Source organism: Eumetopias jubatus, unplaced genomic scaffold (genome assembly GCF_037043125.1).
Source record: "Eumetopias jubatus isolate StellerSeaLion01/CBP00866 unplaced genomic scaffold, mEumJub1_p1.0 scaffold_14, whole genome shotgun sequence".
NCBI classification, from domain to species: domain Eukaryota; kingdom Metazoa; phylum Chordata; class Mammalia; order Carnivora; family Otariidae; genus Eumetopias; species Eumetopias jubatus.
Window position 1 is genome coordinate 35,384,996 of NW_028274820.1, and position 72,089 is coordinate 35,457,084.

The window sequence follows — 72,089 nt, forward strand, 5'->3', positions numbered from 1 at the left end:
ATGAATGTTATTCATTTCTATTTTTTAATTTTGCTATTTTATACTTAAATTCCACAATATCCATTTCTGAAAAATGTCTTCTAAATTTCATAATGTTTTCTACCAAAGAGTCTCTAAATTAGCCACAGTCAATAAACAATTTACTCTCCTACATTTTTTTTTTTTTTGCTGGGTATATTAATCTAAAAAGAACTTATTTAAGCCAGATAATTGAAATTTCATGTGTTTATAACTCTGTCATTCATATGCAAAATAATGTCATTATTATTGGATCTCAAAAGATATAATCTACTTATTTACAATATTTAAATACTATGTTTTCCATTACTTTGTCTTGTTTTTGTGTTTTCTGTTTGCTTGTTTGCTCTCTGTAGGTTAATTTCTGCCTCTCCCAAACAAGCGATTTTAAAATGCTGGATGGATGTCTTTCCATCCAGCATCCAATGCTTTATGTATAAATATAAGGAATGATAGCTTTCTATCCAATTAAAAAAAAAATGGGCAGAGGACCTGAATAGACATTTCTCCAAAGAAGACCTACAGATGGCCAACAGACACACAAAAAGACACTCGAGATCACTCACCATCAGGGAAATGCAAATCAAAACCACAATGAGATATTACCTCACACCTGTCAGAATGGCTACTTTCAAAAAGATAAGAAATAAGTGTTGGCCTGGATGTGGAGAAAAGAGAAACTTCATATATTGTTGGTGGGAATGCAAAATGGTGCAGCCACTCTGGAAACCACTATGGAAGTTCCTCAAAAAATTAAAAATAGAACTGCCATGTGATCCATCAATTCTACTTCTGCATATTTTTATAAAGGAAACAAAAACATTAATTCAGAAAGTTATATGCACCCCCCATGTTTATTGCAGCATCATTTACAATAGCCAAGATATGGAAGCAACCCGAGTGTCCATCAATAAATGAACTGATAAAGAAGATGGGGTATATACAAATAAGGGAATACTACTCAGCCATAAAGGAGAATGAGATCTTGCCATTTGCAATAACATGGATGGACCTAGAGGATTTTATGCTAAATGAAATGTCAGATAGGGAAAGACAAATACTATATGATTTCATTTATATGTGGAATCTAAAAAATAAAACAAATGAACAAACAAAACAGAAACAGACTTCTAGATACAGAGAACAATTTGGTGGGGAGGCAGGGAGAGGAATGAAGAAATAGGGGGAGGGGATTAAAAAGTATAAACTTCCAGTTATAAAATAACTAAGACATAGATGCAATGTATAGCATAAAGAATATAATTAATAATAAGTTATAACAATTTTGTATGGTGACAGTAGCTAGATTTATTGTGGTGATCACTTCATAATGTATATAAATGTTGATTCACTATGTTATACACCTGAAACTAATATAATATTGTATGTCAACTACATTGCAATTAAAAAAAATTGTTTTTAATTTAAAAAAGAATGGTAGCCTTCCTTTGGTGATTTTACTGAGAACTTCTAATTTACCTAGCAACAGGCAATAAAATGTAATTGTTTTGAAATCAGAGATTCCTGGGTTCTAATTCTAGTTCTCCCTCTTACACAAGTTGAATGACAATGAGAACAATGCTAAATTTCCAGTGCATGGCATATAACAAGCCTAACAGCCACTAAAAAAATAGTTTTAGGGTGTTTGGCTGAGACATATCACCCTTTGACCTGCAGAGTAGATACAGTTGATTCGGTTGTTTACATGGGTCCCCATTCTATTCATCAAAATCCCAGTCATTCTCAAATACTTTATCTAATCCTTCTGGATAAAATTAATTTCATTCTCTAGAATCTCTCAATACTGTGGAGTTTTAACTCAATTACAAACCTTATTTGACTCCTGAAATTCTCTTTTCAGAATTAGATCAGACATATATGCATTAAATAAAATAACATAGCTCTTATATCATACTGCCTTGTATCATAATTGCATATAATATTACCAAAACTAGGTTTAAAATCCTCTCAAATCTTTAAACCTTCCATTAAATTCTCCAGACTGCTTAACATAGAGTAGACATTCAAATATATGTCCCATTTGATGACCCAGAATTGCAACAGATTATTTGAAGCTGGTTGAGGAAAGAGAAAATTGAATTTGTTTCCAACATTCCATTCGTCCTCCATCTAGACCCACATTTACTACACTCCTTAAGACAGGAAGATAAAACAACATATTTTACCTTCTGACATTAAAATATCATAGAGAAAGATCCATCTTCAGTTTAATGATTTCTGAGAACTAGGTCATATGCATCTTATTACCACATAATTTGGGCATTTCCATACAGCCAGAGTGAAGATTATAGTACAGCTAACAAATGCATTCAAATAAATGTAAAAAGTCAGTGTGCATTATTCAAATCCAAAATACATTAAAAGCAGGTTTTATTGGCCTGTATCATCAGGAGAATTTCCTCTCCACTTAGTTTACTTGCACTGGCACAGCTTTAGGGAAATGAATGTACAGATAATGCTTTACTTTAAATGGAGCCGGGGAGGGAATCCTATAATTCTCATTTATTTCCTGTATTGTCTTAACTTCCATTTCATAAGGAAAATATTCCCCAATAAAGTAGAGCTAAAACTTTGGTGAGTTGGGATCTAACCGAAGAGCTTCTTAAACTCTCTAGCCTTCCAAAGGACCTAAGTTCTAGGAAACGGAGAGCTCTCCTAACTTCTTGAAGATGTCTTTTTTTAATTTCCTTTCATTGTTGGTCACACTCCTAGTCCTCAACAAGTTCTCCAGTCCAGCCATAATTTCCCTCTTGCAGCTCCTAACGTTGTGGCTCCTCCTTGCTTTCGTCTAAGTACTTACCAAATACACTAAAATTTAGCTGTGTATTACTCTCTTTTAGGTACCAATTGTTCATCTTATACTTAAGGAATAAAATAAACCCTAAGATTCCTTACATGAGATTTTATCCCTACTTCCTTAAGCCTATATACTATATATTGTGTTCATTAGCAAAGAATCTATTAATGAAGGGAAGTATCTATCCATATTACTGTTCCTGGTACCTTTTTTTTCCACAGGCTCAGGGAAAATAATTTGAACAACACATTTATTGCTAATGGTAGTTCACATTTATTAGTCACTATTCTAAATGCTTTGCATGGATTAGTTCATTCAATCCTCACAACAATCTCATCAGGCAGGTACTATTATTATCCCCATTTTATAGATGAGAAAATTGAGGCACACGAGGTTTGCTAACCTGCCCCAGATTAAACAGTTACTGACAGACATGGTATTTGAACCCAAGTAATCTGGCTCCAGAATAAATGTTTTCAATTACTACATTACACTACCTCTTTTGAAATCATGAGCAAGAAAGTCAATCATCTGAAATCCCCCTATTGAGAGATAATACAATTAATATTTTAAGTATTCTTTCAAGCATGTCTTTTTTCCCCCCATTACAATAGTTCCTAAATAAAATCTGGTTTTACCGCTTTAACTACTGTCCAGGTCTGGTTTTTCTTTAACATAAATACATGGGAAATCACTCCAAGTTGCATGGAAAGGAGTTAACATTCTTTTTATTGGATATATATCTATGCTATTAATATTAATATGTCAAAATGCATTCAACCATTCCCTTGAAAGATAGAAATTGATATTCAAGAAAATTATAAAAAGAAAGTGCTGAGGGGGATAAAAAGGTGGATTACACAAATGGGTCTACTCCTGACCCTTCCTGAAAGCTTACTAACACGCATTCACAGGGAATTTACTGCAAATCTCAAACCTACAGTGACAGGGTTAATGGAAGAGCCCATAACAGCAACAAAATCTTGGAAACCAGAAAGCAGATGATGTTTTGTCAGTCATGTTTCAGACCTAAGAACATGAATTCCTGTCAGTATTGAGGAAAGCCAAAACAAACCTAGTCATACTGTTAAATCCCCAAAGGATCAGAATTGGTGACAACACATATCTCTGGAAGAAGGGTTGAATAGGAGACTGAAGTGGATTGATTGCAAGTCTATTTAAGAAACAAGAAAGGTGGGGCGCCTGGGTGGCTCAGTTAGTTAAGCATCTGCCTTTGTCTCAGGTCATGATCCCATGATCCCAGGGTCCTGGGATCGAGCCCCGCATTGGGCTCCTTACTCAGTAGGGAGCCTGCTTCTCCCTCTGCTTGCTGCTCCCCCTGCTTGTGCTCTCTCTCTCTCTCTCTCTCTCTCTCTCACTCTGTCAAATAAATAAATAAAATAGTAAAAAAAAAAAAAAAGGAACAAGAAAGGTGACATCATCAAGATGGCAACATAGGTCATTTCTGGCTTCAGTCCCCTTCACAAAAAGACCAACTACCAACTATCCACAGACAAGACATCACTGTGAAAATCCCAGAACCTGGGGGTGAGGCTGAGGCACCCCCCTGGGTGACAGGATCAAGAAGGACCATATTAGAAGGGTAAAAGGAGCAGTTTCACTTTGATCTCATTGCCCCTCCCCCAGGCCAGCACAGCACCATGAGGAGAGAGCCCCCTTGGGCCTATGGTTTCTCCAATGGGAAAACAGAGTCCAGAGTGGACATCCAGCTGCCCCAGCATTGCAGGACCCTTCTCAGGAGGCCCACTCAGGTTTTTCATCAGGAGGATCACTGAGAGAATCTGCAGGGCTAGACCACTAGGGATCAGATAGAGAAGTGGGGTGGAGGTATAGCAACTAGGGCTCAGATCTTGGAGGACCACATTCTTTCTCATAGCTCTGCCTGAGCAGAGATCTCAGCCAGCAGTTCCGTCCATCTGTGGAACCAAGCCAGTGGCCTGGTCTGGCCAGGGAGCTTGGTTGGCAATTTTCCCCAATTTGGATCCCTAGCCAATGGGCTATACCTGCCATGAAGTCTGTTCTATGGCCCCATGCAGTCAGTGAAGCAAATTCTCAGCTCTATCCAATTGCAGAGCATAACCTCCAATCGGACTACTATTCGGCCATAAAATAATAAAAACAAAACTCCAGAAATCCTGCCACTTACAACATGGATGGACCTTGAGGATATTATGCAAAGTGAAATAAGACAGAGAAAAACAAATGCTGTATGATCCCACTTATATGTGGAATGTAAGAAAACTGAATTCACAGAAAGAGTAAACTGGTGGTTCTCATGGACAGGGAGAGGTGGGAAAAATGGATGAAGGTGTTCAAAGGGTACAAACTTTCAGTTATAAGATGAATATGTTTTGGATCACAAGATCTTCAGGAGCTTCCCAGGTGTAATCTGAAACTAGCCCCCCTATATAGATGGTAAGGGGACACCAATGAAAGACACAGGCCACTCCAGGTTGGTAGACAGCAGTTTCAGAAAGCAAAGGGAACTTACAAACAAGCCTTGTCTTGGGCAGAAGCAAGATCTCCGCACCTGTCACCAAATCTTAAACGTTTATATAGAGGTCTTAACTGGGTTCAGTCACATATAATGGCCAGCACTGGCCAGGTGGTTTCAACACCATATCACTATCTCAAGGCTATGTCCTTGGAGCAGCCTTCAGGAGCAGGGAAAGCAAGTGGAATCCACATTTCAAGGATAGGGGAGGGGTGAAGAGCCTCCAGTTGCTGGGGTCCAGCTCATGCGTCAACTGGTAGTCAAGTCTTCTCAATGATCTTCCCCAACAATATGTTCTGGGATATAACATACAGCATGGAGACTACCCTTAACAATATCGTATTCTTTATTTGAAAGTTGCTAAGAAAGTAGGTCTTAAAAGTTCTCATCACACACACACACACAAAAGCTATATGTGAGGTGTTGAATATGATAACTAACCTTATTGTGCTTACCATTTAACAACATATATGTATATCAATCATCACCTTACATACCTTAAACTTACACAGTGTTATATGTCTATTATATCTCCATAGAGCTAGGGGGGTGGGGAAGAAACAGATCGCAACTCCAATCAGAACAGGCAGAAGATTGCCTCCGCACCACCCCGCCCCAGCAGAAGACTGGAGGTTTAGTCTCTAAAGAAGGAAAACAAAAGATGTGGCAGTTACTGCTATGTGTTCACCAAAATCATTTTTCCTTTTTCTTCCAGGAACACAGCTGGCTAAACAACTGCCTAAACAACATTTGCCAGTCTCACTTGCAGGGAGATGCAAACATGTGACTGAATTACAGCCATTAGAATGTGAGCGGGAGTGATGCCTCTCATCAAAACTTCCCATACATTTTTCTCCTTTTGGCCAACCAGATGCAATGGATCCAGCATGAATTCCAAGGCCATAAAATTGAAATAACCTGGCTCCCTAAAGTGAAATAAGTAAGATCAGCAAAAGACAAATATGGCATGGTATCACTTACATGTGGACTCTAAAGAAGCCAAACTCACAGATACAGAGACTAGAGGTGGTTGCCATGCTGGAGAGTTGGGAAATGGGGAGACATTGGTCAAAGAGTATAAGCTTTCAGTTAAAAGATTAATAAGTTCTGGGGATCTAATGGTGATTGGTGAATGGTGAAATGTAATCTGGTGATTACAATTAATAATACCATCCTATACTCTTGAAAGTTTGCTGAAAGAGTAGATCTGAAATGTTCTCACCACAAAAACAGAAATGGTAATTATGTAACATGATGGAAGGTATTAGCTAGCACCATAGTGGTAATCATTGTGCAATACGTAAGTGAATCAAATCAACATCTTGTACACCTTAAATTTATGCAATGTTATGTGTCAATTATATCTCAGTCAACCTGGGGGGAAAAGAAATCTATAAAAGTATAAGTTCAAAAGGCTCTTCATTAACTTCCCCAAATGGGTATAACTTTCCAACAGAGTAGGGGGGACTGGTTTTTTTTTTTTAAGATTTTATTTATTTATTCATGAGAGACAGAGAGAGAGAGGCAGAGGGAGAAGCAGGCTCCCAAGGAGCAGGGAGCCCGATGCGGGACTCGATCCCAGGACCCTGGGATCATGACCTGAGCCGAAAGCAGATGCTTAACCATCTGAGCCACCCAGGCACCCAAGGTGGAACTGGTTTTGAAGTTACAAAAAGAACTCTGGTGAACTGTGAGGATCCTCCTGAGAGCATCATTCTGTCACACAACTCCAGGGCACATGATTCAAGTGGATAATTGTGAATGTTGTCCCTTGGATTGATGCAAGATGGCAGCCTGAATTCCTGTTAAACTATCTCTGTTTTGAACAACAATAAGTTGCTTTAGACTTGTTTGCATTTAAAATATATGAAAGAGTTCTCAGAGGACAGTGCCATTCGGGTGAATCAGTGCTCAAAACCCCTGCTCCCCAGTGCTGCCCAGCATGAAGACACATGCTGAATAAAAGAGCAATGGGGAGGGAGGTCAGGTTTTTCTCAAGTGGCTATTATCTAAAAGCTCAAAGATGTACCCATGTAGTGTGTCAGATGGCTAAATTTTGGCCTAAATAAATAAGTCATCTGGCTCCCTAAATAACCATATAGAAAGCTACCTAGTGAACATTACATTAAATTTTGGGTAAGCAAAGTACAAACTTTTACTGTGTTAAGCCATTATGATTCAGGAATTGTCTGTTATAACAGCTAATATTCTTTATCCTAATTTCCATAGAACCTAACACTCTGCAGTGGGGAGTTTTTTATAACAAAACAAAACAACAAAAAAATCTAAAATGTGTGGGGTTGACATGAAGTTCAAGTAAACAAACACGAGAGTCTGGAAGGCCTGAGACCCTTGTAATGCCAGGCAAAACATTTAATAAAACTGCTGTCTATGATAACTTGAAAGACAGGCCACTGCCTACAAGTTTGGAGCTCCAGGGGAAGTGGCTGGAAAGTGTTAGAGAGATCATATATATTGGCTACTATTGCCTGCTGTCAGCGAGGTATTACATGTAAAAGATGAGCTCAGGTAAGAATTTGTCTGGTTTTCAAGGAATAACAGAAAAGAATAGAGTCCAAAGTCAGAACGATTTACTGGGTTAGAAAATCTGTCTCTTCTTTCACCAAATATTAAGAAATAAGATTTTAAAACACCTTAAGCAACAAAATCCAAAGAGACTTTTCAGCTAAGCAAGGGAATTCAGCTTTGCTGCAGACACAAAATAAGGGTGTCACCTTCCAACCAAGCCAGGACTCAAAGTTGTCACTCTTAAGTTGAATGATATGAGAGTGAAGAAATACACAGGGAAAGCTTGAGAATTATATCTAGGGAAAATCTGTGTGAGTGGTAACCAGTATTTGGAACTTACTGAAAGTAAGTTTTTATTTAAAAACCATCAAAATTTTGGTAGACTTGCCAAAGAAACCATGAGGCTGCTTTAAAGGAACCTGAATTGGAAAAGTCTTAATACAACCCTTCAGAAGGAAGGGACAATGAGAGCTACACACACTCCCAAAGAAGGCAGACTCATCAAAGTCTAGGTCTGATGTGAGCATAATGTGCTATGGTGAGCGCTGGAAAAATGAAGGGGGGGAAATCGGAGGTAGAGACGAACCATGAGAGACTATGGACCCTGAGAAACAAACTGAGGGTTCTAGAGGGGAGGGGGGTGGGGGATGGGTTAGCCTGGTGATGGGTATTAAAGAGGGCATGTACTGCATGGAGCACTGGGTGTTATGCACAAACAATGAATCATGGAACACTACATCAAAAACTAATGATGTATGGTGATTAACATAACATAATAAAATAAAATAAATTTTAAAAATTTTAAAAAGGTAATGGAGGAGAAAGAACCTCCCAGAAGGAGGCCCCTCTCCCAGGGGCCATGAGGAACGGTATCAAGGAAATTCCTCTCCAAAAGCAGAATCGGAGCCACAGAAGGAATTTCCTCATCCTCAGGCAAGGACACCTTTATAATGCTTGCCTAACAGAATTTCAGAATCTAGGGACCAGGGATTGTTCTATGTCTCCAATCCTTTTATTTTTTCCCCGCTTTTCTTTTCCTGAGTAGAGTTTTCTCTGTGTTTATCCCATCCCTGCTCCACCATCACTACGGTGGTTGGAAGAGCAGACAACTTTTCTTCCTTGTGTACATGGAGGTCCCTCATAGTGGGACTGCATATCACACAGAAATCCCAAAGTCAGAACTGGATGCAGTGACCAGATGGGTTGTCTGCCTTGGGAAGGCATGGGGAGTGATGTGTTCTATGTGTAGGAGGAATATGAGACAGATCCTAAGTGACCAGCAGAGGAAATGACCACAGAAGTCTCTTTACATTCACAAAACCCTCTTCTCCTCCTAGACACATGCTAGACTATATTTTCCCGACTCGCTTATATTTAGGTGTGACTGAGTTTGGCCAATAGGATATAAATGTAATGATGTCTACCCGTTCTAGGCCTGACCCATTAAAACCACCCTCTCTTTTCCTATCTGCTGGCCAGATTCAGAGATCCAGAGGATTCCAAGGCCTTCAGGGATAGCAGAGCCACAAGATCAAACAAGCAACAAAAAACCTGGGTCCCTGTAGGACCATGAAAAAACAAGGACAGTGAGGAGGGGTCTGTCAACAAGGAGTTGAGAAAATTTTACAGAACAAAAGGATATAAGCTCTATCGAAGCCAAAATCATACCAGACAAAGTTGAACAGGCACAGAAGACTTTATTCGAGGCTATTGCAACAGGCAAGAGAAACCAGAACTAAGTCTGGTTCTAACCTTTGGGAGAGGCTTTAAGACTCGGGTGAGGGGATCGTAGGCCACTTGTGTTTGCTAATTGGCCTTACCCAAAAGGAAAGTAAATTTTCTTGTATCCTTTTTTTTTTTTTTAAGATTTACTTACTTATTTGAGAGAGACAGAGCAAGCAGGGGGGCATAGGAATAGGGAGGAGAAAGAGAATTTTAAGCAAACTCCTGCTGAGCATGGAGCCCAATGTGGGGCTCAGTCTCACCACCCCGAGATCGTGACCTGAGCCAAAATCAAGAGTCAGATGCTTAACTGACAGAGCCACCCAGGCGCCCCAAATTTTCTTGTATCTTTATGACAGGAGGTAGTTTTATAACGTGGAGCAAGCTGCCTACCAAAGTTAGGCAAAAATCTGTCTCTATTAAGCCACTGAATTCAACTCAATTTGGCATTGGTGTGGTAAAGGATAAACAGTAAAACGCAAACAAACTAAACCCAAATAGATCCCACTATATATGGTAACTTAATTATGAAAAAGGTGATATTTAAATTCTGTAGGAAAGAAGAGCTTGGCACAAATGACCAGTCATCTGAAAGAAAATAAAATCATAGCCCTATCTAAACAATATATAAAAATAAATTTAAGCTACATTAAAGACTCAAATATACAATAAAGGATTAAAAATTTTAGGAAAAAATAACAAAAATAAGGTTTTTTTATGAAGGTGGATGTATTTGACTACGTATATGAAGCATATATGAAGATATGCTTGAACTTGCAGGTAATTAGAGAAAAACAAATTAAAGTAGCCATATTATGAGTTTGTATATATATTAGATTAGCAATTTTCTTTAGTGAAACCTACTTTGATGGCACTGCCAGGAGAAGGCACTACTAGCAGAAATGTGAGTCATTAAGAGTGTTTTTAAGAAACAATCTTCCATTATCAATTAAATTTAAAATTCATATAGCCTCAGACCCAGAAATCCCCTGCGTGGATATTAATCACATATAATAAAATGCCAGTGAGTAAGAATATCAATACAAGGGTGTTTATTGTAGCATTGTTTGAAGAGGCAAAAACTGTCAACCTTGAGGGGTTTTTTAAAGGCACCACTGATGACAACAGCTATTTCAATAGGTTAAACCAGAAAAACTGAATCAACACACTCTGTTCCATTTAAACACCACCTTTGACTTATCAAGAAAGCTAGTATTTTCTTTTCTCTTCCTTTTTTACACCCTGTCTCTTGGTTACAGTCATTCAGACATTTTCAAATCTCGGAACCCCATGTGAGCAAAAATCCCTGGAACCCACAGAAACAGTCACATGTCCAAAGCTTTTCATCAGAAGAAATTACTCTATTTCTGTTTTCTACACTCACCACTGTTTCCCTTTAGACCATGCCTCCTTTTAATAAGATATTGCTTTGAGATTCCAGGAAACTGAGTAATGAACAACTAAAAAGCCGCAGTATCTACTGTAATCCTCCTCGCGTGTAACAATATCTATCTTTCTCTAGAAAGGCATACACCGAATTCTCAACAGAAGAATAACTCCACTTGCTTGATGAACTTACCATTCATTCTTACTTTCTTCTTTCTGTTCTATAATTTCCACATTTCCTTCAATAAACAGTACGTTTGTCATCAGAAGCCACAATAAATATAATGTTTTAACTTAGCATTATCACAGTTCCAATTTTTGTCTTCACCCATATTGATGTATGTATCTAAGAGTGGGAGGGAAGGAATAATTTTTTCTAAAAGGTACTTATTTGAATAGTGAAATGAAAAAATCTCATTAACAACATATAAAAATGAACCAATAAAATGGTACAGTGACTCTGTCTGAGCCCACAAATAAAATTTTCAATGTAATTTTAAAGGAAATGGTCCTTCCATTTTAACAGCCTCTAAAGCTTGAGAAACTACTCAAAGAACTACTCCCCACTTCCTTTTGTCCAGTAGCCGTGTATACAAAAGACAGATGCTAATATATCTATGTAAGTAAGATTTTTTTTTCTCTAAGGAAGACCCAGAAAGCATAACTCTATGGAAAATATATTAGCCCATAAAATCAAGTTACTGCTTTTCATATTTGGGATCTTACTGAGAAATAAGTCTCTATAAGGTGATATCATACATAAAGATAATAGAAGGCATCTTGAAGAGGTCACACACAAAAGAAATCATAATTCTCTCCTAACAGGGAAAAATCAAATCACACGTAGCCTTTGTAGGAAGAGATGTATTGAATGCACCATGAACTTGAGGAGACTATGCCAAGGAGAACTAACTCTCCATGTGAGTTGCCCTTCTGATTTAAAGTTATAATACCTTGCCCTCCCCCAATTCCAAATGGCACTATTTCAGCAACTCAAGGCTCTGAAGTGAGCCCATATAATACAGACAAAGTATATCTCAATCTCATGCTTGCAAATATCCAGATTAACATAAAGCAATGTGAGCAGTGGTAAAACAACACCAGAACCAAAGGCAGGCGTTCTGGATTCTAGGCCAAGAGCGGCTGCTAGCTGACCTTGAGTAAGTCCCAGAATTCACTTTTCTCTCATGCATCCTGGTTAAATCAGATGATCTCTAAGTCTCCTGCCAGAAAGTCTATGACTTTGGGGCTGGTTGTTACCAGGACATAGGAACTAACAGCTTCTGCTGCCTGCAGATGCCACTAAGGGCCTCCGTCCTCTGCCCTTCATTCCCTCACGTATCTGACCTGCCTTCCTTCCTTTGCACGGGCCTTTCCTTCCTCCTTCTGCCAATTCCCTGCCTTCATTCAACACTATCACCCATTATTCTCGAATAATAATGGCAACATTCATGGAACCCTTTCTATGTGCCATACAGTTTATATTCATTTCCTCATTTACCTGACAACTACCTTATGAAATAGCGTAAATTATTTTCTCATGTTATAGGCCATGAACCTGAGTTAGAAAGACAGTTTTTCCAAGGGGCGGAGCAAGATGGCGGAGGAGTAGGAGACCTAGATTTCGTCTGGTCTCAGGAATTCAGCTGAATAGGGATCAAACCATTCTGAACACCTACGAACTCAACAGGAGATCGAACAGGAGAGTAGCAACAACTCTCTGAACAGAGAAGCGACCACTTACTGGAAGGTAGGGCGTGCGGAGAAGTGAATCCGAGGCGATATTCGGGAGGATAGACGGCGGGGGAGGGGCCTCCGCCGGCCGCTTCTGGCAAGTGATAGAGCCGCGGAGCACAAAATCGGACCTTTTAGAAGTTGGCTCGGCGGAGGGACATCGCTGCAGTGGCTAAGCGGGGGGTGGAATCCTCCCGGGACAGTGTGGTCTCAGGACCCTTGGGGTCACAGAGAGACCGGGGGTGCCTGAGTGCGCCAGAGCTCCCAGGTATCAGAGCGGGGAAGCCGGCTGCAGAGACAGAGCAGAGTCGCGGGCTCTCAGCTCGGGGTTTCCATAAACTGTGATCCGCGGCCCAGTCGGGGCACGGCCCCTCCAGCAGGGACCCAACAAGCAGCAGATCCGGGGAGACACCCCTTCCTTCCCGGGGAGGAGCGGTGCGGGAACGCACTGCAGGGATCTGCTGGGTTTGGAGACTCCACACGGGGTCGGGTGCCAGAGATAGCAACGCTCGATCACAGGCCGGGTGAGCACGGAGTGCGGCCGGAGACCGGGGACAAGGGAGTGACTGCTTTTCTCTGGGGGCGCACTGAGGAGCGGGGCCCCGAGTTCTCAGCTCCTCCGGGTGGAGATTGGGAGGCCACCATTTCTACCCTGGTCCTCCAAAGCTGTACCGAGAGCTTGCAGGGAACAAAAGCTCCTGAGAGCAAACCGGAGCAGCTTCCTTAGCCCGGACCGACAAGGGCGGGGCAATTCTGCCTCCGGCAAAGACATTTGGAAACCACAGCAACAGGCCCCTCCCCCAGAAGATCAGCACAAACAGCCAGCAAGCCAAGACCAAGTTGTTCGATCAAGGAGAATGGGAGAACTCCAGCGCTAGGGGAATACTGCACATAGATTCATGGCTTTTTTTTTTTTTACCATGATTCATTATTTCATCAAAGTTAATTTTTGTTGACTTTTTTTATTTTTATTTTTCCCTTTTTCAACCATCTTATCAATACCCTTTAAAAAAAAAAACATTTTTTATTTTTCATTTTTAGAGTCATATTTTATCCCTTCATAGTAGTTACCCTTATTTTTGGCATATATATATAAGTTGTTCTCTCTTTAAAATTTTGAGGTACAGTTTCTTCTAACAGATCAAAATATACCCTAAATCACTAGTGTATGGCTTTGTTCTAGTCTCCTGCCTGATCACATTCTCTCCCTTTTTCCTTTTTTTTTTTCTTAAATCTTCTTTCTTTTTTCAAACAACTTATCTTATCAAGTCCTTTTATAAAATCTTTTATAATTTTCATCTTTACAGTCATCTTCCATCCCTTCATTGTATCAACCCTTATTTTGTACATATATGTCTTTCTTCCTTTAAAATCTTAGGAGGCACTTTTTTCTAACAGACCAAAATACGCCCAAAATCTAGTGTGTGGCACTGATCTATGCACTAGCCTGATCATATTTGATCATATTCTGCTTTTTTTGTATTGTTTTGTTTTTATCTTTTTTTTTTCTCTCTTTCTTTTTTCTTTCTTTCCCTTTCTTTCCCCCTGGTTTCAGGTCTTTTCTGATTTGTATACAGTATATTTGCTGGGGACGTTGTAAACCCGTTAGCATTTTGTTCTCTCATTCATCTATTCTCCTCTGGACAAAATGACAAGACGAAAGAAATCACCTCAGCAAAAAGAACAAGAGGTAGTACCGTCAGCCAGGGACCTACTCAATACGGACATTAGTACGATGTCGGACCTAGAGTTCAGAATCATGACTTTAAAGATACTAGCTGGGCTTGAAAAAAGCATGGAAATTATTAGAGAAACCCTTTCTGGAGAAATAAAAGAACTAAAATCTAACCAAATCGAAATCAAAAAGGCTATTGATGAGGTGCAATAAAAAATGGGGGCACTAAATGCTAGGATAAATGAGGCAGAAGAGAGAATCAGCGATATAGAAGACCAAATGATGGAAAATAAAGAGGCTGAGAAAAAGAAAGAGAAACAACTACAGGATCACGAGGGCAGAATTCGAGAGATAAGTGATACGATAAGACAAAACAACATTAGAATAATTGGGATCCCAGAAGAAGAAGAGAGAGAGAGGGGCAGAAGGTATATTGGAGCAAATTATAGCAGAGAACTTCCCTAATGTGAGGAAGGAAACAGGCATTAAAATCCAGGAGGCACAGAGAACCCCTCTCAAAATCAATAATAATAGGTCAACACCCCGACATCTAATAGTAAAACTTACGAGTCTCAGAGACAAAGAGAAAATCCTGAAAGCAGCTCGGGAGAAGAGATATGTAACCTACAATGGTAGAAACATTAGATTGGCAACAGACCTATCCACAGAGACCTGGCAGGCCAGAAAGGACTGGCAAGATATCTTCAGAGCACTAATGAGAAAAATATGCAGCCAAGAATACTATATCCAGCTAGGCTATCATTGAAAATAGAAGGAGAGATAAAAAGCTTCCAGAACAAACAAAAACTAAAGGAATTTGCAAACACGAAACCAGCCCTCCAAGAAATATTGAGAGGGGTCCTCTAAGCAAAGAGAGAACCTAAAAGCAGCAAAGAGCAGAAACGAACACAGACAACAGACAGTTAACAGTCACCTTACAGGTAATACAATGACACTAAATTCATACCTTTCAATAGTTACCCTGAATGTAAATGGGCTAAATGCCCCAATCAAAAGACACAGGCTATCAGATTGGATTAAAAAACAAGACCCATCAATATGCTGTCTGCAAGAGACTCATTTTAGACCCAAAGAAACCCCGAGATTGAATGTGAGGGGGTGGAAAACCATTTACTATGCTAATGGACACCAAAAGAAAGCTGGGGTGGCAATCCTTATATCAGACAAACTAGATTTTAAAACAAAGACTGTAATAAGAGATGAGGAAGGACACTATATCCTACTTAAAGGGTCTATCCAACAAGAAGATCTAACAATTGTAAATATCTATGCCCCTAACATGGGAGCAGCCAATTATATAAGGCAATTAATAACAAAAGCAAAGAAACACATTGACAACAATACAATAATAGTGGGGGACTTTAACACCCCCCTGTCTGAAATGGACAGATCATCTAAGCAAAAGATCAACAAGGAAATAAAGACTTTAAATGACACACTGGACCAAATGGACTTCACAGACATATTCAGAACATTCCATCCCAAAGCAACGGAATACACATTCTTCTCTAGTGCCCATGGAACATGCTCCAGAATTGATCACATCCTAGGTCACAAATCAGGTCTCAATCGGTACCAAAAGATTGGGATCGTTCCCTGCATATTTTCAGACCACAATGCTTTGAAACTAGAACTCAACCACAAGAGGAAAGTCAGAAAGAACTCAAATACATGGAGGCTAAAGAGCATCCTACTAAAGAATGAATGGGTCAACCAAGAAATTAAAGAAGAATTAAAAAAATTCATGGAAACCAATGAAAATGAAAACACAACTGTTCAAAATCTTTGGGATACAGCAAAGGCAGTCCTGAGAGGAAAGTATATAGCAATACAAACCTTTCTCAAGAAACAAGAAAGGTCTCAAATACATAACCTAACCCTACACCTAAAAGAGCTGGAGAAAGAACAGCAAATAAAGCCTAAACCCAGCAGGAGAAGAGAAATCATAAAGATCAGAGCAGAAATCAATGAACTAGAAACCAAAAGAACAGTAGAACAGATCAACGAAACTAGGAGCTGGTTCTTTGAAAGAATTAACAAGATTGATAAACCCCTGGCCAGACTGATCAAAAAGAAAAGAGAAATGACCCAAATCAACAAAATCATGAATGAAAGAGGAGAGATCACAACCAACACCAAAGAAATACAAACAATTATAAGAACATATTATGAGCAACTCTATGCCAGCAAATTAGATAACCTGGAAGAAATGGGTGCATTCCTAGAGATGTATCCACTACCAAAATTGAACCAGGAAGAAATAGAAAACCTGAACAGACCTATAACCACTAAGGAAATTGAAACAGTCATCAAAAATCTCCCAAGAAACAAGAGCCCAGGGCCAGATGGCTTCCCAGGGGAATTCTATCAGACATTTAAAGAAGAATTAATACCTATTCTCCTGAAACTGTTCCAAAAAATAGAAATGGAAGGGAAACTTCCAAACTCATTTTATGAGGCCAGCATTACCTTGATCCCAAAACCAGACAAAGACCCCATCAAAAAAGAGAATTACAGACCAATATCCTTGATGAACATGGATGCAAAAATGCTCATCAAAATACTAGCCAATAGGATCCAACAGTACATTAAAAGGATTATTCACCATGACCAAGTGGGATTTATTCCTGGGCTGCAAGCCTGGTTCAACATCCGTAAATCAATCAACGTGATACAATACATTAACAAAAGAAAGAACAAGAATCATATGATCCTCTCAATAGATGCAGAAAAGCATTTGACACAGTACAGCATCCTTTCTTGATCAAAACTCTTCAGAGTATAGGGATAGAGGGTACATACCTCAATATCATAAAAGCCATCTATGAAAAACCTACAGCGAATATCATTTTCAATGGGGAAAGGCTGAGAGCTTTTCCCCTAAGGTCAGGAACGCGGCAGGGATGTCCACTCTCACCACTGCTATTCAACATAGTATTAGAAGTCCTAGCCACAGCAATCAGACGACAAAAAGCAATCAAAGGCATCCAAATCGGCCAAGAGGAAGTCAAACTCTCACTCTTTGCAGATGATATGATACTGTATGTGGAAAACCCAAAAGACTCCACCCCAAAACTGCTAGAACTCATACAGGAATTCAGTAAAGTAGCAGGATATAAAATCAATGCACAGAAATCAGTGGCATTTCTATACACCAACAAGACAGAAGAGAGACAAATCAAGGAGTCTATCCCATTTACAATTGCACCCAAAACGATTAGATACCTAGGAATAAATCTAACCAAAGAGGCAAAGGATCTGTACTCAGAAAACTATAAAATACTCATGAAAGAAATTGAAGAAGACACAAAGAAATGGAAAAACGTTCCATGCTCATGGATTGGGAGAATCAACATTGTGAAGATGTCAATGCTACCTAGAGCAATCTACACATTCAATGCAATCCCCATCAAAATACCATCCACTTTTTTCAAAGAAATGGAACAAATAATCCTAAAATTTGTATGGAACCAGAAGAGACCCCGAAGAGCCAGAGGAATACTGAAAAATAAAAGCAAAGCTGGCGGCATCACAATTCCGGACTTCCAGCTCTATTACAAAGCTGTCATCATCAAGACAGTATGGTACTGGCACAAAAACAGACACATAGATCAATGGAACAGAATCGAGAGCCCAGAAATGGACCCTCAACTCTGTGGTCAACTTATTTTTGACAAAGCAGGAAAGAATGTCCCATGGAAAAAAGACAGTCTCTTCAACAAATGGTGTTGGGAAAATTGGACAGCCACATGCAGAAGAATGAAACTGGACCATTTCCTTACACCACACACAAAAATAGACTCCAAATGGTTGAAAGACCTAAATGTGAGACAGGAGTCCATCCAAATCCTAAAGGAGAACACAGGTAGCAACCTTTTCGACCTTAGCCGCAGCAACTTCTTCCTAGAAACATCACCAAAGGCACGGGAAGCCAGGGCAAAAATGAACTATTGGGATTTCATCAAGATAAAAAGCTTTTGCACAGCAAAAGAAACAGTCCACAAAACCAAAAGACAACCGACAGAATGGGAGAAAATATTTGCAAATGACATATCAGATAAAGGGCTAGTATCCAAAATCTACAAAGAACTTATCAAACTCAACACCCAAAGAACAAATAATCCAATCAAGAAATGGGCAGAAGACATGAACAGACATTTTTCCAAAGAAGACATCCAAATGGCCAACAGGCACATGAAAAAGTGCTCAACATTGCTCGGCATCAGGGAAATCCAAATCAAAACCTCAATGAGATACCACCTCACACCCGTCAGAATGGCTAAAATTAACAAGTCAGGGAATGACAGATGTTGGCGGGGATGTGGAGAAAGGGGAACCCTCCTACACTGTTGGTGGGAATGCAAGCTGGTGCAACCACTCTGGAAAACAGTATGGAGGTTCCTCAAACAGTTGAAATTAGAGCTACCGTTCGATCCAGCAATTGCACTGCTGGGTATTTACCACAAAGATACAAATGTAGGGACCCGAAGGGGTACGTGTACCCCAATGTTTATAGCAGCAATGTCCACAATAGCCAAACTGTGGAAAGAGCCAAGATGCCCATCGACAGATGAATGGATAAAGAAGATGTGGTATATATACACAATGGAATATTATGCAGCCATCAAAAGGAATGAGATCTTGCCATTTGCAACGACGTGGATGGAACTGGAGGGTGTTATGCTGAGTGAAATAAGTCAATCAGAGAAAGACATGTATCACATGACCTCACTGATATGAGGAATTCTTAATCTCAGGAAACAAACTGAGTGTTACTGGAGTGGTTGGGGTGGGAGGGATGGGGTGGCTGGGTGATAGACATTGGGGAGGGTATGTGCTACGGTGAGCACTGTGAATTGTGCAAGACTGTTGAATCACAGATCTGTACTTCTGAAACAAATAACGCAACATATTTTAAGAAAAAAGAAAAAGAAGAAGATAACAGGAGAGGAAGAAAAGGGGAGTATGTCAGAGGGGGAGACGAACCATGAGAGATGATGGACTCTGAAAAACAAACTGAGGGTTCTAGAGGGGAGGGGGGTAGGGGGATGGGTTAGCCTGGTGATGGGTATTGAGGAGGTCACGTTCTGCATGGAGCACTGGGTGTTATGAACAAACAATGAATCATGGAACACTGCATCAAAAACTAATGATGTAATATATGGTCATTAACATAACAATAAAAAATTTAAAAAAAAAGAAAGACAGTTTTTCCTTTGCTCTACCTCTGACCACTTATATACAATAAAGTGATCATTAAACACCTGGTATGAAGTCCTGGGCCATGGTAACCAGAATAAAAGGATCACATGGGTGATTTCACAATGTCTCAGCTCATGGCAGCTGTTCATGATTTTTGAGCAAATCCCTTAAGTAGTGCCTGAGGTTTAAATGGGGCTGTTAAAGTTCTTGGGGAATGGAATGATTTCTTCCATCCTACGGTAACCTGTGCTAGTAGTCGTGCTTCCGTTGTAGCAGCAGTGTGGGTGTGATGTGTCTACTTTGACCAAGGACAAAATCACCACACTCAAAGAAACTAAAATTCAACAGGTCAGGAACCAGAGACAAACACTTGGGTCATCAAGACTTTCTTCCCTATTTAATCAACTGACTATAAACTGCTCCTATTTCTACTATGCATATGTATCACTAAGATGTTGTGAAAGTTAAAGGAACTATCAGAAGTATCACACTGTGTTTGTAAAGAATAAAAAGGCTTTGTGTGCTTGAGCAGGCTATTTATCTTCTCTAAGCATCAATTTCCTGATCTATAAAATGAAAAAAGTACCTATTTTCAAGGGGTTTGTACAGAGTAAATAAGATAACTTCTATCACCTCACAGCTGTTAGAATGCCTGTTATCAAAAAGACAAGAAATGACGAGTGTTGGTGAGGATGTGGAGCAAAGGGAACTCATGTGCACTGTTGGTGGGAATGTAAATTGGTACAGCCACTATGGCAAACAGTAAAAAATTACAGCTAGAACTACCATATGACCCAGCAATTCCACTCCTGGATATGCATCTGAAGAAAACAAAACCCCTCATTCAAAAAGACATATGCACCCCCATATTTATTGAGGATTATTTACAATAGTCAAGACATGGAAACAACCTAAGTGTCCACTGAAGGATGACTGGATGAAGAAAGTGTGGAGTGTGTGTGTGTACAATGAAATATTATTCAGTAATATAAAGGAACGAAATCTTGGTAGGAGCTCTTTCCTTTCTCACTCTGGCCATCTTGGCGGCTGGTCTTGGCTGGGGCTGTCCTGCACCTAAGGCAGGAAGATGGTGGTCACAAAGAAGATGAAAAAGCCACTGGAGTTGATCAACTCTAGGCCCAACTCATTAAGAAAAGTGGAAAGTACTCACTGGGATACAAGCAGACTCTGAAAATGATTAGACATGACAAGTGAAACTGGTCCTCCTCGCCAACAACAGCCCAACCTTGAGGAAATCTGAAATAGAATACTACGCCATGTTGGCCAAAACTGGTGTCCATCACCACAGCGGCAATAATATTGAATTGGACACAGCATGTGGGAAATACTATGGAATATGAACTCTGGCTATCATTGATCCAGATGATTCTGATATCATTAGAAGCATGCCAGAACAGGCTGGTGAAAAGTAAAATCACGCAAAAATTTTTCTTTAGTAAACCTGTCCAGAGCTTGTTTAAAAAAAAAAAAAAGGAATGAAATCTTGACATTTACAGCAACATGGATAGATCTTGAGGGCATGATGCTAAGTGCAGTAAGTCAAACACAGAAAGACAAATACTGTATGATCTCACTTTTATGTGTAATATAAAAAAAAAAAAGCTGAGCTCATAGATAGAACAGACCAGTGGTTGCCAGCGGTTGGGGGGCTGGAGAATGGGTGAAGGGGGTCAAACGGTCCAAATTTCCAATTATAAAATACATAAGTCACAGGCGTGTCATGTATAGTATGGTTACTATAGTTAATAATACTACATTGCAGAATTGAAAGTTGCTAAGAGAATAGATCTTAAAAATCCTCATCACAAGAAAAAACATTTTTTGTCACTATATACAGTGACAGATGTTAACCAGACTTACTGTGGTGATCATTTTGCAATATATACAACTATCAAAAGATGTTGTAAACCTGAAAGTAGTATAATTTTAGATATCAATTATACCTCCCTAAAAAAAATAGTAATTTATGGAAGTGCTTGAAGTGGTAAGCATTTAGTACCATTTAATTCAGTAAATATTAGATACAGATGCAGAGAGAGATAGTAAAGGATATGATGTAACAATACACACATATATACTCATAAGCAAACATAGATGATAGACCGACACACCCCCAGGAGTCTGAGCATATGGAATCTGATGCTTACTCTCAGCCTCGTGGAAATTATTTAGACCTCAGAATATGTTCAGCTATCATAATATGAACACAATCACAAAAAAATGCACTCTTCTCTCTTTACAGTGAGTTTGAAGAAGTCTGGCGAAACCATGCAAGCAGAAAGCAGCTTCGGCAGATACCCCAGGATAGATGTGTTCATTTTTACTACAAAGGGCACTGGAGCCACCATGTGGCCGCACAGCACACCAGCCTACCACTACATCAACTCTGCAGAAGCTGTTAAGTCTGAGTTTTCCAAAGGCTCCCTTCCACACTGCAAAGATGAATGGTTTCCTTGATTGGAAGAAGAACCCTATCCCTTCTCAGACAGAAACAGTGCATAAAGCTTGCTCTATTGTTTGAACCTATTTTTGTGTTTTGTGTTGGATGATCCCAACTGACCACTCTCCCCGTGAAGCTCCTGGTGGGTCTGTCACTGCCAATCAGTAGGAGAGATAGGCATGTTACATGACGGACTAGAACATGATCAGAAATGAGCTATAATAGAGGTGTGTGGACAGAAAGGAGGGCTTTGGGGGAAGCTAACTGGAAAACAAAAGCAGGACCAAGGACAGCTGACAACAAGGGCTGAGCGGGAGAATTCAACTCAATTATTCGTTGTTTTTGGTTTTTGAGCTGCAGCTACTATGAGTCATGCTCTCTGCTAAGGGCTAAAGAGCTGAAGAAAGGTAATACCTTCAGAAGCTCAGTGAGGAAGGAGAAATCTTGAGAAAGGGCTAAGGAATCACAACCAATATACCATGTTAGAAATTCTCTGGTTAACCCAAAAGAGCAGTGCTCTAGGGAAGGAACCCTACTAAGTTTTGGTTTTTGTTTTTTTGTTTTTTTAACTTTATTATGTTATGTTAGTCACCATACATTAAATCATTAGGTTTTGATGTAGTGAAACTTCCCTGGACATAAACATGCTGCTAGACCAGAGAAAACTTTAATCCATATATGCCACTTCTGGTTTGGAAGAGAAAACAAGACCTTTCCCTTTCTTTGGCCAGGTGAAAAATCTCTCACTCTTTGGAGGCCAAGTTCAAAAGATCCACTTCTCCACTGTATCTTCCCTAATCAACGAAATGCCAAATCATTGCTTTATCACTTCTTTGAGTTTTAGGCACCCCTGCCTTTATTTTATTACCCAGTACTTGGTTCTAAGTGACTTTGCGTTTTTTTTCCTGGTGAACTCAGGTTTTCATATACCTTATTGTCCCATTTTACCCAAACAAATGTTAGACCCTCTGAAGACTGAGAATAACTCGTCAATTTTTGTAGTTTCAGAGTCCTTACCCTGCATTCCCTTCAGTGGGTCCTGACTGCCATCAGACCTAAGCTCACTCACTGTCCTTTACCCCTCCCCACAAGGCTGTGTGCATCTCCCATTTCTCTTCTTTCTCCTAATCCCTGAGAAAAAGGGGGCCCCTACTTCTGCTCAAAGATCATCTTTCTGCCATGTTCTGCCTTTCCTCTCTGTTCACTTTTCTCCAGGACCTAACTCCATCAATTAGTCTCTTTTTTTCATAGCTCTTCAATCTCTCTCTTCACACAGCTCTCTTCTTCTCGGTCTATAAGAAGAATCAAATTCCACTCACCCTGATCCCTGGCGGCTACCCCAACTCTCCTTCCTTTCTTATCCAATCTATTGGGGCCATTTCTGCCTTGATACACTCAGTCTGGCTTCCTCCCTCAATAGTTTTCATACAGTTAACAAAGTCATCTCAAATGTCGAATCCAACATTTATTTCTTACCTTATTTGATCTTTTTTTTTAGCACCTGACACCGTTGGCCACTTGCTCCTTAAACTCTCCCCAGGGAGAAGCAGTTTATCGGCTCTTCACTATATACTGTGTCCTTTACTGAGCCTGAGAAGTCAAATGAAAAGAAATGGTCCCTGCCTCCCAACAGGTTACAGTCTAGCAGAGAAAGCTGAGTACAAGGTAAGGAAAGTGCAGAAGTCTCTTTGTCTCCTGGTTCTCCTACCGACGTTTCCATGTTCTCCTTTCCCTACAACAAAGGTCTCTCCAGTTTCTGATCACACACCCTATCAATATATACATCCCTATTATACTTATAAATATAAGCACATACATACAATTAGAGGCTAATATCTCAAGATAATTAGGTGAGACTTTTCATTATCTATGCTGGACATACATTCACATTTCAAATAGTCTTCTGGGTGGCGTACCCAAAATTACTTTGTAATGAAACTGACAAAGAGATTTAACTTGGAGTAAGAAAAGATACCAGCTCTCAAGGAAGTGGAGAAAAGGGAGCCATTATACAATCTTGGTGGGAATCTTCACTAGAGCAGCCTCTATAAAAAACAATATGGTGAATTCCTAAACAAATTAAAAATAGAGCTACCATATGATCCAGCAATTCCATTTCTGGGTATATATCTGAAGGAAATAAAGTCACCATCTTGAAGAGATATCTGCACCCCATGTTCATTGCAGTATTATTTATAATACTCAAGACAGGGAAACAACCTAAGTGTCTGCTGAAGGATGAATAGATAAAGAAAATGTGATATATATCCTATATGTGACATATATATTTACACACACAATATATAGTATGAATTACATGATTATATTAAATATTATGTATTTGATATGTGTATACACACATATATACACACTCTGGAATATTATTCAGCCATAAAAAAGAAGAAAATTCTGCCATTTATGACAACATATATGAAACTCGACGGCATTATGCTAAGTGAAATACGTGAGAGAGAAAAACAAATACAGAGCAAGATCTCACTTACATGGGGAATCTGAAAAAACTGAAGTCACAGAAATAGAGAATAGGCCAGTGGTTGCCAGGAATCAGGGCAGCGGTGGGGAGGAGTGGAATGGACGAAAGTTGTCAAAAATACAAACTTTCAGTTATAAGATGAATAAAGTCCTGGGGATGTCATGTATAGCATGGTGACTATACTTAACAATACTGTATTGTATATTTGAAAGTTGCTAAGAGAGTAGATCTTAAAAGTTCTCACCACAAAAAAAATTGTTAGCAATGTGAGTTCATGCCGTATATATACATATTATATAATATATACTATATACAATATATAATATCTAAAATAAATAATATATATTATATATTAACATAATATATAATATAATATATAATAAATGATTATATATATATTATATATATAATCATTATACCATACATTGCATATGATTGCATATGTTATAGGTCAATTATATCTCAATGAAGCTGGAAAAAATAAAAATAAAAGACAGCAACAAAACATACCAGCTCTTTCACCTTCTTTTTGTTGATTATGTTTTCATTATGGATATTCATTTTCAAACTGCAATTTCCTTGCAAGAATCTTTTCTTTTTAAAGTAATCTCTACACCCAATGTGGGGCTTGAACCCACAACCCCCAAGAGTCGGATGCTCTATTGACTGAGGCAGCCAGCTGCCCCCTTTACAAAAATCTTTTTCAGTGACTGTTTAAGTTGGATGCTATCTTACAGGATTCAGCACAAGGCCATATATATATGTATATATATATATATATATATATACATATATATACTGCATTTAATGAGTATTTATTAATAAATTAATATGCATTAGGGCTTAGGTATTTTCTGTGCTAAGAAAAAATATGTTTCAGGTCCTTAGGAAGACTTTAGAAACCCAAGGTGCTGTGAGAAACTGGAAAAGCTGCTAAGAAGTGGTTCTGGATCACTGTGCATAAACTCCACTCTTGGAAATATAAACAACATAAGTCATATAGATTTGCCTTCTTGGTACCACTAGTATTGGTTTTCAGTTATGGCACCTGGCTAGTTTTTTTTTTAATTAAAAATAAAAATCAATTCTATGTCAAAGAGGACCAAGATAGAGTGGTTTAAACAAGAGATTTATTTCACTATCATGAAATGTTTGATATGCACATGTGACAAAAGGAGGAACTGCCTAGTTTAAGTAATACTATGAAAGTGGTGAAATCTATTCTCTTGGTCCCAGGGCTTCTTTTTCTTCTAAGATACAACCCCTTTACAATCTTCCCAGTGTAAGTCTTCAATATCCTGGCATGTCACCCCCTACGCTAGAACATATTTTCAAAAAAGTACTGAAGTATTTATTCATAGTAGGATGTAAATAACTTGTAAGACTTAACATGGTACCATTTCCAGAGATTTTAGCCCTTTGATGAATTACCACAGAGAAAAAGACAACAGAATATATTTTATCATGGAATTTTGAGCATCATTAAGCAGTATTTGGGCAGAGATGGATCTGCGAGTATCAAAATAAACCACCTATTCTTAAAACATATCTAGAATAGATGTTGACTGTTAACAGTGTTGGTGAATGAGCAATAAATTGTGTTGGAGGGAAATATATGGAAAAATTTTTTAAACCTCCAACCCCAAGGTTAGGCCTTCTCTCTACCCCCAATTACTTTAACTTACAGACTTGGGGACAAACTGACCACATACAGTACTTTGATCATTACCAGGAGATCTTGAGTGAGTGAAGAGAATTTATCATATGAGGCTAGTAGAATCAGAAAATTAGGCCAGTTCAGCTTTATCATGACTGCACTAAAATGATCATTTTGACGAAATATTTCTTCATGAACTTAGGGTAATTTTTTCCTCATCTTAAAATAAACCTGACTATTCTTACATAGTAAGAAGTAGACTTGGAATTATGATGATCATTAATTCCAAATTACTGTGCCCTTAGGAGTTAGTTTGATTTCCCAAGGAGATAAACTAAAGTTCTTGTCATCAACTTACAATTTGCTGTGTATTGCTCATTGTGATTATTTGTAATGGTATGATCGTTTTTTATTTTATCCCTTACACCATCATACTCCATTCTTCTTAAATGGTAGTCCCATCAAGTTCTAAGATTAGGTTGCTTATTGGTCAGGGAGAAGTATTCATAGATTCCAAATTATTATATTTTCCCTGTGATACATTCATGTGAAATCACTAGTTCAGCATTTGATCCCAAATAACATTAAAGAACTGTTTTGTTAATATGCTCTCTCACTATAGTTTAAGTTTGTTACAAATATTCTGAATGATCCAATTCGTTTGTAGCTCACAGTTGAATTCCTCCTTTAAAATCCTCTAGTTCTTATGATTCATGCCAAAACCAGCAATCTGCTTTTCAAAATGTGTAATAGTCTCACACTGTTTTCCACAAATCATACTGGTTTTGAAAAGTATGTGCTATATAGAAGCTGACTCAGAACATTTTTAGATGCCTTGGCTTTGTTTTTCTAAAAAAAAAAAAAAAGCAGCAGAAGAAGAAGAAAAGAAAAAGAAAAAAGAAAAAATCTAGTCATACCCAAATCACAGGTCATTTTGGCCATTTGCATGCAAAAACTACAGAAATTTCATCTGTAATATTAACTCCTGATAACTTAATAAAAGTTCTTTAATACCACAGTTTTTAATCCAATATTGTACTGCCTTTATAATATCTACAAACTAATTTGTAAACAACCTCATATTTTCAATCTTTTTACTTAGAAACATACTATATTCACCACACCAAAATACTGAACAAAAAAACTTTAAGAAGAAATGCAGAAATAAAATTGTTAATTATAAAACAAAAACATTTGGGCCTTGATTTTAAGTGTTTTAATTAGAAACAGAAAAGCAGTCTTAATTGGAGTTGGCTATAATTAGCCAACTTATATTAATATAATAACTTCCTTGCCCTCTTCATGTGCAAAATAGATTATGAAAAAGAGAAGGATCTCTGTTCTACGGAAGCTTAAAAAATGAAAGCATATTGCTTTGTTTGATCCTTTTAGACCCAAGATCATTTTAAAAATTCAACAGTGCTTAGACTCATTTAACAATCTCTCTTAATTCTTTGTGGTTTGTGCTACAAACACAGAGATTTTTTTTTCTAAAACTTTTTAAAGTGAATATATTCTCTTTTCACTAGAAATAAAGAGTGTAAGATTCTGTTTCTACCACAAGGCGTCAGGCCATGGCAATTTAATCTTCAAAGGGCTTTACTATTACCCCGTGCAAAGTCAATGACTACAAAAAAAGTACATATTAAAACTGAACAGTCCTTAGTTGCCTTAGCTTTGATTAAAGAACAATCACAGAAATTGCGGTTGAGCGGTTGAGCATTTAGTTTCCTTTGTTTTTCTAATCAGATTAGTTCTGAGGATGTTGCAAAATCCTCTTGCAATTCAGGTCTCAGACACTCTACCCTGAGGCTGGTTCCAACTCAGAAAAATAACTCCCCACCCCCACACACATTCTCTCTTTCTCCATACCCCTTATATTTTAAAAAACACCCCCTGAAACTTTGAAATAGCGACAGTAGCTTTATTTTAGGGTTGGATGCCTGATTGGGTTAGGGGATGGGAAGTTGGCTTTAATATATCAGAGGCAAGGAAGAGGAGTTAACGTGGGGTTTAAGGGCCTATTCAGCCTGGGGACAGGATTCGCGTGGTTTAGGGTACAAGATTTGTACAATTTAGGGGGCAAGTCACTCTCAGAGATTCGCATTCGGATTCCTCAACGGTAAATAGCAATCACTTCAGAGAGTTGCTGCAAAGTTTAAAACGGAACGGCTAAGCTCCAAAGCAGTCCATCTCAAAGTGTGATCTGAGAGTGCTCCAGCAACACCAGGGAACTTGCTAGAAACACAGAATCTCAGACCTCATCCCAGACTTAAGGATCAGGAAACCGTGAGGGGCAAGGGGGCAAATCATTTCTTTTTTTTTTTAAGATTTTATTTACTTATTTGAGAGAGAGAGAATGAGAGATAGAGAGCACGAGAGGGAAGAGGGTCAGAGGGAGAAGCAGACTCCCTGCCGAGCAGGAAGCCCGATGCGGGACTCGATCCCGGGACTCCAGGATCATGACCTGAGCCGAAGGCAGTCGCCTAACCAACTGAGCCACCCAGGCGTCCGCAAATCATTTCTAATAAGGCCTACAGGTGATACACGTTAAAGTTTGAGAACCACTGCTCCAAAGAATGGCACGAATGTTCCCCCCTCGGGGGATTAACGAAAGTGGGAGGAGCAGGGCTCAGACGGAAGACAGGGCCATTTGAGAGAAAACCGGGAGCGGCCTGGTGGCAATGTGGGGAAACCCTTGGTTCGGCTGCTGGGACCTCCGAGGACTGTCCCTCCGAGGCAGGAGCCGTGCGGTCGCCCGGCACCTGCAGGTGGCGCTGGACGGGCCTTTGACCAAGAGGCGGGGTCTGAGGGGGAGAGCAGGCTTGGCACTCCAGGGCTAGGACACCTCGTGGGGCTGGCCGGTCCCCGCAGCAGCTGCGCCGCAACTTACCGTCTGGTCGCGCCGAGGAGCGGGTGAGTCCCTTGAATCGTCCCGGCTCGCTGCTTGCTCCCTGCCTCCGCGCGTCCCCGCGAGGGCGGGCGCGGGCTCGCAGCCTCGCGACGGGTGTAGCGGCTTGCAAGCCTCCCCAGCCCTGGGGCGGCGGCGTTCCGGGTTGAGAGCAGCTCAGTTCGCCCCTTGTGCGCGGCTCCAAGACGCACTGCCCTCCTGCCCAGCTCTCGGCCGGAGCACACTGCTCCGTTGTGGCCGGTCCAGGGACTGGGAGCCAGTGACTCACAAGGAAGTCTTTTCGCTGGGGGCTCGAGGGATACGATAAGGTTTGTCCTTCGGTTGGATTCTGACGGCAAGTTTTCCAGCTTGGCAAGATCGCCGCCAGTTTGCATAGCATTAATGAATGATTGGTACATAGTGCTTAAAATCGTGTGACTTGCCTTCAGGTTTCCTAGGAACAGGAAGTTTTCATTTTAAGTTCTGGGATCATTAGTCTTACTCCTTCAGGATCTGGTTTGGGGTTCAAGTTCTCTCCAAACAGTCGATCAAGGAAGGCTTCATATAATGCGTGGGTCAAACCCACTGGAAGGGGAGACATAAAATTTACAAACACTTCTAAATTTCTTTCTCTTTAAAAAAAATTTCACGGGGCGCCTGGGTGGCTCAGTCTGTTAAGCGGCCGCCTTGGGCTCGGGTCATTGTCCCAGGGTCCTGCGATCGAGCCCCGCATCGCATCAGGCTCCCTGCTCAGGGGGGGAGCCTGCTTCTCCCTCTCCCTCTGCCTACCACTCTGCCTACTTGTGCTCTCTCTCTCTCTCTCTCTGTATCAAATAAATAAATAAAATCTTTAAAAATTTCACATGACATCCTGACATTTACTTAGATTTATTTAACACAGATATTAAGCAATGCTCAAAAAAACAGCCCAGTGAAGAAAAACATCTTACCTTTACATAGTTAAATGTGGGGAAGCAAATATATACTTGAAAGTATAGAAGGTTTGGAAATGCAGTGCAATCCATATTGTGCTCCAGTCAATGAGTTTCTTCATATTCTAAACTCTTTGACAAAAACATGAGTCATTTGGGCTGTGTCAATATTTAGCAGGAACATCAGGTCAGCCATCCTGGTACAGCAAAACGGAACAGTCACATCAGAACTATGTTTTGCTTTTGAAAGGGGATGAAAGTTAGAGAACTTTGGGTCAAATCTGGAGTTCCTAACATCTGAACACTGTGTTGTTTCCCTTTTTTTTTTTTTTTCATGAAAAGATGTTACTGCAGAATTTAAATTATATATTTGGTTAAAGTCTGATGGAAACCAACATATTTTATTTGACAGATATTTTATTTTCTTGGCTTCTGGACAAATTTGACTGTGGACCACAGAGCCAACAGGCTCCCTCACTGCCCTGGGCTTTTCCTTGGCCTTGCTCTCCAGTATGGTCTCCCTACCATGCAGATGAATGGGTGGATACTTCTCCAAGGCCACTGTGCCTTTTCACCCAGATTCTGAACGAAGTGGCCCTCAATCAGCAAATACTGCCAACTTGCTTGAGGCCCCAGGACCAGGTCTACAAGAGAGCCCTCACCCTTTACATGCCACGATCTGCCTATAAAACTGTCTTTCTTTGGAATCCATTGCACTACCACACAGTTGTTGAAATTTCTGCCTTTTCCCCTAGACTTTGACTTTGTGAGAGCACAGGCTCCATCTCATTTAACTTAGTATTCCCACTGCCTAATATTGTTGTTCACAATATAGTTAATGAGTTAACATTGAATAAGTGTAGATTTGCATGTTAACATCTTTGCTGTCCTACAACTCAGAGTTAAAACATCTAAACATAGTGAATTATTTCTTGTTTGGTTACAGTAGTTAAAACTTCTATTACCGGGGTTCCCAGGTGGCTCAGTTGGTTAAGCGTCTGCCTTTGGCTCAGGTCATGATCTCGGGGTCCTGGGATTGAGACCCGAGTCAGGCTACCCGCTTGGGGAGCCTGCTCTCCCTCTCCTTCTGCTGCTTCCCCTGCTTGTGCTCTCTCTCTGTCAAATAAATAAAATCTTAAAAAAAGGGGCGCCTGGGTGACTCAGTTGGTTAAACGACTGCCTTCAGCTCAGGTCATGATCCCAGGGTCCTGGGATCGAGCCCCGCATCGGGCTCCCTGCTTGGCCAGAAGCCTGCTTCTCCCTCTCCCACTCCCCCTGCTGTGTTCCCTCTCACGCTGTCCCTCTCTCTCTCTCTCTCTGTGTCAATTAAATAAATAAATAAAATCTTTAAAAAAAAAATCTTAAAAAAAGGAAAAAAAGCCTCTATTCCTATTCCTAGACACATACATACCTCCCAGATTACTCTATTTATAATGTTGGTTAAATCACTAAATGATTTGGAATTATACTTATTAAGCATATAGACTGGAGGCCCTCCAGAACAGACACAAAGTCTCATTTCTTTTTCCTCCTCCAATGTCTACCATAGAGTTGAGGTCCATAAATACCTGATGATTGGCATATGCTTTACTCAGAACTCTTTCAAATGCCTTTGATAGACACCCAAATCAAACTGAAGCAAAAAAGGGAATGTATTGGCTTGTGTAACTGAAAAATTCGTGATCTGGTCTCAGGAACTCTAAATACTTAAAATATACCACCAGGACTCTTCTATGTCTTTCCCCATTTCTTGCTTGTACTTTTGTGTGTTGGCTTTCTTCTGTTCTGTTGAAGACCTCTTCCTCCTTAGAGCAAGGAGAAGAAAACATGGTAGGCTTCTTTCATGCCAACGTAACAAAATGTTAAAAGACATCTCTTTATCTTCCACTCCCATATATAAATATCAGAGAAGGATTCTAATTGGTTCAACTAGGGTTGTATGCCATCCCTAAGCCAGTCAATGCCATCAAGGGAATGGAGAACTGTGATTAGCCAAGACTGAGTCATATGGCAAAGGAGGGACCTTTCTCCAAATGGAGGAAATGTTTTAGATCATTAAAAAGTAAGGGGAGCCACTCTGGAAAACAGTATGGACGTTCCTCAAAAAGTTGAAAAGAGAGCTACCGTATGACCCAGCAATTGCCCTACTGGGTATTTACCCCAAAGATACAAATGTATTCACCTGAAGGGGTACGTGCACCCCAAAGTTTATAGCAGCAATGTCCCCAATAGCCAAACTATGGAAAGAGCTGAGATGTCCATCAACAGATGAATGGATAAAGAAGATGTGATGTATATATACACAATGGAATATTATGCAGCCATCAAAAAACACAACATCTTGCCATTTGCAACGACGTGGATGGAACTAGAGGGTATTATGCTAAGCGAAATAAGTCAATCAGAGAAAGACGTGTATCATATGATCTCACTGATATGAGGAATTCTTAATCTCAGGAAACAAACTGAGGGTTGCTGGAGTGGTGGGGGGTGGGAGGGATGGGGTGGCTGGGTGATAGACATTGGGGAGGGTATGTGCTATGGTGAGCGCTATGAATTGTGTAAGACTGATGAATCACAGACCTCTACCTCCGAAACAAATAATACATTATATGTTAAAAAAAAAAAATAGCAGGAAGGGAAAAATGAGGGGGGGGAATCGGAGGGGGAGACGAACCATGAGAGACTATGGACTCTGAGAAACAAACTGAGGGTTCTAGAGGGGAGGGGGGTGGGGGATGGGTTAGCCTGGTGATGGGTATTAAAGAGGGCACGTATTGAATGGAGCACTGGGTGTTATACGCAAACAATGAATCATGGAACACTACATCAAAAACTAATGATGAAATGTATGGTGATTAAAAATTTAAAAAAAAATGTAGGGGGATAATGTGAGCAGACCAAAACAAATATCCTCAGCGTGAATGTTGCAAAATTTCAAAATAGATAATAGGGCGCCTGGGTGGCTCAGTTGGTTAAGCGACTGCCTTCGGCTCAGGTCATGATCCTGGAGTCCCAGGATCGAGTCCCACATCGGGCTTCCTGCTCAGCAGGGAGTCTGCTTCTCCCTCTGACCCTCTTCCCTCTCATGCTTTCTATCTCTCATTCTCTCTCTCTCAAATGAATAAATAAAATCTTAAAAAAAATTCAAAATAGATAATATATGGAAAATGTTCTCCGAGCACTTGAACAGAGGAAGATGGTTGGCATTATGTAAAGATGGCTCCTCTTTATTTTTTGAGAAAATCAAGCCTTTAAATTTGGAGAATGTTTTAAGTATTTTAAGCTACTCGTGGAAAAAACTTTCCACTTGGTAAAGTGTTACAGGTGTTCTAAAATTCAGAAACACTTGGAACCTTTCTGATCATCAAGTTGTTGTATATCTAATCTGTTTTTCTCACTGAATTTCATAAAGTACAAATTGGCGAGGTATTCCTCTAGAAATAAATTTAGAACTAATGAAAACAGTGAATAATATTGTGATGGCATATGTTCCCTTCCTTTAAAAAAATGCTACACCAAGCCTCAGGAGGATCTGTGAAGCATGTTAAGGCAAAGAATCCTTTGTCAGGTAGTAAGTTTGGCAAAACTAATTTCCACAGGGTTGACCAGGAGAATAGGCATGTCAGTGATTGAACACAACTCGACAACTCCATTGGAACTGTACTAACAATTCATGTCTTACCAACAAAACCAGCCTGTTACTCTGATGAGAAAATGGCACTCTGAAAATACAGCCTTTTGGTCCTTTATGCTACTATCAGGGCCCACCTTACCAAGAGTGTCAGAATACATTTCCCCATAAAATCATTTAATTATTATTTCAGATTCCAATATCAACCCCAAAAGTCTATCAAATACAACTTCCTAAAGTATAATCTTACATCAGCTAACTCCAACCTGTACTGATAGCATTGTTACTCAAAAAAATGCATTCCTAATCCTATTTACTTTTGAGCAGAGTTGGCTTTCCTCTAAATGAGCACCTGGAGTTAACTTCTCCTAAAATAAAGGCAACATCTGACCCTTTGAATTCCATATAGACAGTTTGTCATTCATTGCACCAATAGCTGGACAAAGCAAAGCTGTTATTATTGACACAAGGGCACTGGTTGGAGATTCCGACAGATTATGTGAGGTTAAATGGTAAATCAGTCACTATTTTAATTGTACTTTCTAGGCCACTCTAGTCCTTATGTAAGTAAATTTTTCTATTGCCCTATCAAACATTAATGTCTTAAATAGTATAGACGTGACGAAGACAATGATGTTTATTTTTCATTTCCATGGCTGACGCTATTCTATTTTACAGAATTAATGGAGAACAGACGAGACATTACAAACCAACAAGAACTTTGGACAATGAAGCCTAGGAGAAATCCAGAAGAAGATGATTACTTGGTAATATATTAATAATAATTCACTGAAATCTAGAAACAGAATTTCAATGTTGTCCTGTATCTCCTAGGGTTCTAACAGTGATTTTCACCCAGCTGACAGTATCTTCACTCTGATTCCTGTCACTGATACTACGGTGGGCAAAGGAGGTATATAAGGGTGGTATATAAGGGTGGTATATAAGGGTGGTATATAAGGGTGGTATATAAGAGAACTTGTACCTTGACGACTGTCATGGCCTTAGCTGATAACCTCAAATAAGTCACTGAAAATCCTGGGTCTTGGTTTATCTATAAAATGAGAGAGTTGGACCAGATCAGCTCCAAGGCCCTTCTCATTCCTTCTAACATTCTGTGGGTCTAAGTTTCTTAAGAGAGTCATCAGGGCCCATATAACAGTAGTTTTGTAAGCACGCATTTTTTTTCATAGGCTTTATGGCAGCTTACCAAGAGATCATCAGGTTGATTGATGATTCACCGTTTAAACAGATAAATTCAATTTTGGAATAAGAATCACTTGTCCCACTTTTGTGCCACCTGAAGATTAAATGTTTCTTACTACATTATTTGACTGAAAAAGTGGTGGAAATTTTCGGTTCCAAACTCTTTTTGCCTTTCTAAATGATGTCAACTGCATTTTTTACAGAAAGTATTTTATCTTAATTATTTTAATAGGAAAGATAATATATGCAATAATTTTACATAACGTTACCTTTTAAAATTATTTTTGTTAGTTATTTTAATAGGAATAATAAGATAGTACAGGTGCATATTCTATAAAGTAAGTGTGCATAAAATAAAATCATTTTCATTTTTCAAGTTAACCATCTTCCTTGCTGTTCTATAATTTTTCATCATTAACCAGAAAATCGATCTCAGTTGATTGTACTTAGATTGTTTGAACATGCAGAGATGACAGAAGCTGTCCTATGTATCATGCTCAACTCTCTTCTAAATGGGGCCATTGGAAAAAGCATTGGCTGTAACAGTGATTTATCATTGAAAATAGAAGTCAGATGGCTTTTAAACACCAAAAATTATAGAGAACTATGTGAATTAAGGTTTCTCTGCATAAAATGAGGAAATGAACAAGATAATCATATCACATTAAACATTAAAATGTTATGGTTCTACACAGAGAGCTATAAGAAATGAGGAATAGCATATTGAGTGAAAAAGTAAATTAATTCATTAAAGCAGCACAATATGAAACATCCTAAGTTCTTATTTAGAAGTGTTTTTTTTTTAATTTTCTGGTATATCAGTCAGTTGGAGAAATGACAAAATAGTCAACATAACCTTTTGTGAATTGTTGACTGCTTAGAAATGCAACTGGATAAAGAAGTATGACTTTCTTAGGAAGTCATCTCTATGGGATTTAACTATGTATATAAACTTTGTACCTTCTGATAGAGTATTTGTCAATCATTACTTGCACAAATGAGATATTTTAGAAATACAAAATCAAAGTACAGCATGATGGAAATTATATATTTTTATAACTGTAATGACTATATTATTCCTGACCCTTTGTACTTGAATTAATGAAGAATTTGCTCCTCAGTTCTTTGTGGAGAGTTGCCCAATTACCAATAAGAATATTATAAAACAAATTCAACCATTACAATACAAGTTTTATTATTTTTGCCAAAGATTACTGGATTTTTTTTATGTTTTTCAATTTTAGTTTCCCACTTACATTATTCCATTTAATGCCTTCAAGGTGGAAACACAATGGTCTCAGCTTTCATGGATAATCCTCTGTCTTTAAAAAAAGCATGTATTCCTTTGTCTTAAAGAAAAACTAATAACAGAAATTAATGGAGAATCCCAGCATAGCTAAATCCATATTCAATCAGTGCTACAGCAGTATCCAAAAGCAAGGTTCTGAATGTCCTAAAATTTTTTACTGATAAGCACCATGAGCAAAATAAGTAATGCGTTGAAGAGAAATCCCATTGTTTGTTTAAGATGTTGATTTTCTTCCCTTTGCAGGATAAGGACTCTGGAGAGACCAGCATGCTGAAAAGAACTGTGTTTTCGCACATGCACCAAACAACCCACTTTGATGGATTTGACTGCCCCTCCGAGCTTCAGCACAAACAAGAACTCTTTCCAGTGTGGCGCTGGCCAATTAAAATTGCTGCTGTCATATCATCTCTGACTTTCCTTTACACTCTCCTGAGGGAAATAATTCACCCTTTTGTAACTTCCCACCAACAGTATTTTTATAAAATTCCAATCCTGGTCATCAACAAAGTCTTGCCAATGGTGTCCATCACCCTCTTGGCGCTGGTCTATTTGCCGGGGGTGATAGCAGCCATGGTACAGCTTCATAACGGAACCAAATATAAGAAGTTTCCACATTGGTTGGATAGATGGATGTTAACAAGAAAACAATTGGGGCTTCTCAGTTTCTTTTTTGCTGTGCTGCATGCAATTTATAGTTTATCCTATCCAATGAGGCGATCCTACAGATACAAGTTGCTCAACTGGGCATATCAACAGGTAGGGTGATGATGTTGACAGTACCACTAAACTAAAAAGTCTAAATCATCTAACAAATTAACGCTTTCTTATTTTAATATCAATACCCCAAACCTCTTTTGAAATGCTGTGTCGGGAATGTAATCTAAATTTTTCAATGTTTTATTATAATGCTTCATTGGAGCTTGGTTATATATAGTTTCACACGGAGGAATTTTTTTTTTTTTACATTGAAAATAGTAAACTATAACTTTAAAAACTTCAACACATATTTTGTTCATGGACAGGGCCACACAGCAACCTTCTACCACCCTCACAAGATTACTTTTTAATGCTAATTGTTCTTATTTACCACATTATAATGCACATTACAGTCCTAACCAGCAAGTAACTATTATATGAATTAGCAAAACAGATTTATATAAGTGCTGCATTCAAGGAAAGAGATTGAGCGCTCCTATGTCATTTCTCATAGAAGAATGCACAAACAAAGTCACAAATCTGTGGAGGCTCCTAGTTATCAGGCCCTCCATTGTGGACAGAGGGAATGTAGAGGGCGATTCATCTGCCAGAAACAGATGTTGTTTGCATTCCGTCTTTCCCCTTTTCACCCTCTGGTAGGTCCAACAAAATAAAGAAGATGCCTGGATTGAGCATGATGTTTGGAGAATGGAAATATATGTGTCTCTGGGAATTGTAGCACTTGGAATACTGGCTCTGTTAGCTGTGACATCCATTCCGTCCGTGAGCGATTCTTTGACATGGAGAGAATTTCACTTTATTCAGGTAAATTATATATCAGTTTTTATAATTGGTCCCTCCCAAAAGATTTGCCTCTCGGGTCCCTCAGAGAGGCAGATCTTTTCTGTGCTTAGAATACCATCAACTATATTGACTTTGTCCCATAAAAAATAACAAATGGTTTTCCAGTAGCAAAGATCCCACACTTGTTCCAATCAAAAAGGTGCTCCCCGATAATTTTTCCTTATCACTTCTAAGTAGAAGTGTTTTCTAGACGCAAATAAAAAGCATTACTCAAAGAAAAATATTTCTAACATTTGAAACTCGTTAGACAATTTTCTGTCCACCTAATAATGCCACAGGTGATATTTTAGGAATTTAATATTCATGGTTTATTCATTCCCCCCAAATAAAAATATTCTTTTGCCTGCCCCCTGATTTTACTTATGCCTTTTAAGTTACACAGCTTGGTACTACCTTTAAAAAAGTATCTGTCATTGAAATTTGGAGTTTTAATTACCAAAGGTATTCTAATATCTAATTTTATTTTATTTTAGAGATTTTATTTATTTATGTGTGAGAGAGAGAGCATGAGAGGGGGGAGGGTCAGAGGGAGAAGCAGACTTCCCGCTGAGCAGGGAGCCCGCCACGGGACTCAATCCCAGGACTCCAGGATCATGACCTGAGCCGAAGGCAGTCACTTAACCAACTGAGCTACCCAGGCGCCCAACTAATATCTAATTTTAAAGACTGCTTTTTCCAACTTACATTTGATGTAGCTTACTGACTTGAAGTTTCTCAATATTCTTGGAATTCAAGATTATCTCGGACTTACAGAGGTTTATCTCCTAGTGGTAGATTACACCATAAGAAAAGCAGTGTGCCAGAACTCACGGGGGATCCGTGTCTGACAGGATGCAAAGGACTGAATTTAGTTTAATCGTAAGCACTGCCGGGATTTTTTTAAAGTACGTAGTTTAGCTTCTATGGGTGCTCATTTTTGGAAATTCCCGCGAAGTCAGAATTTCCCCACTATCCCTTCTACATGTCTATACATATATTCCTACAGAAACTTTACCAGAATATCTGATTAGGCAGGAAAACATGTCTCCATCTGAATTATTACAATGGAGCTTAGAAATAGTGCCACATTTTCCAAGCACAGTATTTGCTGATTGTGTAGGCTTAGATTGATAGCCATTAGAGTTCTCTGTTCCTCATTAAATACCTTGTTTTTACATTTGCTCTGCCTGTCACAATATGCTGAGCACCACTTTTTATGTTTAATTAGGAATTCAAGCACTGCATCTTGACTACCCAGCCCATTCTACTATGTACACAAGACCTAATCCATGATAAGTATACAGTACACATTTGGTAAAATTAATCTTCAACCAATCACATATATTTTTCAATTAATAACCTAGAAACTTTCCATTTACAATCCAAGATTAGTTATTCTATGATTTACCTTGGAGATTGATATTTGAAAATATAAACTTAGCTTTTGATTGTATTCATTGGGGCTTAAGAGTGCTTACTGCTGAATAATTGTGAGTTGGATTCATTCTGGCAGGCTAATGACCATTTCCAGTAAAGCGAATAGAAGTCAAAACTTATCTAGAAGAGCCATTGTCAGAATGCCATAAAATTACATAGGTGAACAACTATTTTTAAGCAACTTTTTCTGGATAGTGCCAAGTATCCCAATACAAGTTGAAATTTTTCTTCACATCTTCGTATCTCTGTGTTATGTAAATAGTGGAAATAGTTGTTGGCATTTTTCCACTTTATCAGGATGTTTGATTTTTTTTAATTTTTATTTTATTTTTTTTAAGATTTTATTTATTTATTTGACAGAGAGAGACCCAGCGAGAGAGGGAACACAAGCAGGGGGAGTGGGAGAGGGAGAAGCAGGCTTCCCGCGGAGCAGGGAGCCCAATGCAGGGCTCGATCCCAGGACCCTGGGATCATGACCTGAGCCGAAGGCAGATGCTTAATGACTGAGCCACCCAGGTGCCCCTGGATGTTTGATTTTTAACATGGGCCACGCTCACTCACCTTAGTATTCATGTACCAAAATCAGAATCAGTTACGCTAGTTGCTTTCATAATTGATAAAGATCACTGATGTCAAATTGATTTTTGCACTAAAATCGTCAGTCAACCTATTAGTATTTACTGAGCACCTTAAATGCACGAATCATTGTGTTGATTCTGCAGGGAATCTGTAATGAGTCAAAGTCCCTGATTGTAGATGTCTCTTGATAGGCAGAATGAAGGCAAATGCTCAAGAGACAAAGCACCATAAAATAAACGTCATCAGACAGATGAACAAAGTATGGAGAGAAAAGAAAGATGGTGTTATTGATTGGCTGAGGTTGAAAGGAGATTGATTGTGAACTTTCTCAACTTAAATCACCTGTGGACAAAACATTACCCAAAGTAAGGGGGTGAGGTGGGGATGTGTGAGGAGAATGGAAAGATGTGAGTGGGCATTGTTGAGAAATATAATAGGGAAACGATTACAGGTGAATGAAGGAATTTCCAAGCGACAGAACAGATGAGGTAGGATGGAATAAACTCTTACTAAACCAATCCCACCATTTTTTTTCTCTTGCAGAGCAAGCTAGGAATTCTTTCCCTTCTTCTGGGCACAATACATGCATTGATTTTTGCCTGGAATAAATGGGTAGATATAAAACAATTTGTGTGGTACACACCTCCAACTTTTATGATAGCTGTCTTCCTTCCGATTGTTGTCCTGTTCTGCAAAGCCATACTGTGCCTGCCATGCTTGAGGAAGAAGATACTGAAGATTAGACATGGTTGGGAAGATGTCACCAAAATTAATAAAACTGACATATCTTCCCAGTTGTAGAATCACTGTTTACACACATTTTTGTTCAATTGATATATTTTACCATAAATGTTTCAGATTTGTATTTGTTTGATAAAGTGACCACTTGAGGGTCTTAATGTATCTCTTTGTTGATGAGTCCTGAGTTTGAAGTATGTGTAGTTCTCTGTAGATTTGATTCAAAGCAATAAATAAAGCAATCTTGAGCACATTCTCTATGTTCAATAGAACTAAGCATAACAAAACAATCACATCTGATTTGTCAGACTGTATAGATTTATAAATAATAAAAGGCCTTGCAGTCCCAGTCCCTACAACTCATTAGCCATGAAAAAATATATTATCTGAATCTACCATGCAAGTATATCCAGTATTTATGATTGTTGTTAAAGATGGGTTTCATTTTCCTGTAACTGGGTGTTATTCATGAATTACCGATTGCAAAAACCACACAGATTGTGTCTACACAAGTAAAGCAACAGAATAACATCAGATATACCTCCAGGAAAAATAAAACTCAAGCTTTCCAGGAGAAAAAGTAAATTCACTTTTCTCTGTATGAGTTACATAAACTCAGTTGGACATAATACACTGGTGAAAGCATACCTTGAACCAGTTCCTCAAAGAACAAAGTATACATCAGCTGTCAGGACTCTCTAACCCAACAGACTACACTTCAGAGGTTTTTTTATAATTAGAAAAAACTATGAACATTATCTTTTATATAGGTAAACCATTTTTTATGATTTAGAATAATAGAGCTAATGCTAATGATACAAATTAGGAAAAACAGTATATTCACTGAGTGTTCTTTTTTTTTTCTTTAATTTTTTATTCTGTTAAAAAAGGACAATTCTTCTGGTGCCTGGGTGGCTCAGTCAGTTAAGCTTCCAACTCTTGACTTTGGCTCAGGGTCGTGAGATCGTGGAAACTGCTTAAGATTCTCTCTCTCCCTCTCTGCCCCCCCCATCTTTCAGAAAGAGAGAGAGAGAGAGAGAGAGAAAGAAAGAAAGAAAGAAGAAAGAGAAAAGGAAAAGAAAAAGAGAAAGAAAGAAAAGGAAAGAAAGAAAGAAGGAAAGAAGAAAGAAAGAAAAAAAAAAGAAAGAAAGAAAGAAAAAGAAAAAGGAAGGAAGGAAAAGAAAGAAGAAAAGAAAGGGAAAGGACAATTCTGCATTATTACATGGGGACTAAGGAGCTATCTGGAGTATAAATTTGAGTTCTATGCACTACTGAGATTCAGACTTACAGAGATAGATCTATGTCTGGAGATAGTGAAGAGTTCAGAGTAGCATAATTGGAAACAGCAGACAATAGTGCCCCGGAGAAAAAAGTCACCATTAGAGAAGAAATGTAGGGCTTTAAAATTACAATGCAGATTCTTCAAGGGGATATAACAATGGTACCTCTTCACTAAGCATGTGATGCATGTCATACCCTTACCAACCAGCCCTGGGATGCCGCGGTAAACTACCCGTCCTCTCAACTGCATTGTGTGATGGCATAGTGGCAACATGTCCAGTACTGAGAGGGAGAAATCAAGTACTGGCCTTCCTCACACCAAGACATCATGGAGGCTGCAGCTTGGGAACAGGGTTCCAACCGGAAGCAGCATTTCCATGAAACTGTCAGGGACAACAGCTGACTTCTGGCTTGGTTATTGGAGTCCTATCTCTGTTCGCCATGGTAATACACAACAACAGGCCTATTCTGAAACACAGAATATACCCTTTAGGGAATTCCTAATGGTAGAAGAAAAGGAGTCTATGAGGACCTTAGAAGTAAGGCATAAAAAGATATAGATTCAATTGGTACTTATAGGCTTTTGAAAACCAGACCATTCACACTTGGGTATCTTTTCTGAATTTTTTACAATGGTTGGATAGTATTATTACTAGAAGAAAACAATAAAAGTTGTCTTAAAAAGAACAAATATTATATTCCGGTATGAGCTTGGATTTCCTTTTACTCAATGGATGTTTATAGAGCACCTCCCCTATATAAGGCCCAGTGTTAGAAGATATATCAAGAGAGGAATAACCAGTCCCACTCACCGTCTCAAAGGAAAGACAAATTGTAGGTCAGCAATGGATTCTAGGCTTACTGGTATCCCTAAGGAGGAAATGACCAGTTCTGCCTAGAAGGACAAAATCAGAAAGCTGTAAAGTTGATGCAAAAAAAAAAAAAAAGGAGGAACTATCTGAAATAAAGTATAAATAAGAGTCCTTCAGATGGAATGGGAAGCAAAAAGAAAGGTGTTTCTCAGCTCCTTTGATAAGGTGATTTTTTTAAATGAAACTACTAATACAATTAACATGATTGTGGAGGACAGTCACACAGTCTCTCACGTACAAAGAACAGCACCTAGAAAAGCTGCTGGCCAGGAGCCCAAAGCCCTCCTTCCCCAGAGCTTCCTTTTCTACTTAAAATGAAGTCTATCCAGGGTTTATTTTCTTTAAGCATTTGCTCTCTAGGAATCTTACAGTCTTTCATTTAAAAAAAAATTGTTAAAATGATGCCTTTTTACTATTTTTTTAAGATTTTATTTATTTACTTGATATAGAGAGAGAGAGACAGCGAGAGAGGGAACACAAGCAGGGGGAGTGGGAGAGGGAGAAGCAGGCTTCCCGCTGAGCAGGGAGCCCGATGCGGGGCTCGATTCCAGGACCCTGGGATCATGACCTGAGCCGAAGGCAGACGCTTAATGACTGAGCCACCCAGGCACCCCTCTTTTTACTATTTTAATAATGAGTTCATTTAATATTTTAAGACAATAAAAAAAGAAATGTATGATTCTGATCTGATTTTCAGACCATAGACCACACATCTGAGGAAGCCTGTAAAGAATTATTAAGCACAGGATCTGTAAAATTAAACATATAAATTAATAACAAAAATACATGATTTTTATTGGTAACATTAACTCTGGAATTTTCTTCCAAGAAAATGAACAAGTTGTAGTAGCTCCTTTTCCTAAAGCTGGTCTTCAGAGTACAAGTATTACAAATTTTCCAGCTTGGATTTAATGTTAAGTTTTACTCGGTTAACTAGAAGTCCTCTTTCTTCATGCCAATTTTTCCAGGTGTTTTCAAGAGGCCCTCTGAAGAGGTAATAAATTATGTGATCCATTTGTGGAAAATAATCCTATGCTTGAAGAAATTAATGAATCATTGACTTGTAACCATTACACATGACCCGAGGCTAAAGTTCAGTCCTTTCTTCTCAGCTAATTCTACTTCTTCAGCTGGTCAGGGGGTCCTCACATTTCTTGCTAGTGAGTTGTGAGATTCCCAGAACTATTAATGGATGCCCATTTTAACCGTGCCAAGAACAAGTTGCCAGTTCATGTAACTGTAAAATTATTGACCTGGAAGAGACCGATGAGATCACCTGAGCTTCTAATCCCTTGCCCGAAGGCATGACCCCCACTGAAATGAGGCTCCCTCAGCAAAATGTTTGTATTTCTGGATCATGCTAAAGAGAGAGAAGAAGGGAAAGAAAACACAGGTGCCGGTATTGTAATGTGAAGAACCTGTTGATCTTCCCAGAACCAATGCTCCCCTGCACCACCAGATCAGGGAGTGCCTGGTTGGACAAGACCTGAGAGTCAGAGAACCAGGAAGCTAAGCTCAGGGATTCTTGATGCCTTGGCCCATCATCTGGGAAATGACTTCAGACCTTCCCTGTCTTGTAACATGAAGTTGTGACCACAAAAGAAATATTAATTGATTTACACAGTGTAAGAGTTGGAAGAGTAGGTTCTATTTTCATTTTTTTAATACAACTTTTTTTTTTTGAGAGAGAGAGAGGGCAGGGGAGGGGCAGAGGGAGAGGGAGAGAGAGCATCCCAAGCAGACTCCATGCCCAGCCCAGAGACCTACACGGGGCTCAGTCTCATGACCCTGAGATCACGACATCAGCTGAAATCAAGAGTTGGATGCTTAACCCTACTGAGCCACCCAGGTACCCCTTTAATACAACATTTTTAAGCAAAATCCCTAACAAAAGCCCAGCATGTAATAGAGGTCAGATTTGAAGTGGGCTAGTAGGACCAGAAGCCATACTTTGTTTTTCCTTCTTCCATCCTGCTCACAAGCCCCTGTGACAACTTGGACTCCACAGGGCACAGTTTGAAAACCACTCCTCACTTACACACACGAGGGAACTAATCTTTTTGTCAAAGATTACTTATTTGCAAAGCACAGAAACCTACTCAAAGTCGCTCAGGTAAAGGAGGAAAATATTGATAACATAAAGGGGACACTGATATAACCCACAGGTAGAGGGGATGACTTACCCTTCCGGGCCCTAGAGCTGGGTCCCACAAGCCAGGATCTTCCTTCTCTGTTCCTTCTCTGCAGACAGATGTCACAATGACGTGAAGTTAAAAGTGGGTTCTTGCCTTTTGTCTCAAATTTGGCAACTAGGCCCACGGCTGAGAACCAAAAGGGCTAAGTAGTGCTCCTCATTTCAGTGGACAAGCAGCCGTGGGGTCAGATGGGGTTTGCCGAGACATGCTTTTCAGCAGAACCGGCCCTACAACCACTCAACACCTCATTGCCAATACCTCTAAGAGGACAAAGGGAGGGGTCAGGGTCTCCTTTGGTCTGGGAAGAGAAACTATGCACACGTCTTACCACACTTCACCTGAGCACCGAATAAACTCTTCACCTTCTCTGCATCCTCAATGCACACGGACTTGGCTTGAAAAGACCTACAATGATGCACTGACTAGCCCTGCTTGACATGGATCATAACAAATGTTATATGAACTCTCAACGCTGCTCTCAACTCTCAACCTATGACCTTTGTATATTTCCATAGGAAGTCTGTATTTCCTCTTGTTAAAACTGTATCACACCATCCCTCTGCTCCAACCAATAATAATCTCTCCTCCTACACTCCACTGGTACATTTTTTTTTTTAGGAAATAGCTGTACTCAGAAGAGAGCTGTCTCATCTTCTAAGAAATCTATCTACCAATATACACACACCTGGTGCCTTTGTCCTCTGCTTGTTAAAGCGTTGTCCCTGTCCCTAAGGTCAACTCTTCCATTGCAGCACCAAATCTCATCCCTTTTTCTACTCAAAGAACTTACAGACATCTTTCCTGTGTCATCAATTTACCTGTCTCTGCTGTAGTATTCCTGTCAGGAAACGGTATTAAAAAAACAAATAAATAAACTGGCTTGAACCAATGCCCCCCTCTAGTTCTTCACCCATTCCTCAGCAAACTTAAAGTTCCTCAAAAGACTTGCCTAGTTTGATGGTAATTTATCTATTCAGCTTTCTTTGGATTAATATCTATATGGCATATATTTTCTCATCCTATGACTTACAACTTTCTGTTTTCCCTTATTTTTAGGTGTGTGTTTTGAGAGCAACACATACTTGCTGTTTTTTTTAATCCAGTCTGGTGAACTTTGCTTTTAATGATAGCATCTACACCATAATATGTAACATAATCATTGAAACATTTGAACTTCTACCATTTTATTGTTTGCTCCCTATTACTTACCAATTCTGTTCTAAATTTCTTTATTATATTACCTTCTTTCAGTTTGAGATCATTTATTATTCCAGTTTTCCCCTCGACAGCAGTTATACTTTTTTTTTTTTACTATTTTTGGAAGTTACACTGGAGTAGAGCATCACTGACTTAGTAAAATCTAACATTAATTGGCACTTTTACCTCTTATTGTGCAATGTATGAAACTTAAACCTTTTTATCTTCATTTAACCCTCTCTTGACATTGTTGTTGTATATTTTAATTCTACATATATTTAGGCCCATCAAGAATTATAACTATTGTTTTATACAGTCATTTACATTTATATGCATTTACCTTTTTGGTTGGTCTTTATTCTTTCCTGCATCTCCTAGGTTCCATCTGATTTCATTTTCCCACTACCTGAAAAAAAGATCTTTCGTGTTCCTTTCAGGGCATAATGCATGCCTACTGGAAAAAAATTTTTTTCATAAGGTTTTGGTCTGAAAATATCTTGATTACATCTTCATTATTGAAAGCTCTATTTTTAATGTTTAGAAATCTAGGTTGGAAATTTATTTTCTTTCAGAACTTTGTAGAAAGTTCCATTGTTCTCAGGAAAGAAAGGAAATCTCATTCTAACTCTTGGTTCATGAGGCTATGGCTACTTTATGATTTTTTTCTTTTTGTTTCAGTCTTCAATACTTTTACTAAAATTAGGCTAAGTGTGGTTCTCCTTATAGTTATCCTGGTTAGGGTTGATAGTGCTTCTTGAAACTGTGGTTTGATATTCATCAACAGATTTGGAAAATTCTCAGTCAGTGTCTTTTCAAATATTGCTTATGTCCCATTTCCTTTCTCCTCTGCTTCTTCCCGGGCTCCAGTGACGCATGACAATGTTCTCACTATATCTCCTATTTCATAACCTTCTTGCATTCCTTTTTTTCTCTATACTTTATTCTGGTAATCACTTTTACTTATCTCCTAGCTCACAAGTACTCTCTTCAACTCTGCCTAATCAGTTATCAAGTCCCTCCAATGAGTTTCGAGGTGTGTGGGTTTTTTTAGTTAGTTAGTTAGTTTGTTTATCTATTTATTTATTTATTTATTTATTTAAGTCATCTCTATACCCAACATGGGGCTTGAACTCACAAACCTGAGATCAAGAGTCACATGCTCTTCTGACTAAGCCAGTGAGGCAGCCCCCCCATCCATAGAGTTTTTCATTTCTGGTACCATGTACATTCAGTTTTAGAATTTCAATTTGGTTTGTTTTCATGGCTTACAATTTTCTGTCAGACTTCCTAATCTGTCCTTAATCTCCTTGAGTGTAGTAAGAATCCTAAAGATAAGTTCATGATGCTCCTGTGAGTCTGTTTCTATTATTAGGGGTTTTCCCCACTTGATTTTCACTCATGTCATTTTATCTCTTCACGTGACTGGTTATTTTATGGAGTGCCAGACACCATATATTAAGACATTGTGGAAATAGGGTGCCTGGGTGGCTCAGTCGTTAAGCGTCTGCCTTCAGCTCAGGTCATGATCCCAGGGTCCTGGGATCGAGCCCCACATTGGGCTTCCTGCTCTGCAGGAAGCCTGCTTCCCCCTCTCCCACTCCCCCTGCTTGTGTTCCCTCTCTTGCTGTCTCTGTCTGTCTGTCAAAATAAATAAATAAATAAATAATCTTTAAAAAAAAAAAAAAGACATTGTGGAAATAATTTGCGGCCTTAAATGATATTATCTTACTCCAGAACAAATTTATGTTTCTTCTGGCAGGTAGTTAGGGACACTAACAATGTAAGATTTCCTTAATTCCATTTTAATAATTGAGTTTATTTGAAGCTGGGCTTCAGTTTCTGCCAGACTTGAATTACTTCTGATTCACATTTCTTCCATAGAGTTAGTTCTCTGGGATTTCAATGCAAAGCCTAGTGGAGGATGACTACTTAACTCTCTCCCTTGGCATACTCTGGATTACATATTTTGTCCAAATAATACCTTGGTTAAATAATCCCTTGTTAAAAATCCTGTTGAGTTTCTCAACCTCTCAGCTACCTATTCTCCTAATTAAAAAAAAAAACAAACAGATTTTGGTGCTGAGTTTGTTTCTTTGGGCTTCTTTCTACTTCCAAAACTTATTTTTCTTCACCACTTTGTTAGCTATCCAGTACCTTAAGGCAAAGAATTTTTATAATGAGGCTTATTTTTCTAGTGGTTCTCAGGATTGGTACATATAACTAGGGCAGGCATTACTGGAAGCAGAAGTCCCCTAGAGAGTTGTTTACTGTTTCTGTGTCCTCTTCTTCCATTTTCTGTCTTTTATTCTGAACAGCTTTATCCCTCACTATTCCACTGCATCCTCTCTTGTCAAGATCACCAAGTGATCAAGTTTCAGTCCTCATCTCATTTGCTCACCTCATCTCAATGACATTTGACAAGTCTGATGACTCTCTCTTTCTTGAAATATTTTCTTTACCTTGCTTCTGAGCAACCATACTCACTCTCCTACATGCTTTCTCTGTTACCTTTGCTGGCTCCTCTTCTTTTTCCCATCATCTTTGTTAGCAAGGCTAACTCCTTGGCCGAATCTCTGTCTACACCCACAGTTTGGATGATCTCCTTCAGCCTCGTGGCCTTACAATAAAACATTGAAAGTATGTTGATGTGTCCCAAATTTATATTTTATTTCCAGCCTTGACCTTTCACCTGATCTCCAACTTATTACATCTAACTACCTTCTTGACAACTTTATTTGAACATCTAAAAAGCATCTCAAACATAAAATCCTAAAAGTAAAATCTTAAGGTATCTTTCCCATCTCCACCCAGTTACTCAAGACAGACACTCAGGAGATATTTTTAACACTGCTTTTTACCTCCCACTCCACATCCAATTTGTCAGCAAATTCTACTGGCTCAACCATCACAATATATTCTGCATCCAGCTGTGTCGCATTACTAAAATCATATCAGTCCAAGCCACTATAGTCATACTTGCTCTTTCCTCTTCCTAGAATTCTATCCCTTTCCCATAATTAAGTCTTTTACATCATTACATCTATGTTGGTATGTTATCTCTTTAGAACAACCTTCCCAGACAATCGTATCTAACATAGTTCTCTTTCCTTGTCACTCTCTCCTTTTCCTGGGCTTTATTTTTGTAGTTCTTCTTACTATCCAATGTTGTATCTTTTATAGAAATACTTGTGTTTGTCTGGTCATCTGGTTCCCCCACTCATGAGAACAGAGACTGTGTCTTGTTCAGGACAATATTCTCATGACCTGGAACAGAGCCTGGCACATAGTAGAAGCTCAATAAATACTTGCTGAATGAACCAACAAATGAATGCATGAATGAGGAACACAGTTGTATTATCAATAAATGGTTGAGATGGTGGTATTTAGGAAATAAAAATTATTTAGATGAGTGGGCTCTCAAAGTACGGTCCATAGACCAATATTATCAGCATTACTTGGGAGCTTATTAAAACTGTAAATTCTGGGACACCCCCTCCAACCCCAGACCCATTGAGTCAGAAACTGGAGGTGAAGAGAGCAATCCCTTCCAGAAATTCTGTTGCATAATCAGTTTGAGAACCCCTGGTTTCAGGGATAGGCCAAACCTGGCCCACTGCCTGTTTTTATAAGTAAAGTTTTATTGAAACATAGTCACTCTCGTATATTTATATACTGTCTAGGCTGTTTTTGCACTAAAACAGCAGTATTGAATAGTTGCAACAGAGACCTCATAGCCCAAAACACCTATAACATTTACTATCCGGCCCTTTGCAGAAAAAGTTTGATGACCTCCAGCTAAATGCCACTGAAATTAAAGAAAATATATGATTAAAGAAGGATCCATAACAGAAAACAAGAAAAGGTGGTATCAGTGAAGCAGAAAACTTAAGGAATTTCCAATTCACAAACAGCATTTTTGGGGAGATTAGGGGGAAGCTGATGAGATCAGCTTAACAGAGAAACAGGTGGGAGAAGCTGCAACACAAGATTCAAATAAAAGCTATTCCAAAAGGAAGCAAAAGTTCTTAAGAACACCCTGGGTGAGTTTTACACTCTAAGTTAACCAAACCAAATCAGTCCTAGAGAAATCACTGGATGAGTCATTAAAGGACCAATCAGAGAATCTGGCCAGTGACCCTTTCACCCAAAGATCCAAACAGCTGGCTGAAGACCTCATTTATAAACAAAGCTAAAAGACTTTGGGAAAGGCTCCTGGCTTCAGTGCTGGGGACTGACAAGCAGAGTCCGGCAAGGCTTCCACAATGGCAGCAGAGGACAGAAAGAAAAGGATATATGACTCAAACATTGGTACCAGGATAAGCTGTCATGCACAGCTCTCCAAATTGGGATTTCTGGAAGCAGAGACTCCCAGAGTAGCTTCTGGCAATGGAGAAGCAGAACTACGTTCAAGGTAAGGATGGGAAGTCCACTTTTACTAAGTGGACAAGCTACAAACCCACGCTTGTAGGTCAAATCGTATGTCTCAAAAAGATATGTTGAAGTCCCAAACCCTAGTAGCTCAGAATGTGACCTTACTTGGAACTAGATCATGGCAGATACCATTAGTTAAGATGAAGTTGTAATGGAGTATGGTGGAGCCTTTACTCCAATATGATTAGCATCCTTATAAGAAGAGGAGAGAGACATAGAGACAAGAAGGTCATGTGAAGACATAAAGATACACGGATACAGAGGGAAGACCACCATGTGAAGACAGAGGCAGAGGCTAGAGTTATGCGGCTATAAGCCAAAGCACTCCTGGGGCCACCAGAAGAAAGAAGACATGAAGATGGATTCTCCCGTAGGGGCTTTGGAGCTTGCATGGCCTTGCCAACACTTTGATTTTAGATGCTTAGTCTCTAGAACTGTGGGAGAATAAATTTCTCTTTTTAAAAGCCACTCAATTTGGGGTACTTTGTTAGGGCAGCCTTAGAAAACTAAATCGCCAGCCCTCTGGGCCACACATCCCACTGTGCTCCCCCTTTATCACCCAAAATGGAACCTGCATTCACAGACAAGTAAACGGGGATTCTCATTAGGCCAAGGACATAGACCCTCACCAACAATAGAAACAATCATCACCAAATATTTGAGGAAAATTAACATCATTAGAAAGGATCATCTGATTCAAATAACAGAATAAATAAAACCTACAGAAAATTAATGGAGACAACAGAATACGACTTTAAAATAAGTATAGTTTTGGAGAGATCTAAGAAGATACTACATTCATTAGCAAAAACATGACTGCTAAACAGAAACAACTGGAATTCTTGGGAATCAGATCTTCACTGCAAAAAAATTTTTTTTTTAATTTTATGCTACATAGCACAATACTGTATATTTATCAGGTCAGGAAAAAAGCATGCAGAGAAGACAACAAAATATATTGTGGCATGCAAAAATACATGCATAGTTAAGAACATATATCAAACATCTTAAATGGAAACAGTGGTAGGGAGAATGGAAATGCAAATCAGGGAGGAAGTTTTGGAAAACGAATAAAATAAGACTGTTACATGAACAAATAATAATGTTGTGCTGTGAACTAAGGTGTTATAATTAAGCCAACTGTCTACATTAGGGATTCAAAAAGGAAAATAATGTAATATTAGTGGAAATATGGAATTCCAAAATAGATATAATTGAAGATTAATTTATAGGACTATAAGACTAAACTGAAGAATTCCTCCAGAAAGTAGTGCAGAAGAAAAAAATTCATGGAATGGAAAATGTTCAAGAAAAGTTAAGGGACTTGGAAAAGGGACCTAGGTGATGTCAAATACTTCTCGTGTAAGTTTCAGAAGGATGGAATGGAAACAATTAAAAAGAAAATAAATAATAAAAGACAATTTTCTGGAGCTAGAGAAGGGTACTAGACTTCAGATCAAAGGGCTCCCTAAGTTGAATTAGGATGTGGGGGAGTATGGGAATCCACACCTATACAATCTTGGTGAAATTTCAGGCCACCAAGGATAAGGAAGAAAAAAAAATCCCCAAAAAGAGAAAAAAAAACAGACTATTCACTTTAGAAAACAAATTTCTAAGTTCTAAGCAATTGAGCAGAGAGTAGGTGGTTACGTGCATCCCTAAAATTTGGCTCTAGACAAAAGCTGGGTAGTGGATGGTATTACTAGAAGGGGTGTCATTAATAATGAGCTAAGGACACTAAAATTATTACTTTCCTCATAAAGTCTCATGTTCTGACAGGAACAAGGCAATTATAATTTTGGTCCCTTCTATAAATGAACTGGTGCCAAAATATCAATGCACCATCACCCACCCTTTTATGTAAAATCCATCTCACAAAAGAAGCAGAGTTTATAAGATCACATTCTAATCTCTACATATTCACAATCCAAAATAATTTCTGTAAATTCTAATAAGTAGTATAATTTTGTGTCATAAATCCTCCATGAAGTCCCCCATTTTGCAGACGACACTGAGACCAGAGAGAGGAGACTTTTCCAGAGTCACGGTTGTAGGTGGCAGAACAAGGCCTGAGACCCAGAGCTCCTGACGTTGTAACCACTGTGTCATGCAGAGAGCTTAGCACTGATCCTTCTACACTCTTGTGTTTGCTCTCCTCTGGGATAAAGGACGGGCATTTGTGTCATTGGGTTGGTGAAAAGTCCAGAGACTCAAAACAAAGCAAATTTCCCTGTCCTTTGCAGAAATCCTCAGCAAAGCTCTCCACTCAGAGGCAGGAAATCTGAGTTTACTTCAGGTTACCAGGTAAGCGAGGTGCATAATAGTGCTGGGAAAACAGCCATCTGAAAACCCATGTCTAGGCATTGTTTAATGACTACTAATAAATACTTGGTGGCAAAATTCTTCTTTCTATTGAGACAGAAGGCTAGGAACAGTCTGACACCCCCATTAATCACCCCATAACTTCCTGACTCATCTCGTTTTTTAGATCCCTGGGCCTTGTAGGTAAAATTTAAACAATAACTCTGGCAATCATTCCTCCTTCAAAGTAACCCTGGAATAATCAGTAAAATCCCATGGACTAGTCACAGTAGCAAGATACGCTTATAAATTAAGAGGCACCATTTCTTCCTTTTAAAAATTTGGGTTTTTTTCCTAATCTTCCAGAAAGCAAATCTAATGTGAAATTTATTAAATACTGCTTTAGAAACCTGAAACTCAAATACAAAACAGCCTATTAACATCTAACTATCAATGTCTAATGTCTACCTACTAGAGTTTCCTAAATCTATATTACACAGGCTATAAAATGAAATCTTGTCTTTACCTAAATAAGTCAAATTTAGTCTTCCTGAATTTTCTTTGAGGTCAATTGTTTTAATATAGACCAGTATTTTACCTGCTTTTCCTATCTCTGTTAGTCCCAAACCACATTCCCTTCCACATAACAGTCCTTTGAAAAAAATCTATCATTTTCTTCTTTTTAGAGAATAAGACAGAAACTGTGACTAATTCATAAGGAGACGTCAGTGAAAACCAAAGTTATTTCAAGTTTTCACTACATTTGTGCAATATAACCAGTAGAAGAGGAATGGCTTTCCAGACAATTTTCTGGAAGGAAAATATGAGTGGGAAATACACCAAGCTTGTAAAGTTAAACAATCCCAAGGTAGAAATCACTTCTCTCCTTGGCAACCAAATGCTTGATTTTCATAGTTCAACATATAATTTTAAACTAGGGCAACCAGATTTGCAACATGAAAACTGGAATTTTATTATTAAATGATACCAGGATACTGCACAAGTCATACCGAAAGAAACAGCAAAACATTTTTAAATCAGTCTTTTGCAATGAATGCTCAGGAATCTTCTCCCTGAGGTAACTATAGAAAAAAAAGAACATTTTGTCTGCTGAGGGCTCAGCTAAATTTGTTCCATAAAAGCTGGTGGGATCTATTTCTCACTTCTAAGGGGATAAAGAAGGAAGAATGTACATTGTCTTTAAGAACATCCAGAATGTGGGGGCGCCTGGGTGGCTCAGTTGTTAAAGCGCCTGCCTTTGGCTCAGGTCATGATCCCAGGGTCCTGGGATCAAGCCCCTGGTCTGGCTCCTGGCTCAGCGGGGAGCCTGCTTCTCCCTCTCCCACTTCCCCTGCTTGTGTTCCCTCTCTCTCTGTGTCTCTATCTGTCAAATAAATAAATAACATCTTTAAAAAAAAATCCAGAATGCTGCCAAAATTCTGCCTCCCACTTTGGCATTCTGCCTTTATCCTGAAAGATAATATCTTTGTGTTATAATAGCTGATGGTAAAACAAACTGTCAATAAAAGGAGAGAGGCTGGAGAGACAGAAGGAAAGGAAAATTATGAACCCAACTGAGTCACAATACTCTCTTGGTTTGCGTTTATTTATACAAACAGAATTAAAAAGTCAAATAGCCCTGTTAGCCAGGTATGGTGTAGTTAGAAATGACTGACTGGGAATTCCCCTGCTTTCATTAAACAATTGATGAGTGAATGTTCCATCAGCTTGGTCTTTTTAACATTCCTAGATGGCATAAGAAAACCTTAAAATGGTAAGTGTGTTTCCAGTGATGAACAATTCTCCTGTGTGGTTTTAGAAAATCATTAAAATTATCAATGCTTTTGCTAATCCTTCTACGCTTGCCAAAACAAATATTTTTAAAGAAAGCCTCTATTTTTCATTAAAACATGCAACTGGATGCAGGGAAAGTACATAATAAATCTCTAGGGCCAGCATCTACCAAATCATGCAGGCAAGAGAGATTTTTCCAGAATTGAAAATAAAAAGCACTCGGCGACTCCAAGGTGTGGCTGAAGGGAGGCGGAAGAACGAGGCAAGAATCTGATGGACCTGCTTTCTTTGCATTGTCCCACTTCCTTGTTTTCTGTGCTGCACAAACACTATTAGATATCAAGATTTGGCTTCTCGTGAATAAGATACTTAATAAAGAACCATGTTAGCCCTGTCAAGCCCATAAATGCCTTTTAAGTGTTCACAGAATTTTACAACAATCTGATGAAAAAATGTAGCTTGCGTAAATTTTATCACTACAAATACTTTTAACTATTAGTAAAGGAGCTCAGCGATGCTGCATACTAAATACATAGGATTTGCTATTTAAATTTGTAAGCTAGGAGGAATCCTAGCAATTGTCTAGTCTAACTTCCTTGTTCTACATTTCTGTTTTATTGTCCCCAAGCTATGTATTGTATTTGCTTTAGGATTTTGTTAGAGAAAAGGAGAAATGCTTTTGGAAACAAGGACTAGATGATAACTCTTTTTTAAGGGAAAAGAAAATTAAGCGAGGAGGGAATCTAAATGTATTAGACACTATAGGAAAGCTATTTATGGGCCATAAAATCATTTCTGATGGAAAGAATACATATGAGGTTGTCAGTTTGCTGGAGTACCTTTTGGTTTCCTCTTTTTTTTAATTATTATTATTTTGTGAGAAGGCCAGTTTTATACAGCATAGAATCAAGTACGAGTGGAGATAAAGTATTTCACAAAGAGATGTGACCATGAGTCCCCTGATCCTGGTTTCAGCCTGCCTACTAAACTGAGTAGGTGCTCCAACAGAGATTATAATTCACCTGAAGCAGCAGTGAAAAACAAGGAGAAAACTGTTAAGAGCTCTATGGTAGGAGCTCAGGTAAGCATCCGCTCTTGATTTCGGCTCAGGTCAGGATCTCAAGATGGTGAGTTCGAACCCTGCGTCCAGGGAGTCTGCTTGAGATTCTCTCCCTCTCCCTCCCTGTCTGCCTCTCCCCACTAACTCAAGCATTCTCTCTCTCTTTCTTTCTCAAAAAAAAGTGATTTTAGATGCCGTATTATTATAAGTCCAGTCTCCAGCATCCTTAATAAGGAATCAAACTGTCAGAGAACTCACTATTTTGTGAGACAGTCTACTTTGTTTTTCTAAATACCGGCCATTGTGTGTAAAACTGCTATTCAGAGTTTAAACCTGACATAAATTCCTTATCTCGTCCTGTTCATCTTGCACAACAATAACAAATCCTCCTTCCAGACATTGTTACATCTGTTAAGGATACAACCATTTTGTCAAACTCAAACTTAAAAACTTTGTGTTCTCTTACAACTAAAAATCCAATCAATTACCAAGTCTTGTTGATTCCATTTTGGAATCTGTAGCTTCCAGTTTCGGGTATAAAATACCACCACGTCTGCTGTATACTCATGTGTCACAAAGACCGGCCCTAATGCAATATGGAAGGAGACTACACAAGGATATGAATATCAAGAGGGAACACTGAGGACCATCTTGGAATCTGGCTAGCACACAATGTGACGGGAAAGATGACCACTGACAATGTTAGGATCCCTGGGGAAGAGGGTATTTTTCCTGATCAGACTAGCAGAAAAAATTCTAGAGATAACACTAATTGGCTCAATTTAGATCATGTGCCCATCCATGAACCACCTTTAGGAATAGACTCTCGTAGTCAAGTAGATCAGGGTCCTGTGCCTACCTGTGGCTCTTGGGGGGAAATTGTGCCATCTCCACCTGACCCATTGAATCAGAAAGAAAGGCATCCCAAACAGAAAAACATCATGATGTCCTCTGTTCTACCTCACACCTGATGCTTCACTAAGTCTTCTAAACATCCTCATATCACCCTGTGCCCTCCTTTTCCAAATGGCACAAGGCTGACAAAGTACTCTTTCTAAAAACTCAAGTTGGATCAAGCTTTTTCTTTTATCAAAATATTCCCCAAATACCTCCTCATTGCTTACAAAATGAATCCTTAGTCCTTACTCTGGCATTCACAGTATTCCACCATCTCACCCCAAATTCCTTTTTTAGTCTAATCTATAATTTTTCACCTCTCGGTAAAACCAATTTACTCGCTCTCCTCCAAAAATGGCTTTGTCTCCATGGTCTCACACTGTTCATATCTTTTATTCTCCAAGAAAGCCTTTTTCTCCCTCCTTCCATTATTCAAAGTCCACTCATTCTATAAAGTACAACTCAAAGTTTACTTCCATATAATTTTCCTTAGTCATCCTAGCACAGAGGAACTCCTTTCTCCTTTCTCATGATAATATTTTTGTTGTATTATTGTTTGACGAATATGATGTATAGCTTTATTCTTGTCTTTTTTTTTTTTTTTTAGTGGGGGTGAGGGGCAGAAGGAGAAGGAGAGAGAGAGAGAATCTTAAGCAGGCTCCATGCCCAGTGCAGAGCCCAATGAGGGGCTCGATCCCAGGACCCTGAGATCACGACCTGAGCTGAGTTGAACACTCAACCAAGTGAGGCACCCAGATGCCCCTGTACTGGCTTTATCTACCTATACCTGCCTATCTGGATTGTAAACTTCTTGAAGGCAAGGATTGTGGCTTCTATTTCTTTTCAGTGAATGTAAGGTTTAGGTTATAATTAATAAGCATCTGTCTATTTGATTTTGATCATACAGCCCTGCATATTTGTAGATATGAAAGTCTTTAACCCAGTTTAGGAATTTGACTCTCTGATCAATGTACACGTTAAGGAAAAATGCCAAATTTCCATTGACTTTTTAGTTACCATACACTAACACTCATATCTATTTTTCAATCCAGTCAACACAGTTAGCTTCAGACTCCACACTCAAGGAAGAGCTGTTCATTAATTAGGAAGGTACTGCATTCTAAAAAGATGTGTACTTACTGCTACATAGCTACAGAAAATGAATCCCAACCTTCTAAAACGAATTGAATTGCTGATGCAATAATCTAGATGATTTTAACCAACAGTTAAATACAGCTACACCAATCTAGTTATCTTCAATGATTAGATTTACTACACACTGCTACGTCACTTTTCAAGGAGCCTCTTTGGACCAGAGCACAGTCAATGCATATTGCTTCCAGGAAAGTCATTTCTGAAGGAATTTGGCTGTTTATGTCTTTGGCCAGAATTATTTGAATTTTGGCTTGCAATCTCTATTTTGCTTTCCTCACAGAAACATGTACTCACAGCATCCTGGTAACACCCCACCAAAAGAAAATGGATACTCCTTCATCATGAAAAGACAAGAGCTCTCCCAGGTAGACTCTTGGCATGTACTCTAAATACAGTGAACCCACCCCTCATTTCATCCTTAACAAGTGTCTAATATGACAAGACAGTGTTCTAGGTATTATGAAAAACACTGGGCGAGGTGTTGCAGACCTACAAAATCATCCAAAGCTCACTCCAGTATGAGAAGCGATACCAAATAATGAGCATGTTCTACATCAGTAATAGGATAAGTGCCATATGTAATGAGAGGAGAGAGAGTTTTGTGTGGGCTGGGAAAACTCAAGAGAGGTTTCATAAAGGAAAGGGATCCAGCCAGTGGATCATTAGTAGAGATGGGTCATTTAGTAGTCTCACCAGTGGATAGAACTGCAAATGACATATTGTAGACCAGGAAGATGTAAAAAGAGAGCTTACACAAGGGCGTAGTTAAGTAAAAGAAGCTAGGGAATTTAGAAAGATACTAGAGAAGAATTCTAATAGTGTATGTTTTATCCTATAGACAACGGAGATTATCGAAAGTTTTGGAGCACCTGCAAAATAGTGTTTTAATATCAAAGTGAGAAATAATTAAGTCACCAAGATAATTTTCAAAGAAAAAGAGATAGCTAAAAACAGAATCTTTTTCAATAAAAATCACAGATAGCTTAAAAAGGAATTAATAAAAGTCAGAGTCTGAATGATGAGTAGGAAGCGCAGATTCTAACATCATAGCAGTTGGACCATAAAAAGTAATAATGTTATGTAACTGAAATAATTTAGTACTTTCATTCACATTTAGTGCTTTTTCCTGATTATAAAACAATCCATATTCACTGCCTAGAAAAAAATCCTTAGAAATTTTAACTCTGTAAAATATAACTGGAAACCTGGTATGAAGGAAAATTTAAAGGAAAAATTTAAAAGCTCTGTGATATAAAAGGGATATATCAAAAATCTTTGCTCTAAAATGCAAATACATTGTTTTTAGGGAAAACTTCATTCAAAACCTTTTACAGATACTTTTGACATGGTTATATCAAACTTTTATCTAGTTTATCTGCTTATAGCACTTTGGATACAACAACTTAGAGAAGTTTTACTGCTAGGTGCTGGCATATTAATAACATCAGAAAATTAAAGCTCATTTTGAGAATAGAGATCAAAAAAACATGAAAAATGTACACTCACTAGTTAGCGTAGTCCCCTTAAGTATAAAACAAACAGCTACTTGCGTCTAAAATTATTGTAATTATAACAAAGTAATTTACATTCTTAATGACCTTGCATCATGAAGAAAACATAAAATTACATAGCACTTAATATGTTTACTACAGTTTGAGAGATGACTATCAAGCATAATTTTTTTAAAACTTTTGGACTTAAAAGAGAAATTTTCAATTATTTAAATAATTTCATAATTACTCAAAATGATAAGCTGTGATAATAATAGCTTGGGAAAGTTGTCTATTACAACATTTTAACAATTAAAAAAATATAAAATGATAAGATAACATGAAAGTTGCAATTATACTAAAAGTCAATGATTCTAATGACCTCTGGAAACAACTGGAATACCAGGACACAGGTATAGAAGTCACTATTTCAAGAAATTTTAAACAGTATTTTTCAGTCAGAATGCCACCACACTTTAAAGGAGCACTTCTTACTGAATCCTAACCCCTTTCTAGCCAAAAATTAAAGCAGAAGTTGGAAAGTATGGATACAAAATAATTGAGGGATTTAATAAAATCATTATGCCTCTTAATAGGTTCATTATAGCTAGAAATTCAGGTTAGCAAAAGTCAAACAGGAAAAAAGAAGGATTTTAAAAGTTGGTATAAGATGAGAAATGCTAACTGAAATATTTATCGTACCTATTTTATGTTTGTGGCTCTACACATTTCTAATTTTTCCTGCCTAAACTTTTCCTCTTTGAGTACTTCATTCTGGCATTCAAACTTTCCCAATGGAGTCTATGTGCTTTGAAGGAAAATGACCTCTTCCCCAGCTACAGGGGTGAACTCTGGATCAAACCATACCTGAAACCCTCTCCTATTGGATTTTTCTTTTTGTTTTTTTAGTTTTTTTTTAATTTTACTATGTTACATTAATCACCATACATTACATCATTCGTTTTTGACGTAGTGTTCCATGATTCATTGTTTGCGTATAACAGCCAGTGCTCCATTCAGTATGTGCCCTCTTTAATACCCATCGCCAGGCTAACCCATCCCCCCAACCCTCCTCCCCTCTAGAACCCTCAGTTTGTTTTTCAGAGTCCATAGTCTCTCATGGTTCGTCTCCCCCTCCGACTTACTCCCCTTCATTCTTCCCCTCCTGCTATCTTCTTTTCTTCTTCTTTTTTTTTTAACATATAATGTATTATTTGTTTCAGAGGTACAGGTCTGTGATTCAACAGTCTTACACAATTCACAGCACTCACCATAGCACATACCCTCCCCAATCTTTTTTTTTTTTTTAAGTTTTGTTTATTTATCAGAAAGAGGGAGAGAGAGCACAAGTAGGGTGAGAGGCAGAGTTAGAGGGAGAAGCAGGCCTCCCACCAAGCAGGGAGCCCGATGCGGGGCTCGATCCCAGGACCCTGGGACCATGACCTGAGCTGAAGGCAGACACTTAACCAACTGAGCCACCCAGGCGTCCCTCTCCTATTGGATTTTTCAATTATGAAAGTCAATATATTTCTTTTATTGTTTAAGTCATTTTGAATTGATTTTTGTTACATTATAAAAATGTTTTCAGTTATATATTTATATGTGTGTATGAAATATGTATATGTATACACAGTTAAAATAATAATGTAAAAGGGGCACCTGGGTGGCTCAGTCGGTTAAGCATCTGCCTTGGGCTCAGGTCGTGATCTCTGGGTCCTGGGATGGAGCCCCACATTGGGCTCCCTACTCATCGGGGAGTCTGCTTCTCCCTCTCCCGCACCCCTCCCCTCCTCATGCTCTCTCTTTCTCTCTCTGTCTTAAATAAAAATCTTTAAAAAAATGATAAGGAAATGAACACTCATGTGGCAGACATTCAGCTCAAGAAATAAAATATTAGTGTCTCAGAAGCCCCCTGAGCGTCCTTCCTTGTTGTATCTGGCTCCCCACTCCCACCCTCAGAGATAGACACCAACCTGAATTTTTGCTTAATCATTCCCTTGCTTTCCTTTATCATTTTAGCTCCTATGTATATACCCATATATAAAACCATTTTCAAAATAATACTAAGATATTATATGACTTTTTTACTTTCATTCTCTCACAAGTGAACAGTGGAGTTTTCCAGAGGCTACGTGACCTGTGATATTGCAACAGACTGAATACAGAAACAAGTAAGTTGTTGTCTATTAAGCCAGGCATTAAAGAAATTTTCTTTTCTTTTTAAAAGATTTTATTTATTTATTTGACACAGAGAGAGAGAGAGAGAGAGAGAGATCACAAGCGGGGTGGGGGGAGCAGAGGGAGAGGGAGAAGCAGGCTCTCCGTTGAGCAGGGAGCCCGATGCGGGACTCGATCCCAGGCCCCTGGGACCATGTCTTGAGCCGAAGGCAGACGCTTAACCGACTGAGCCACCCAGGCGCCCCCATTAAAGAAATTTTCAAAAAAATATAAAACAATGCCACTTTTCTCACTCTTTGTTTTGGAAAATATAGTTATTTTTCAAAAACCGTTATTTATGTTAACATGTAATTGGTCTAGTGTTGTTATTTTGCAACAACATGGATGGAGCTAGAGGGTATTACACTAAGCAAAATAAGTCAGAGAAAGACAAATACCATATGATCTCACTCATATGTGGAACTTAAGAAACAAAACAGATGAACATAGAGGGGGGGAAAAAGGAGAGGCAAACCAGAAAACAGACTCTTGACTATATATAGAGAACAAACTGAGGGTTGGCGGAGGGAGGTGGGTGGGGGATGGACTAAATGGGTCATGGGGATTAAGGAGGGCACTTGTGATGAGCACTGGATGTCGTATGTAGGTGATGAGTCACTAAATTCTACTCTGGAAGCCAATATTACACTGTATGTTAACTAACTAGAATTTAAATACAAATTTGGGGGGAAAAAAGAAATGAAATAAATATTTTTTAAATTTTTTCAGTTTTAATTTAGCAAATATTGATAGATATAACGTACAGAAACAAAAACTCTGGGGTTCTTCAATAATTTTTAAGAGTGTAAACAGGTTCTGAGACAAAAGTATTTGAGGCAGGTAACAGGAATAGTACCGCTAAGGTGAATACTATGCACATGTTTTTAACCATTTTTCTTTGGCATTGCTGTTGCTCTTATAAATTTGTAGTCTTTAGTTTTGGACACTAATGATTTGCTTATATGTGTAGCATGTGTGTTTTTACAATGTGACTAGTAATTTTCAGTCCCTTTATGGTTTCTTTTGATCATAACGAGTTTCAATTTCGGCATCAAAAGGATGGATCTTTTCCTCTTTTGGTTCACATCCTTGTACGTGCATTTTATTTAATAGATCTATCCTACTCAAAGGTCACAAAGATATTTTCCTGTGTTTTCTTTCTTTTTTTTTAAGATTCTATTTATTCATTTGAGACACAGAGATAGAGAGAGAGAGAGAAAGCGGGAGGAGGCAGAGGGAGGGGGAGAAGCAGGCTTCCTGCTGAGCAGGGAGCCCGATGTGGGGCTCGATCCCAGGACACCGAGATCATGACCTGAGCCGAGGGCAGACGCTTAACCATCTGAGCCACCCAGGCACCCCTTTCCTGTGTTTTCTTCTGTAAAGATATTTTCCTAGGTTTCCAAGTTTTCCTTTTGAAGTAAGTCTTTTCTTAGAACTGATTTTTGTGGGATAAAGTACAACTTCGTTTTTTTCATAAAATGATTTTTATGTTAATATAAACAATAGTGCTTCCTTCCCACTGACATTACAAGACCTGCTCTGTCATAAATGATGGTTTTTTTTTTCCTTTGTGCCTGGGCCAGTTTTAATGTTGTCTGTTCTATTACCTTGGCCTATTTATTTAACTCCGTGTTATACAATTTTCACAACGTTATATTAGCCTTGTATCTGGAAGGGCAAATCATCTTATATTCTTCTTTTCTGGGAATTTCATGACTATTCTTGACCTCTTGCTCTTCCGTATCAATTTTAAAATCAATGTGTCTAGTTCCATGAAAAACCCTGACAGAACACCCACTGGAATCGCATTGACTCTATAGATATATTTGGGGACAATTGCATTTTCACAATACTGAGTCTTTTTACCCAAGATTATGGAAGAACCTCACGTTCATTTGGATATTCTTTAATACTTTTTCAATGTGGTTTATACTTTTCTCTGAAAAGAGTTTATGTATCTTTGTTAGATCAGTAGGTACTGGGTGGTAAGTTTGCTGTGACAGATAGTATCTGCCCTGATTGCATTATTTACCTGCTCGTTGCTGCTGTAGAGACAATTGATTTTTTATAGCAATGTTTTTATCTAACAGCCTTGCTAAAGTCTCTTATTAAATCTCGTAATTTATCTGTGAACTCTTGGGCTTTCTATATAAAGTCAGTTCCTCTGTGAATAATGACAATTTTGTTTCCTCCTTTTTAATCATTATACATTTTATTTCTTCTTCTTTCCTTACTGCAGGATCTAGGACTGCAAGTTCAACAGGGTTGAACAGTGACAGTGACAGAGACATCTTTGTCTTGTCCCCCATTGAAGGACACACTTTACCCATTACATTGGGAAATGTTGTAGGGTTTTTGTGCAGGCTCAATAGCAGGTTAAGAGAGTTCCCTTGTAGTCTACGTTTACCAAGAGTTTTTTCATGAATAGAGACAGGCAGGATGTTTTTTCCTGCATCTGTTGAGTTGCAGATTGTCTCCCTTGAATTGTTACTATAGTGAATTATATTAATATATTTGCTAATATTAAATCATCTAACATTCTTGTAATGAACCTAACCATAATGTATTACATTTTTTAATTTGTTAGATTCAGCTTGTTAAATTTTTATTTTTGCATTGATGTTCAAAAACAAAATTGTGCTATTTTTGTCTAATTTTGGCTCCAAGGTTATGCGTACCTCATAAATTGAATTGAGGAACACTCTTTCCCATTCTGTTTTCTGGAAGAGCTTGTATTATACTGGTTTAGTCTGTTTTTTGAATGTTTGACTAACTGACCGGTCAAGTCTCCTAGGCCTGATTTTGTTTGTTTTTTGCTTATGTTTTTACTTTATGGAAAGATTTCAATTAAAGATTCAATTTCTAAAAAAAAAAAGTGTTAAAATCTCTTACTGTGGTGGTAGGTTTTTAAAAATATACTTATAGTTCTGTGACATTATGCTTCGAAACTCTGTTATTGGAGAAATGCAAATTTAGAATTAGCTTCTTTGTAAACTGATTTTTATCATTGTGTAATAACCCTCTTTAAAGTCATTTTGTCTGGTAGTAATATACTTAGATCATGTCTTCCTTATTTGATATCCCTGGTACCCCTTTTGGATCTTGATTTTTAATTTTTCTATGTCCTTGTGTTTTACACCTGACTCTTACAAATGGCATAAACATTTGTTTCAACACAGTCTGAAGGTTTTGCTTTTTGACTGCAAAGTTTCTCCCCTTCACAGCTGCGGTGATGATAACTGGTACAATTAGATTTAATTGCGCCTTCTTATCATGTGCTTTCTATTTGTCCATTTTTCATGCCTTTTTCTCTTTCCTCAAATTTCTCTTCTCCCCCATCCGCATTCACAGGAGAGGATATTGCTTCCTATTTCACTGAGAAAAATGAGCATTCAGAGGAGAACCTCCACAAGCTCATCCGTGGCATCTAGTCACTTCCATGCATCTGAACCCATCTGTGTGCCTTTTCTTCTACTGGGTATAAACTGTTCATTCTCCCAACAAAGACCAGCCCCACCATTTGTGCACTAAATCCCACCCCCCCGCCCCCTTTCTTGCCTTCTCAGTGACTTTGCTCCAGCAATTCTTCACTCTCTGTTCTGTATCATCCATCTTCTGCTCTTTCTGGGATCTTTCCCATAGTCATATGTATGATTTCTTCTTCCATCTTAAGATATTCCTGTCTCTGGATGTTAATTCCTCCTCCAGCTCCCACTCCACTTCTCTTCTTCATTTTACAGCAAAACCCCTAAGAGTTGTATATACTTATTGCCTCTGGTTTCTGTTCTCCCATTCTCCAAACCAATTAACATGAGCTGAGTTACCAATGATCTTCACGTTTTAAATCTCGTTCTCATTTCTCATCCTACTTGATCATACGAAAGCATTTGACACCGTGGATTATTCCCCCTTCCTTGAGCTATTCTGTCCACTTGGCTTCCAAGACAGTCAGCTGTCCCCTTGTTCTCTTAGCTCCTTAGTGGCATCTTATTTCCTTTGTCCTTTACTCCTTATCTTTCTCACCACCAAACCTTGGAAATGCCAAAGCTCAATCCTTGGAATTCTTTTCTTTTTTAACAACTCTTACTCCGTTGGTGACTTCCCGGTTTAAATTTTTTGTCTGTCAATAACTACCAAGTTAATATCTCAGGCCAGACCTCCCTCCTGAAGATTAGATTCACAGGCAACACCGCCCTTGTCTGTAACGCAACACTCCCAGACTGAACTCCTGATCTTGCACCCTTCCTAATCTGATCTAGACACAGTCCCTCCCTTCTCACTGAAGGGCAGCTCTGTTGATCCTGTTGGTTAGGCCTAGATCCTTAGCATCATCCTAGCTACCTTTCTTCTTTCAGACACTACATCCAATCCACAATCACATTCTTTGGCTTTACCTTTAGGATATATCAAGAATCCTACAATTTTCCCAGCTCCTCTGCTACCACCCTTGTCTGTACCACCAATACCTCTCACCTGGATCATTACAATGGCCCCCTAAATGGTTTCCCACCTTCCATCCTTGTCTCCCTTCAGTCAACTTTCAACATGGTAGCCACAGTTAGTATGTTAAAATCTTCCAAGGTTTCTCATCTCACTCTTCATGAAAACTAAATTTCTTACATTGGCCTTTAAAGACCTACACAATCTAGGCCCACCCACATCCCCACATCCCACCCTCTGTTGGAGATCTCTGTCCTTACCTCCCACGGCTGATCTCATTCAACCTGCTCTAGCCAAGCAGGCCCACTGTCTGGACATGGCTCCTGTCAGTCCTCAGGATCTTTCTACTTGATTCCCCCTTGCTGGGACACTTTTCCTTTGCTGACTGCATGGCTTTCTTCCTCATCTCTTTCACTTTTAAAACGTTGCGTTGGAGACCTTCTTGACCACAATCCATATTTCCCTGTCTTATTTTGTTCTTCCTATAGCACTTACTATCATCAGACACCCTTATTTCACTTATTTATTTTTCGTCTTCTCCCAGTAGAATTAGGATCTCACTTTTAGCACATTGGTGCAAATGAGAATTTTACTTACTCCCCTCACCTGCCCTTTTCCCCATTCAATGGCTCAGCCAGGTGTCTTTTCTTTTTCAAGATTTTATTTACGTATTTGAGAGAGACAGAGAGAGCACAAGTGGGGGGAAGGGACAGAGGGAGAAGCAGACTCCCTGCTGAGCAGGGAGCACAACGTGGCGCCCTGAGCTGAAGGCAGTAGCTTAACCAACTGAGCCACCCAGGCACCCCTCAGCCAAGTGTCTTTGGACAGTGCATTATCACACACAGGACTGATAGCCCCAAGTATTAATGCATGCTTCAGGAAAGCAGAGATCTGTTTTGCTTGTCGTGTCCCAGCCCCTTAGGATGGCACACACAGGACACTCAATAAATATTTGTAGAATAAATTAACGGTTTGAAAAAAACACACAAAGTAAAAGTTATTAGTTACTTACTGTTTTTTAAAACAAAACACGGGCCCTCTTAACTAAATGACATACTCCTGGAAAATATAGGATTAATTCATATAACTTATGTCTTAACTAAACGACATAATACTGAAAAATATAGCCTCAAAACAGTAATGACACCCCAAAATGGGTGTATTTCCTGCAGCAAATTTACTACAGTATATTTACTACAGTAAAATAACCTAGGAAGATGAAAAGGCCCAGTATATACATAGAAGATTGGAAAGTCTGGGAATTCCCTTATTATATAAGTGCATAATAAAGATAAGAACAAAAGAAATGTTGTCCCTGGCATTTTTAAGCCAGTGGCCTACATCTTACTTTTTGCCTTCACAAAGATTCCCTGCAAATTTTAAAGAGTTCTTTTACGTGGTAAAACCTTTGGTGATTTGCTTAAATACTCAATACTGCTCAAAATTAACCCACAGGAAAAGAATAAAGAGATTATAGAAAACCTCTAGATGGTATCTTTCCCAGTGTCTGTTTATTAAACAATTTTATATCTTATTAAAATATTCATTTAATTATTTTGCACATTTATTGGAGCCTAAAGTTTTGCTCCTCTTCTGAATTTGCATAAGCTATTTAAATATTTGACATTAATCTTTTGTTGACAGGAAACATTTCCCCTCAGTTTATGTTTTTATAAAACATAGAGCTTCAACTTTTATTTTGTTAAAACTATAATTCTTTATTTTCGGGATTGCTTCCATTTATTCAAACTTAAAAAGTCCTTTCCCCACTAGAAATATGACTAATATTCACTTTGGTTTTATCTGATTTTCTTTATCTTAGTCTTTGTCATCTGACTTAACCCTTTGACCTAAATAGAATTTATTTTGGAGTATTGCAGAAAATTAAGTATAAAACAATCGTTATGTATAAATGCTATGATCAGTTTTTGTAACATTTGTATAAAACTAAGTGGTAATATCTTTTTTAGAGATAGTTGGGTTTAGAGTCATAAAATTCCAACATTTCGAAGAACGTTTCAGGTTTACTTAAATGTGTTTTAAATTAAATCAACTAGGTTAAATATAACTTTCAAAATAATGTAACTGATTAAAATAGACTCCTGTTTAATATCTCTTCCTTCCCTAATGTTCTCTGATTCCTTTACAGTCATAGTGTCAAACATCTATGTTTATAGAACTAGCACTTGGGTTTTCTTTTTTTTTTTAATCTTATTTATTTATTTATTTATTTGAGAGAGAGAGAGAGAGAGAGAGAGAGCACAAGCGAGCAGAGGAGAGAGGCAGAGGGAGAGGAAGAAGCCGACTTCCCGCTGAGCAGGGAGTTCTATCTCAGGACCCTGAGATCATGACCTGAGCTGAAGGCAGAAGCTTAACTGCTTAACCGCTTAAACGGACTGAGCCACCCAGGCGCCCCTTGGGTTTCGTTTCTTAAAGCTGATTTCTTTCACGGGTATTAACAACAGGATTTGTAATGTTGGGGATGACTCAATTATTCCTGGAACCTACGTCTTAAACCAGGCATTAAAAAAATGATGAAATGACATGAAACCATGAAATAATGTCTTTGTGATTTTTTTTAAATAATGAAACAAGGAAATAGTCTCCTGAAAAAAAATGTTAATGGCTGTATTTTTAAAGTTCTTATGCGAGATATGGGAAATAGGTATTACTGATCGAAAAACGGAGTGCACATTTTTTGGTGCATAAACAAGTTTATCCATCCCTGCATAACACATTGCCCCAATATTGACAGCTTAAAACAACTGACTACCTTTCACAGTTCTGTGAGTTGACTGACCTCATCTTGGTGATTCTCATTTGGAGTCTTTCATGCTTTTGCCAGCACAAAAGCAAATTTTTGCTTTTCAACCCTCAGATGATGTTAGCTGGGGCTGACATCATCTGAAGGTTTATGTTGAACATCCAAGACAGCTTCTTTACTCATATGATTTACACCCTAACCGGGTGGGTTGGTCAAGCATCTGTCTCTGCACGTAAGCTCTCTTTGAGTCTAGGTTGGGTTTCCTCACAGCATGTGGTCTCAGGGTAAATTTCAAATGGCTACTTGCTTCCCCCAGGGCAAGAGTTCTAAGAGACCAAGGCGGAGGCTACAAGGCTTCTTGTGTTCCAGCCTTAGAAATCACAAAGCATCACCACTACTGCAGTCTATTTGTTATATGGAGCCAGCCCAAATTCAGTGTGGGGAAAGACCACACCAAGGCATGCATACTGGAAGGTGGAATTCACTTGGAGGTCATCTTTGGAGACCAGCTATTGCAGGGCTTTCTATCACATTTTACATGGTGACTGGTAAAGATGGTGCCCAAAATGACATCAAAAGAATGTGATGTGGGGGTGCCTGGGTGGCTCAGTCATTAAGGCTCTGCCTTTGGCTCAGGTCATGATCCCAGGGTCCTGGGATCGAGCCCCACATTGGGCTCCCTACTCCACGGGAAGCCAGCTCCTCCCTCTCCCACTCCCCCTGCTTTTGTTCCCTCTCTCTCTGTCTCTGTCAAATAAATTTAAAAAATCTTTAAAAAAAAAAAGAATATGATGTGATTTAAAAAAGTTAGAAAAAAATCAGGAAAGATTCTTTAACTGCTATGAAGCCAAGTGTGAATTTCCCAGTTTATTTTTCAATCTTTAGATAATCCATATAGGCCCAACTTGTGACCATTTTCCCTTCTGCTACTTTGGAGAATTTACCTGTGTATTCAAACTGACACCAAAGAATGAGAAAAGGGCTGACCACCCATCCACTCCCAATTGGGTGATCCCACCAGAAAGTTGGGCACCTTGAAAGGCACATCTCTGTATTAAGTACTGGGTGTGCATGACAACCTATCACAGAACAATAGTTGGTATACTGAAAATGTCATAGAATTTTAGACCTTGAAGGGATTTGAAGATCAGTCTTCATTTTCAAGACACTCTACCTAAGACCCAGAGTGGTTAAGCAACTTACTAAAGGTTCACATAAATCATTGAAGACATTCTAACTTCTGGTCCACAAATTTGCACTGCAACATGCTGCCTTTTTCATTTACCTGGTAGTATTTCAATCAAAATGCTAAGTTATGAACAAGGCAACTGGACTCAGGTATGGTTGATCCTTTTTAAATTTTAAGACTTAAAAAGTGAAAGGTGTGGGGTGCCTGGGTGGCTCAGTCAGTTAAGCGATGACTCTTGATTTTGGCTCAGGTCAAGATCTCAGGTCAAGATCTCTGAGATTGAGCCCCACGTTTGGCTCTGTGCTCAACACAGAATCTCTGCTTGAGATTCTCTCTCCCTCTGTCCCTTCCCCCACTTGTATGTGCCAAATAAATAAATAAGTAAAATCTTTTTAAAAAATAAAAATAAATAAAAAGTGATAGCTTTGAGATAGTGAAGAGTATAGAGTGAAGTATGGAGAGAAAAAAAGCCCAAGTTTATTCTACACCAGTGTTCTCCAAATTTGAAATATTAAATCTTTTTAAAGAAAAAAGAAGGGGGGAAGCCCTCAATAGGCATATTGTTGACATAAACTTTTTATTTAAAAATTACAAGAATATATTCAAATATAAAACTTGGTATAAATTTCTTATGCTTAGTGCATGTACACAACTATAAAACTGAAACAAACTTGCAAGTTGTTCAATAATATCCAGCATTTATACTAGTTAATAAGTCCTAGGCTCTTTACATATACTGACTCATCTAATACAACAACCAATATTAGTGCACACCATTATTACACCCATTTACCAGATGAGCAAATTGAGACAGAGATAACAGTCAGCAGCAGACTGAGCAACATGTCCAGTGTTCTACAGGTGGTATGTGAGAGAACTGGGTTTCACAAAAAGTTCAAAGATAATTAAGTGAATGTGAAGAACAATATTGTTTGATGGGAATTAAATTACTGCTTATAATGTGGGCATGGTACTGACTGTAACAGTGCAGAATTCTGGGTTTTAACATACCTGCATGAAAATAAGCTGGAGAGTGGCTAATTTCTCCCATCACTTTTTCCCTCTTCTGTCAACTGCGAAATACACCATGGCAGAGCACAGATTAACGTCATTTGGTCTTCACTTGAAGGGGATGCTTGTTAGAAATTGTCTACATCTGCTCACTCATTAAGGTTTGGGTTTTCGTTTTGTTTTTTTTTTTTTGAGACAATCCCTGATTACTCTTTTCTCTTTACTATTGAGATATAATTCACATACCGTAAAGTCCACTCTTTAAAAGTGTGCAATGCAGTGGTTTTTAGTATATTCACAAAGTTGTACAACCATCACTACTACCTAATTTCAGCATATTTTCATCACATCAAAAGAACCCCTCCCCCCAATTAGCAGCTATTCCCCATTCTCCTCCCCACCAGGCAGTGGTTTGGCAACTCCTAATTTATTTTCAGTCTGTATGGGTTCGCCTATTCTGGACATCTTATGTAATAGAATCATAAGATATATGGGCTTCTGTGTCTGGCAGCTTTCATTTAGCATACTTTCTCAAGATTCATCCGTGTTGTCCGCATCAGTACTTCATTCCCTTTTATAATAACATGGGAATCATATTCGTTACATGGATAGACTACCTTTCATTTATACATTCCTTAATTTACAGAACTGGTAATTGGGTTGTTTCTACTTTTGAGCTATTACAAATTGCTGCAATAAACATTTGCATGCAAGTGTTTCTTTTCTTTTCTTTTTTAATGGCTTTATTTATTTATTTACAGACAGAGAGAGTGAGAAAGCACAAGCAGGCGGAGCTGCAGGCAGTGGGAGAGGGAGAAGCAGGCTTCACGTTGAGCAGAAAGCCCCTTGCGGGCCTCGATCCCAGGACCCTGGGATCATGACCAGAGCTGAAGGCAGACGCTTAACCGACTGAGCCACCCAGGCGTCCCTTACAAGTGTTTCTGTAGACATGTTTTCAACATCATGAAGTTGAGCTGTCAAACTGTTTTCCAAAGTAACTGCATCATTTTACGTTTCCACCAGCAATGTAAGAGGGTTCTAAATTCTCTACTTCCTCACCAACACTTGATATTGTGATACTGACTTTTTAATTATACCCATCCTAGGGGATGTGAAATGATATCTCATATGGTTTTGATTTGCATTTCTCTAAGGGCTAATGATGTTGAGCATCTTTCCATGATCTTATTGGCCATTTGCATATCTTCTTTGGAGAAATATGTATTGAAATCCTTCATCCATTTTATAATTGGATTTTTTGTCCTTTTGTTCAGCTGTAAGAGTTCTCTCAGTAAGGTT

General features: G+C 38.7%; 1 protein-coding gene and 1 pseudogene across 1 annotated transcript; both read left to right on the forward strand.

Moving 5' to 3' along the window:
• The first annotated feature begins 20,707 nt into the window (after window positions 1-20,707).
• On the forward strand, window positions 20,708-21,053 carry LOC114219664 (large ribosomal subunit protein eL30 pseudogene; annotated as a pseudogene).
• A 13,318-nt stretch (window positions 21,054-34,371) lies between these two features.
• On the forward strand, window positions 34,372-40,559 carry STEAP1 (STEAP family member 1). Its single transcript, XM_028120613.2, has 4 exons — window positions 34,372-34,455; window positions 36,447-36,959; window positions 37,560-37,724; window positions 40,302-40,559. Exons 1-4 carry the CDS (start codon window positions 34,372-34,374, stop codon window positions 40,557-40,559), a joined length of 1,020 nt encoding a protein of 339 aa, XP_027976414.2.
• Window positions 40,560-72,089: the final 31,530 nt, after the last annotated feature.

Excerpts from the sequence above, each read along its gene's own strand:
- STEAP1 (XM_028120613.2), top strand. The coding sequence starts at position 34,372 with ATGGAGAACAGACGAGACATTACAAACCAACAAGAACTTTGGACAATG. Across the intron at positions 36,960-37,559 it reads TCAACTGGGCATATCAACAG|GTCCAACAAAATAAAGAAGA; the intron begins GTAGGGTGATGA and ends ACCCTCTGGTAG. Across the intron at positions 37,725-40,301 it reads GAGAATTTCACTTTATTCAG|AGCAAGCTAGGAATTCTTTC; the intron begins GTAAATTATATA and ends TTTCTCTTGCAG.